Source organism: Adiantum capillus-veneris, chromosome 1 (genome assembly GCF_014529385.1).
Source record: "Adiantum capillus-veneris isolate H3 chromosome 1, ASM1452938v2, whole genome shotgun sequence".
Classification (NCBI taxonomy): domain Eukaryota; kingdom Viridiplantae; phylum Streptophyta; class Polypodiopsida; order Polypodiales; family Pteridaceae; genus Adiantum; species Adiantum capillus-veneris.
This window is the reverse complement of record NC_140931.1, coordinates 146342915-146415003: the sequence shown is the minus strand read 5'-3', so window position 1 is coordinate 146415003 and position 72089 is coordinate 146342915.

Here is a 72089-nt window from a genome sequence, read left to right as displayed (position 1 = left end):
TTTTTTGTCGGAGAGCTTGGCCCGCATCATGAAGTACTTAAGACTTTAGTGATCCGTCCACATAATGAAAGGAGTCCCCAATAAATAATGCTTCCATGTTTCTAAGGCATGTATAACTACAAGGAGTTCCTTTTCATATATGCCTAGAGCTTGCTCAACAAGGTCGAGCCTTCGACTTTCATAGGCTATGGCGTGCCCTTCTTGGAGCAAAATAGCTCCAAGGCAGTGACCATAAGCGTCACATTGGACCTCAAATGGCTTTGCGAGAACCGACAGTGTAAGCACAGGTTGAGAGATAAGCTTTTCAAAAGCATTGTTCTCTTTGGCAGACCATGTATACCTAACATTTTTCTTTGTTAGGTCATGTAATGGTCCTGCAATTTGTGAGAACTTTTCTATGAAGCATCGATAGTACGCACACATACCTATAAAGCTTCTTTATTCATGAAGATTCCTTGGTTTAGGCCAACATTTTATTACCTCTAGTTTTGATGGATCCATTTGGATGCCATCTTCAGAGATAATGTGACCTAAATACTAAATCTCTTGTAAGAAAAACTCGCTTTTCTTTCGATTAACATAAAGTTTATTCTCTCTTAAGACTTGAAATATTACCTGGAGGTGTTGCTTGTGTTCTTCCAATGAATTAGAGTAGATGATAATATCATCAAAGAACACTCCAGTAAAGGTTCGGTGAGGCCTGAATAGCTTCTCCATCAAGCGGTTGAATGTGGCTGGTGCATTGGTCAAGCCAAAAGGCATGACAATGTATTCGTAAAGACCAAATGTAGTGCGAAATGTGGCCTTTACAATGTCTTGATCAACTATCTTTATTTGATGATAGCCACTTTTTAGGTCAATCCTATTGAAGTAGGTGGACCCTTGTAGCTTATCAAAAAGGTCTTCTACCCTTGGAACGGGAAACATATTTTTGATAGTGATTCTATTTAGTGCTCTATAGTCAACACACATACGATATGTGCCATCTTTCTTTTGCACTAATAACACAGGTGAGAAAAATGGAGATGAGCTAGGCCTAACCATGCCCTTTTCAACCAACTCATGCACTTGCCGCATAATCTCCTCTTGTCGAGCTTGAGAAACTTTATAAGGAGGTTTATTAGGCAAGAAACTTCTTGGAAGAAGTTCAATAGCATGGTCATCATTGCCTCGTTTAGGGGAAGTTCACAAGGGATGTCGTCAATAAAGACATCTTGAAACCCCTTGAGAAAATTGGATAACTCTAATTCTTTGTGATTGTTTATGTTTTCTTTTGTTAAAGCATTAAGTTCATTTTTGAGAATCTTTAACAAAAATCATGTACATGGAAATAGAGCTCTTTATTGACTTATTGAAAGCTTGCGTGTGTACAATGGGTATGGTGTTACCCAACTCCTTAGAATCTATGTACATATCTTTTTCCCTAAACCTAAAATAGATTTTTCTTTCAGGGAATTTAACATTGGCAACCATGCAATCAAACCATGGTGCCCCTAGGATTACATCCTCGTGCTTGAGAGGAGAGATAAAGAAGTCCTCTTTGTCCACATAGCATTGGACATGGAGCCTCAATTTCTTGATTAAGGGAGTGACTGAAGCTTCTTGCCCCTTGAAATCACCATCTGCGGGTAGGACATGAAGGAGTACGAGCGGAAGTGCGACGCGAGAGAGAGTGCGAGAAGAAGAGCACGACGATATGGTGAACTCGCTCTACTGTAATGTGTAGAGCATAGTGAGTTCTTATTAGGTTTTTACAAAAGAATATGTGTACATACCTAGCCGCCCGCCCACTTACCTGGGCGACCACATTGGGCTTTATACCCCAACAACCTCCCACTTAAAGTCCAATGTGGTACTTTAAGTGTGAGAGAAGCTACTATACAAGCTAATATACAAGAGATGTAGAGAAGTGATGTACTACCCTACACCTAACTGCTTGCGAAAATGCGCAAAGCTCTCCGAGGGAAGTCCTTTTGTAAGTAGATCAGCAGGATTTTCTGTGGTGTGAACTTTGACAAGCTGAAGTTGCTTATCCTCGAGCATTTCCCTGTTGAAATGATACTTCACATCCACATGCTTTGTCTTTGAGTGATAAATTGGATTGCGAGCCAATTGTATAGCACTTTGACTATCACAATATAACACAGGCATCTCTTCTTTGATTCCCAAATCTATTACTAGTCGATTAAGCCAAATTGATTCTTTGCATGCCTCTAATGCTGCAACATATTCAGCCTCTGTAGTAGACTGAGTAACACAATCTTGTAATCTAGAACGCCATGATACTGCTCCACCAGCCAATGTAAAGACATACCCTGACGTAGACCTTCGGTTGTCTAAGTCACCTGCATAATCTGAGTCTGTAAAACCCTTTACACTTAGCTCATGACTCCCATAGCATATACGCATACTCTTTGTAGCTTTCAGGTATCTCAATATTCCTTTCACTGCCTCCCAATGTTTCTTGCCTGGGTTTGACATGTATCGACTTACTACTCCCACTGCAAATGCAATGTCTGGGCGAGTAGCAATCATTGCATACATCAAACTACCCACTGCATACGCATATGGAATCTTATCCATTTCAGCCTTTTCTTTCTCAGACACAGGACAATCTTGTTTGCTAAGTTTCACATATGGTGGCAATGGAACACTCAGTTCCTTTCCCTTCTCCATATTGAAACGTTGCAAAACCTTGTCAATATACTCTGTTTGAGATAACCAAATCAAATTCTTTGATCTGTCTCTCTCAATGCGCATACCAAGTATATGACTTGCCTCACCCATGTCTTTCATGTCAAACGATTTTGCCATCTTTGACTTCAAAGCTGAAATTTCTTCCAAGTGCTTGCCAGCAATCAACATGTCATCCACATACAAAATAAGGATCAGCCAACTACCATCCTTAGCCTTCTTTGTATATAGACAGTGATCGAACTCACTACGTTTGTAGACTTGAGAAAGCATAAACTTGTGGAATTTATGGTACCATGCCCTCGGTGATTGTTTTAAGCCATAAAGACTCTTTAACAACTGGCATACCCAATCTTCCTTGCCTTTCTCAACAAACCCTTCTGGATGCTGCATGTAAATTTCCACATCTAAATCACCATGCAAGAACGCTGTCTTGACATCCATTTGGTGCAACACCAAATCTAATATGGAAACCAATGCAAGAAAGCATCTCAATGTAGTCATCTTGACCACCGGAGAGAAGACTTCATCAAAGTCAATGCCTTGTTCTTGCTTAAAGCCCTTGGCAACAAGCCTTGCTTTGTACTTTGGCAGACTATCATGAGCGGTGATCTTATACCTGTAAACCCATTTACAAGGTAGAGCCTTTTTGCCCTATGGTAATTTAACTAGCTTCCATGTCTTGTTTTTATGCAGAGCTGTCATCTCTGACTGCATGGCCAATTGCCAATTCCCGGAGTCCTTCATTTGCACTGCTTCCTTGTAACATGAAGGCTCATTGCAATCAGTCAACATGACATAGTTCATAGATGGAACAAACCTATTAGGAGGTCACGTGACACGTCCAGATCTATGCACAATAGGTGGCTCAGGCTCAGCCACAACCTGTGGTTCCACTCTATCCTGTCCTTGCTCCTCTTGAGCCCTGACATTTTGTCTTGCACGTGCAGGTCCATCTTCTTGGAAGACAACTCTTCTAATCTCCTCAACCCTCTCTGGTTTAGAATGATATTTGGATTCATTAAAGTGAACATCATTGCTGCGGACAACCTTTCTGGATTTGGGATCCCAAAGTCTGTACCCCATCTCACCAGAATTACCATAGCCTAGAAAGATGCACTTTCTACTCTTTGGCTCAAGTTTGTTCCTAAATTCCTTTGGAACGTGAGTATATGCCTCACAGCCAAAGACTCTGAGATGCTTGTATGAGGGCATTTTGCCTGACCATACCATCTCTGGCACTGAATCCTTCTGCAAAACCTTGCTAGGAGATCTATTTACAAGATGAACAGCTGTTGATACAGCTTCAGCCCAAAACCCATTTGGCAGTTGTGCATTAGACAACATACTTCTGACCTTCTCTTGTATGGTCCTATTCATCCTCTCAGCAACACCATTTTGAGGAGGATTGTAAGGAGCAGTAAGTTCATGTTTTATACCTTTTGACTCACAAAAGTCCTGAAAGGCCTTTGAAACATACTCTCCACCATTGTCAGTGCGTAACCATTTAAGCTTCTTGCCACTCTGATTCTCCACAAGTGTCACAAACGTTTTGAAAACACTAAACGGTTCATCCTTGTGCTTGAGAAAGTAAACCCATACTTTCCTCGAGTAATCATCTATAAATGTCATAAAGTAAGAAGCTCCCCCTAGAGATAGGTTAGGCATAGGTCCACACAAATCACTATGAACAAGTGCCAACTGTGTATCTCTTCTACTGCTTCTATGCTTATGCGGCTGCTGTGTTTGCTTACCATACAGACAATGTTCACAGAATTCAAAATCATTAAATGAAAAGCCAGGCAAATAACCAGAACGAGACAAGATTTCCATTCCCTTCTTGGACATATGTCCTAACTGGCTATGCCACAAAGAAACGTTCGGCTACTCGGTTACATTGATTACATTTTTAGAGACATTTGATACATAAATCATGTAAAGTCCTCCAGACTTTACTCCATGTGCTACTGTCATAGAACCCTTGGATATCTTCCACATGTTCTGTCCAAAAGTGGTGATGTAGCCAGCATCATCAAGTAAACGTGTGCTGATCAAGCTCTTTGTAATTGCGGGAACATGTCTCACATTCTTCAGCGTGAAAGAAGAGCCATTCTGAAACTTCAATTGAACATCTCCAACACCTAAGATCTCACATGTCTGCCCATTGCCTAGCCGAACATGATCTTTAGTGGTCACATAAGAGGTAAACCACTCCTTGTTTGGAGACACATGAAGTGATGCCCCTGAGTCTATAATCCAGTCACTCAGTGCATTTCCATCAGATGCTGTAAGAAGAGCTGAGTCCATTGTATGCTTCAAGAAGTAGATGTCTCCTGACATCCTCTGCAACAGTGTTTGTCACATTTATTTCTTGAATCTTCACTGAGGACTTGTTTTTCTCACCATGGTCTTCAGCTTTCTCTTTGCCTTTTTCTGCTTTCCATTCTCTGCAGTCTCTTTTCATGTGACCCTTCTTGCCACAATGGTAGCATTCTATGTCACTCTTGCCTTTAGCACTGCGGGACTTGCTACGAGACTGATTCCTCTTTCCACCTTTGTACTTTTCTTTGGTCCTTCCCCTGACAACTAAGGCTGTTCCTTTGCCTTTGTCCATTGTCTTTCTATTGGTTTCTTTAGTAAGCAGACTTCCTTCTACACCTGCTATGTTCAAACCATCTGGAGGTGCAGAATTACTCAAAGCTGTGCGAAAAGTGTCCCAACTTTTCGGCAATGTGATCAACAGGAACATAGCTCTAACAGGTTCATCAAACTTGACACCTTGAACTGACAACTGACTATAGATTGTGTTGGATTCATTCAGATGATTGGACATAGGTGTCCCTTCTTTCATCTTCAAGTCAACAAGCTTCTTAAGCCAGTATACCTGTGAAGCTGCACTCTGCTTCTCATAAAGATCACTCAGCTTTAACCATGCTTGATAAGCTGACATCTCGTCTACTACATTGAAGTAAACGCTTTTTGCCAAAGTCAGCATAATGGTAGAAAGTGCCAATTCATCCATTTCGCTCCATTCATCTTCGTCCATATCTTCTGGTTTTATCCCCTTGAGCTTTATAGGTTTTATCTGCTTCTTTTGTACCAACACGTGTCAAATCTGCTTCTTCCACAATGGGAAATTGGCTCCATCCAGCTTCTTGATATTGTAAAGAGCAGTGTCCTGTGATCCAGCCATAGCTACGCTTCACAGTGGTTTACTTTCCTGGGAAAAATTCGGCAGAGTTTCCCCTATAAACTGACCTCTGAACCAATATCAACCTGTCAAATGAACCAAGAAAGCTTTAGATTTTGCATAAATTTTGGCAGAGTCTCTTTTGTAAAATGGCTCTGGTGTACTCAAAAAACATACCAAAAAATAGCTCAAAAAACACTGTCTCTCTGACACTGTAAGCTGCGGGTAAACCTGTCCTGCACCTGTACTGTCTCTCACTGTCCTGTCACTGTCCTGTAAGCATAGACTGTGACAATGCTTCAACGGCAGTAAAGCAAAGATGCAATCCCAACTGTCTAACTCACAGTCAATACATCCTAGCTACCTATCTGAGGGTGCTCGAGGGATCGCTCCAAGACCTATATCACCGAAAGGATCTCAACATTCGAGAATCCCCCAGCTCAATAAAACCTCACTCGACCCTCAACAAAGGTTGCAGTAAATCTGACAGTACATAGACTTCCCACAAAGTCATACATCCACAAATTTCCCACTATATGCTATAACCGCTGCGGCGGTTGTTTGCTGCGTGACTCACAGCCAGCAAACCCTCAACAAACATACATCATCTCTGACAATACATCCCATGTGGAAGTACCTGCAATGTCAGGATGAAATCTGGAATATCAAGTAGCAAACACAAGCTACCTGATGAACTAGTGGATGTCGCCTACAGTCTGTGTGTAGATGCGCCCGTGTCGTATGTGACACGCCTCCAAGAACTGTGAGCCGTCCTTCGATGTGTAGACAACCACAAATCAACACTCTGGGAGTGTTGATATCCTCAGCACCTGCAGTCGTAGGCTGAAAACCCCAAATTTGCAGAGTTGGATCTGCACCCACTGAGACCACGTAGTCAAAAATGGCATGCGCAGACCTTTGTCTAAGCCGAACGGTGGCCGAGATGACCTCAGAATGAAATTCTGACAACACCAAGCCCTTTGGGCTTACCCACTGTTGAGCCAGCAGAGGATCACACCCGCATTTTTGCTCACACCCATCATTTTGTAACCATTGATTGTAATAAATGTCTTTCCGACATTAATTTTGATTTGAGCCATTCACTAAGTAACGGGACTCAATTGAGTTTCCAGTCTGTAATCCCGACGTAATTTCACCTGCTGATGTACATAATTAGAGATGTTCTCACCTCCAAGGCTGAGGTATATAAGCCAAAGTTTTGTAACCTAAGAGAGATTAAATTATTAATCAAGGTGAGTTTTGAGCGCTGTGACTGTGTCTGAGAGAGAGAGAGAGAGAGAGAGAGTCTTATCTTCTTGCTACGCGAGCTACGGGGCCGCCATTGGAGAAGCGACACCACCATTGTGTTAGCAACGGTGAGAGCTACGCACAGATACCAAGAGTGTGAGCTATCGACTTCTATGTGAGGTAAGTTCCTACGAGCTTCGGTGTGAGTTTTCTTCCAACTCGTGTGTCGGAATAGAGCGTGCAGCATATCTATAGAACCACAACGAGTAGAGCTACACATTCGTACCATCGGGGTCAAGTTTCGGTCACCTGTAATTTTCGGCCTGTCTTCATACGCGTTTACCGCACGGAGTGGTTATAGGTTGATTTTGCAGTTCAAGTCTTTAGGGTGTTGTTCTTACCTAGTGTATAGACTTCCCCTTGAGTTTGAGATCGATTCGATGATTCTAGATCCTGTTTCGTATAGCATTCGTTCGTAGTACGGATTTCAGTCACTTGCGTATTTTAGAACTTAGATTTGATTTCCTTGGTAGTGATTGTCATTAGAAGGTCGAGTAGGTGATTTGACACCCACCTAGTTGTTTCCATGCGCCTGCGGGTCAAGCTTCGTCCTCGTCTGACAAATTCTGTTGTTGGTTGAGTTCTCGCTATTTAGCTTCCGCTAGCGGCGTAACCGCCTTAACATTTGGCGCCGCTGCCGGGGACGAGAGCCCTAAGTAGGTGACCTTAGACTAATCCTACGAGGTGAGTCGTATAAACTACTTTGTATACTTTAGTTAGAAAAGATCTAGGAGTGGTGGACTCCGAAGATCTCGAGAGATACTAGGAAGTGGGGTATTCCTGGGTCTTCCGTGTTGACAGTATTTTTAGTTTAGCTTAGATTAGATTGTTTTTTGATGGTGTTTAAGTGGTTGTTGACATAAAAAGCATTTGCTACTCCTTGTGTGGTAGTAAATCTCTTTATATTTTCAATTGCAAAAAATCCATTTTATGATTAGAAGTAGCTTAGGTAGGGCCTGATTTGATCCTGATCTAGAGCTATCAATTGGTGTTCTATTTGCTTGATGTGTTTGATTGCATGTTAGATCACTGAAAAAGTCGCTTTGGTAGTGAAATATGCAATAAACAAAGTTCAGAAAAATTTTCTGTGTAACTGATTGTTGCTGAGCACTTAAAAGAGCTATTGGAAGAGTTCTGTGCTGAAAAACTGGAAATCTGCAACTTTAGACATCATACGCGTATGATGTCTTAGGACCTAAACAGAGACTAAAATTGAAAATTTGACATTGCCAGAGTGTTTAGAAGGGGGGTTTTACCCTAAGATCAACTTAAAACAAGAGCATTAACACTCAAAGAAACCCAAAAAGACAAGTCGGAGTCCAAGAAACGCAAAGAATAGGAAATTTTGGATTCAGATCTTGTTTTTACATTCAAACCTGACAAAAACACCTGAAACTCAATTATAAACATTGGAGAAGGCTTAAAACCAAAAATAGTCAAAATCTGGGAAAAAAGACATCATACGCGTATAATGTCTTTTTGCACTTCCATTGCTTATTTTTGAAATCTGACCTGACAAGATTGTTACAAACACTGTAGAAAGCATAAATATCAAGTTTGGACCCAAATTGATGAAAAAGACATCATACGCGTATGATGTCTTTGACCTAATTTTGGACATATTTTGATACTTTGCCAACACAGATCCATTGTAATAGCTGTCTAGAGGTTATATTTCAAGTTTCATCCCATTTGGATCACAATTGACCCAAAAAACAAGTCAAAAGCGGAAAATTGCCAAGAAAAGCCTGAACTAGCCATAACTTGCTCAAACAGAGTTCAAACTGAATTTTGTGAGTGAACAGAGCATAAAGGGGCCATTGAGAGTGAGCATAACCAAAATAGTCAAAATCTGTGAAAAAAGACATCATACGCGTATAATGTCTTTTTCAGCATAACTGCAACAAAATTCTCACTTGATGAAACAGAAGTTGTCCAACTGACAAAATTAAACAGTTGACCAAGTATCAGTCATTTGGATCAATTCTGACCACAAAAACTTGGGAAAACAAATTGCCGAGACGGAAAAGCTACAGTCCTTTAGGGGAATTGATGAATTTGAGATCGGGCAGGAATCTACGGAATAATCAACCAAAACAAGGGGAACCAGCAAGTGTCATATCAACCGAGGGAAGCGTAAACCAAAGTTGGGTGCAACCATTAGAGCCTATCCTTGAAGGAAGTGTTTCTGATACTTCTTCGGAGAGGTCTTACGAGATTTTCACCGAACACTCGAACAGGAACAACAGAGAAAATATGGCAGCAGGATCATCAAACCCTTCCGCCACCATGAAGCTATTGTTCATAAAATACCAGTACGACAATGAGCAAGGTGCCAAGATCTACAAAGATGGAATGGACCGCTATTGTGTAAAGATAGAAGATAGACCTAGTGAGTTCAAGGACTTAGTGCCTGTGAGCTATAGCGGAGATAGATATCTAGATGACGAGGGTACCATGTACTTGGTAGTCCTAAATCCTAACATTGTGGACAAGTGGGGATTGATGGGCACCAAAGCCAAAATAGATGAAGAACTCGAGGAGAAAGCACCAATAATGAACTTCCCTAATGCGAGGTTAAGAAGAGAGAATGAAACTACAAGGATCAACACTGATAACATCTATGTGGGGCTGTACAAATATAATAATGGGGAGCAAGATCTCTATTATAGATGTGAAGAACCCTACACCGGAGAGTTGACAGACAAAAAAAGACTCTATGTCTTTACCTACACAGAGGGATCGGAAGTGAAAATTGCCGCTTACGATAAGTATGGCAGGCAATACTCAACAATGGGCAAGAAAGAATTAGAAGGATATACATACTTTGGGGGACCTCTACATCAGTATTATGTTACTTCTAGCTCACATAGACCAGCACCAACAACTGGAGTGCAAAACTCAATGACAACAGGAGGACAAAGAACTCAGGTCGCTGACTCTTTCAGTCAACCTTGGGACTCGAAGCTCGGACCAATGGGATCATTACATTCCAGAGAGTCAATGGAGACGAATCGAGGTAGTGCAGTTCCAATCCCCACCTATACCACTCCAGGTCCAAGGTTTGAAGCGGAACCATCACATTTACCTCCCAGTAGTAGATTCAGGGCAGAGGAACCGACAAGGGTAACCCATGAAGTCCATGTGCTAGAGAAAGCTTTAGCCGAGACACAGGAGCAATGAGATTGGTAGCAGATCATAGACGTATGAGACCATCTCAAGTAGCCAAGTGTGTGCAAAAGAAGTATGGTGGTTCAGGAGATCCGTATGCACATGTGTCACTCTTTAAGCAAGTCTTAAGAGCTGAGCAGATAACGATTTCCATACACAATACGAGGGATTTGGTCTTACTCTAGAAGGTACTGCATTGACATGGTTTCAACCAATGAACAGGGGGATTCCATGACATTGACCATTTGCTAAGAGAGTTTGCTGAGGAATTCTCAAAACGAGGGATTAAGCACAATACGGTCTCACAAATATATGCTTTTAAACAGAGAGATCACGAAAAAGTGAAGGAAGCTTCACTTCGCTTCAAACAATACATTGAGAGATGTCCAGTACGTGAACGACCACAAGATGACAGACTATCTGTTCTCTTTATCGAGGGACTGAGGAACGACACTCTCAAGAAAGACTTGCACTTGAAAGCTTGTACAAGTTTCGAGCAAGTAACAAGAGAGGCATTGTACTTAGTGGATAACTGTACGGTTTATGGAGAGGTGTCAGCGGATACAGATTTTGCATCCAGTAGCTCCTCCTCCGTAGCGAGCGAGACTACCACTAAAAAGAATGTTCAAACAACAACCATGCCAAATGTAGAGCAAATGATAGAAGATGCTCTAAAAAGGATGGCACCATACCAAAAACCATTGCCAAAACCACTGAAATGGTGTGCTATTGAACAAAAATGGACAAATCATCCAACAGAGGAGTGCTATTACAACAAAGGGTATGTAAGGGAGCGTCAGTATGCACCTCCTGCTCAATTAGCACCACCTCAGATACATCCAGTACCTCGATACCCAACGGGAAATGTACCAGGACCTATGGGGATAGAAAGACCGCAACCGGTATTGGGACAACAACCACCTTTACCAGGAGCAAGACCAGTGGGCATTAGATATGCACCAACTTTAGAGAATCAGGAAGAACAAGCCTTAGTGCCTGTTCAAGCCTATTACGAAGAATCGGGTGCACACATGTCTCCGACAGTGTATTACCCACCAGAAGAACCAAAACAACCAGAACCATGGGGCATGATGGGGAATGTTGGAACACCAACAGTTACAAGTGCTTCTGATGAAGAGAGATACAATTTGGACGCAAGAACCTTGATGTTCATAGCTCATGGAGGGTTAACAGGACAAAGACCATCATATCCACAAAGGACGAATCAAGGGGACCAAGACCAGCACTAGGACCCTGTTACAAGTGTGGAGGTGACCATCTGATGAATGTTTGCCCACATACGGAAATCATTAGAATTAACGCTTATTGCACTGAGTGTGGGGTTACTCACTTCATTGAGGATTGTTCAAAGAATCCAAACAAAGTGCAAAAGACGACATTGAATATGTTAGAAACTATTCCTACCAGCAGTGGGTCTGAAAATGAAACTCTGATACCAACGCAAGTTGTTACTAGAGCTCAAGCTAAGAAAACCACTAGAGAACCTGAGAATGGAAAGTTAGCGACTGAAGTGGTTAGTCAAGGACCGCGGAGTCAGAAAAACACATGGAAAGCTAGAAAAGCACGCATGAAGTTGAGAAAAGAACGTGAAGACGCTATTCTAGCTGAGGAACTAAAGCAAACTAAAGCTAGATTAGAAAAACTTGAGAGTCAAAACGGGAAACGAGAGATGAGCCCGGAAAGAACGAAACAAAAGAGTATCAAAGAAACAACGAGCTTAAGCTCAGGGGGATCAGTGCTAGTCGACAAAGTACACGAACCATTGGACGCACTGATGAGAGCTTACGAAGCTAGGTTAAAGAACAACCAAACACAAGAACAGAGGTGGATGACATACCCAAACGCGGAATTGGAAAAGCAGAGACTTGAAATGTGCCAGAGAATGATCGAGACTGCACAAGCCTTATTAGAACCACCAAAAGAAACAATGAATTGTGGGAAGGAAAACCCAATTCAGCAAGAGACTATCGTTTCACGGGTAGCTGAAAAGACTCCCAGTGCACAAAAGCCTGAAAATACACAAAGGATGACCGCATAGTATTGAACACAACCGATCAGGAGATAGAGAGTTTTCATCCAGTCATACAGAGGTCTTACGGACAAGATGAGGATTACAATGAATTTTGGAAACAAGTGAGAGAGGCAAACTTTGCAAACGAGCTAAGTTGCCAAGCTAATCAGACAAATTGGGAAAAGGACATCAGGAATCCTCCCATAGTGGAATTTGAGGCAGGATCTCAAGTGGACTTGGATCTGCAATCTTACTGGGGAGATGGGGGCTCTGTTAGAACAATGGAGAGCAAACCTCATTCACTGAAAACCTTACCTTCATACTTAGGAGAGTATGAAGCAAAATCCGAGATTAGAGCACTTCCCTCACGAAAAATCTCATCAGAAAAAGTCATGGACTCGCAAGGATTGATAGAGATTTTGTCAACACCAGTGACATGCACTATCACTCTAGCTGAGCTTTTGAGGCTAAGACCACATATGTGGACCACTGTAGGAAAATGCTTGGAGAAATTCGGGATAAAAGATCCAACATCGAGATTGCAAGAGAGCATTGAGGAGCTGAGCAAGCCACAAAAGAACGCTAAGCCTGTACCCTTAAACAAGGTCGGAGAGTATTGCGAAGGTGAAGAGGGGAATACAACCTTACCAGTTGAATTCCAAGGAGTGAACACAATGGCAATACTAGACAGCGGAGCTGGGGTAGCCATAGCTACAAAAGAAATCTGGAAAAAATGGGGGAAACCAGCAATAAGGAAGACTAGGTTGAAACTCCAATTAGCAGATGGACACATGGAGAAACCTATGGGGTTATTAGAGAAAGTTGTAGTGACTTCTTGCGGCATTGAATACGAACATACTTTCGCTATTGTCGATTTTGGCAAGGAGAATAACTATGATATCATACTGGGAAGACCATTCATGAGACAGTTGAAAATGGTCCAGGATTGGGGCTACGATCACATATACCTGAGAAATATGGAAACCACTACACGTGTGAACCTGAAAGACCATAGCTACAAAGATGTGAACCGAACACCGGTAGAGGAGTTTGATTCAGCTACTTGGGCGGGATCCGAATTTCCAGCTTGGTTAGGTAAACCCAAGGAGTTATGGATGTGTGGAGCTTCGAAATGTGGAAGTCTGAAACGAGAAGAATGTGTTTTAGAAAGGGCTATCGAAGACGAAACTTATGTAAGAGAACCCTTTCCAGAGGACACGTTTGAACCATTAGAATGGACACACATTCTAGCAACCCTAGATGTTTGTGCAATTCCGGATGGTCCCACAACGAAATTTTGCGACAAGGACGGGTACGACGTGGTTCCGTATTTCATGTTGAGAACTGTACTCAAAAAGAAACTGAAAAAAACGATACACTGGAAAAGGAAGATGAAGAAGAGGTGTTTCACGACATTCCCAATCATCCAGAGTGGGAAATGAAGCAGACAACGAGTCAACGGACAATTCAAGCGGAAACGAAGAAACTATAACGGATGTCCGATTTTATGATTTTCCGAACCAAACTAAACAACGCCAGAAACACTATAGAGCAAAGAAAAAAACAAAAGGGGTTAGAACCAATCCGATGCCTAGAATAAGAGGAAAAAATCAATTCCTAATGCTAGTAAAGGCTGGAGATTGTGTTAAGGATAAGTTTCTGGAAGAATGAGAGGCAGTGATCAAAAGAGCTTACGAAAAGACAAAAGAGGCTCAAGAAATCAAGTTCAAAATAATGGAACGAAAACTGAAACAGAAAAATCAGAAAAGAACAAGCGCAACAGAGAATACACGGAGTCCAAGTTAGAACGTAGAAACAAGTACAGAGAGCTCAAGAAAACTCTGAAGGAAGTTTGGACAACAGAAATTGAGAGTGGAGAGGACGAAAACGTCAAAATCAAGGAAAACATGGATGTTCCCTCTCACTATAGGAAATTCACAATAGAGGATAGGAAGGTGATATTAACCCCACCTATTCGAGAGAGGAAGGAGAACGAATCTTATGACGGACCGGAGGATGCAAAAAAAGTTGATTTAGCAGCTCCAGGTGAGACGCCTAGACCGGTGTACATAGCCACAGATTTGTCTCCAGGCGAGGAAGAGAGACTTTTGAGTCTTCTCAGAGAGTATAGGGATGTGTTTGCATGGTCTTATAAGGACTTAAAGGGAGTTGACCCATCGATATGCCAACACTCAATCCCACTGAAACAAGACGCAAAGCCTAGCAGACAGAGACCATACACATATAATGATACTTTTGCTAAGCGAATCAAGGAGGAGATAGATAAGCTAATGGAAGCTGAATTCATATACGAGATTGAACACACTGATTGGGTATCTCCGATTGTGGTAGTACCTAAGAAGAACGGAAAACTCCGAGTGTGTGTCAACTTAAAGAAAGTGAATGCTGCAACAATCAGGGACAATTATCCCCTGCCGATAACTGATCATGTTCTAGAGCGTGTATCAGGGAAAACAGCATACTCCTTTCTTGATGGTTTTTCAGGATATAACCAGCTAGCCATAGCACTGGAAGATCAACATAAAACAGCTTTTGCAACGGAGTGGGGAATTTATGCTTATCGGGTTATGCCTTTTGGTCTAACCAATGCTCCCGCAACCTTCCAGAGGCTGATGACGCATGCTTTCAAAGAATACTTAAGGCTGTTTCTAGAAATATACATGGATGACTTATGTGTACATTCTCTTTGAGAGATGAGCATCTAGAACACCTAAGAAAAGTATTTGAGAAATGTAGGACATATCGCATTTGTCTCAATCCTGAGAAATGTGTGTTTATGGTCCGACAGGGCAGAATTCTGGGACATATTGTCTCACAAAACGGAATATCCACGGATTTAGAGAAGATAAAAGTTATAGTGGATATGCCTAGACCAACCAATGCGAAACAAGTACAGAGCTTTATGGGACATTGTGGATATTATAGACGATTCATTTACATGTACGCTATAATAGGCCAACCACTTTACAGGCTAATAGTGAACTTTGAATGGACAGAGGAGTGTGAGGAATCGTTCAAGAAATTGAAAGAGGCACTCATTACTGCTCCAGTCTTGAAATCACCAGATTGGGAGAAGATATTCCATGTGCATATAGATGCTTCTGCATATGCAATAGGATGCATTCTGGCTCAGCCAGAAGAAGGAAACATGGATTTTCCTATCTGTTACGCCAGTCGACAGCTCAACCATGCAGAGAAGAATTACACCACAACAGAGCGAGAAGGATTAGGAATGATATATGCTGTGAAGAAATTTCGGCATTATCTTCTAGCCAACAAGTTTGTGTTTTTTACGGATCACCAAGCCTTGCTCTACCTAGTGAATAAACCATGCAATACCGGGAGAATAGTGAGATGGTTCATTATCTTACTGGAATTCGACTTCACGGTAGTAGTAAAGAAAGGAAAAACACATCTTAGAGCTGATCATCTTTCGCGATTGACGAATGGAGAAGACCCTATAGGAGTAGATGACGACATGCCAGACGCGTACTTGTTCAACATAGAAATGATACCGAGGTGGTCTCAAAATGTCGTTAACCTATTAACCTATGGAGGAGAGTTCGATAGAAGAGAATACAACCTGAAACATATTGCTATTCAGCAATCCAAGAATCTTCAATTGATTGCAGGAAGGTTGTATCAATTGGGAAATGATCATGTTTTACGACTATGCATCAATCCTGAGGAATATAGTATATATCTGCGCGAAGCACATGTTCAGGAATGTGCATTTCATTGTTCAAGAAGGAACACATATAGGAATTTGTTACAATTGGGAGTCTATTGGCCAGGAATGAAAGAAAGCGTACATGAATATGTCACTGTATGTATTGTATGTTCATCAAAACCGCCAGCCGAGTATTCGACATTATATCAGATAATGATCGCTCCAGAATGGAGTCAGTATATTGTTGAATATCTCACAAATAGAACTTTCCCAGAAGGAACGTCAAAAGCTCGTCAGAAATCTGTAGAGACAGAAGCTAGAGATTACGCTTTAATAGGAGATCAACTCTATAAGAGAGGTAAAGACAACCAGCTTAGGATTTGCGCATCAGAGTCTGAGTATGTGATAATCCTGGAGCAAGCTCATGGAGGAGTAGGTGGAGGCCATTTCTCAGGTGATAAGACAGCAAAACTTGTCTTAGCCGCAGGAATATGGTGGCCAACATTACATATGGACGCTGAGGAATACGTTAAAAGGTGTGATGACTGTCAGCGGACCAAAGTACCACTTAAAAGAGATGATATGCCGCTTAGACCAATGATGGGGGCAAGAGCTTTTGCAAAATGGGGGATTGATTATGTCGGACCCATTTCACCTCCTGCATATAAGACTCATGCACAATACATCATTGTGGCTACAGACTATCTAACAAAGTGGGTCGAAGCAAAGGCAACTCAAAAAGCAGATGCCAGGACCACGGCACAATTTCTGTATGAATACGTCTTTGTACGATATGGATTGCCAATAGAAATTGTGAGTGATCGAGGCACACATTTCATAAATGAAGTGATAGAGATCCTTCTAGATGAATTCATGGTAATCCATAGGAAATCAGCCCCGTATCATCCACAAGCAAACGGACAAGCTGAAGCAACAAACAAAACCATATGCACGGTCCTCACGAAGATTGTATCTGAGTCGAGAACTGACTGGGACCAAAAGTTGCATTCAACATTATGGGCATATAGGGTAGCATATAAAACATCCATAGGAACGACCCCATATAACATGGTTTTTGGGCTAAATGCTATCTTGCCAATAGAATTCTTGATTTCAACCTTAAGGGTGGCTAAGGATCTAGAGTGGACAGGGCACGAGCTCTCTGATAGAATAGATGACCTGGAAAAGCTAGATGAGCTTCGCCTAAAAGCAGTAGCTTCCATCTACGCTCAAAAAAGGCGACAAAAGGAATTTTTTGATAAGCATGTGCGGACTAAAGAGTTTAAGGTTGGGGACTATGTCCTAGTTTACACTCTGAAACAGCATGCTAAAAGCTTAAAAAGCGAGGGATGGGACCTCTGGTGATTAAAGATCTATCACCAAGTGGAGCCGTCAAGCTTGCTACATTAGACGGAGAAGAAATGCCCAATTGGATTAGTGGATGCAGAGTGAAAAAGTATCTTTTGCCGCTAACCCAAGACATGCTTCTCAAAATACATCAAGAAAAGCTGCGTGTCCAGAAAAAGAAAAAGATTGAGGAGGAAGCGCAAGCCGAGGCGAAGGAAAGAATGGAGAAAAGAAGACTACTGCGTCAGAAACAGCGCAATGAAGGAGCAATACGAATAAACGCAGTTAGTATAACAGAAATGGGGAATGACAAAGAAGAACCCATCATTGAATGCAAAGTAGGAACCAACCAAATCAAAGCCAGAGCACTATTGGATTCAGGAGCTCAAGCTAACCTACTTTCACTCAGTTTGTATAGACAATTGACAAATGACACTAAACTACAAACTGCCAAGCAAGAGTTAAAAGTTACTCTGAGAATTCAATCAAAACTGTCGGATGCACAGTTTTACATATACAGATTAACCAATATGTGTATCCTCATATGTTTTACGTGGTTGAAGACCAAGCTACACAACATCCATTATTGCTAGGACAACCATGGCAGAAGCAATACAATGCAATGATTGACTGGAGTTCTAAATCAGTGCTTATCAAATACGAAGGTGAAAGTCAATCAGTTAAGTTCACCAAGGGAGCAGAGCCAACTCCAAAGGAAGAATCCACGGACAAGGGCAAACAACAAACAGAGAAAAAGAAGAAGCAATGGCAACCAAAAGTTTCTATACAACCGGATTACTCTTCGACGAGGAATTCTCAACAGTGGATAAGGAAGACAAGCAATATTATAACAGCTCAACCTTGGAAAAAAACGGAGTCAAAGTTGGTATGGAGACCAAAAAAGGTGGTGCCAGAAAACACAAACAGAGTCTTCAATACCAGACAACAGAGTGATCCCCGACAATCAAGGACAGTGAAACAGATCTGGATTCCAAAGAAGTTCATGACGGCACAAAGCTATAGCAAGCAAATTTGGATCCCAAAGATTTGTAAAAAGGAACTCCCTTCAATACAATCAACGGAAACTCCTAGGTATTTCAAGGCGAGGAAATCAACACACAGAACAAAGCAGGTTTGGGTCGCAAAGAGTTTGTGGCAAGCACAAGCAAAGCGGAAGCAGATTTGGATTGTGAAAAAGACAACAAGGTAACGAAGAATCCATCTACTGATTCTACTACCGAAGTGCCAAAACCAACCCAAAACCCGACCACCAATCCTTCAATCAAACAAAGAGCAGCTTTATTGGAAAGACTGTTGTATCATCGCTCTACAATTGCATTGGGAAATATGACCAAAACAACTACAATGCTTCACCCACAGACACTTCATAGTCGTCCGGGAGGACTCAACTAGGAGGGGGGGAGGTATACAGGAGCTACAAAGCAGCTACAAGCGGAAAAAACAAAGAAAAACAAAAATTATATTACAAGGGCAGTGTCTTACATGATTTTGCAATTTTTTATGTTTGATTGCGGATATTGATAATATTTATGCCCTTATATACCTTGTTTTGCAACAAGAAGAGATCAAATGATGAATTTGGGTCTCTAGATGTGTAAATATCACTAAATAAGAGTGTTTTTGGAGCTAAAAAGTGGAAAAAAGTGGTAATCCAAGTCCAAAAATCACAAAGAAGTGTATATTCATATACACAGGGTTACCAGCTATTTATCGTGTATGTTTGGAATTTTTTGGCTTCAATTTGCTATTTTCCTTTATTTTTTATGATTTTCTTAATAAAAATAAAAGAAAAATAAAAAAGCAGGTGAAATGAGATCGGAAAAAAGAAAAGAATAGACGGTGATGATCCTAATGACAAGGGCAACCCATGGTAAAAATGGGTACAATTCTGAAAAAGTTGCGGAAAGCCCGAAATGACAGAATTTTGGCAAAGTGGACAAATTTCTCAGAAACAGGTCAAACGGAGTCCAAATTGAGAAATTTCAAATCCTAAAGTGCATTTCACGACGAGATAGGAGCACATGTCAAATTTGGTAACAAGTGATCCGGGAAGCCCGAAGTTAAGTATTTTTCACTTCACTATCAAGCTCATTTCCACTATTACCTTCTTGGAGAGAGCAAAGAGCACACAGGAGCATCCGACCTTCTACCGCCTTCTACGACTGCTACGAGAGCTCAGAGGACACCAGACATGAGAGGTAGACTCGTTGCCATAAGCTTTTGATGCTTATCGTTAACTTTTGTCGCGAAAACTCACCAAAACCAAGAAACAAGAGCAGACGGGGAATGGGGAAGAACGCTAGGTAGGGGCACAACCGCCTAACCAAACCTTGCAAGAACTTAGAGGTGGGTTACCCTAGTATAGGAGATGAGTTTCTAGCACTCAAAGCTCGAGAAAGAACGACTGGAAAAACCCTAGGTCAACAGAGCCTGCAAGAGGCAAACAGAAAAAAGTTGTCGGAACGACACAAAACTTCTCAAGAAGCTTAACAACATCGAGGGCAATGCAACCATGGAGTATCTCCAGGTTTGGACCACCAAAAGTAGGTCGGAACAACCGATTCGGCTGCGGACACACAAAGCGTCATTTTGGCATAACGGCTAAAATTGACGACCAAATGACATGAAACTTCACAAGCAGCTTCAAATATACATGGATGACTTATGTTTGCAAGCAAAACCCAAAAGAAAGCTGATTCACTTACCGATGGTGAAAAAGACGCTTTCGGGCAACCAAATGGAGAAAGATGGAGAACGGGGAGCCAAAGTCAAGTTCAACCGAATAGGTGGCTTCACAACATATCCAATGAGCTGGAAATGCAACTCTCAAGAAGAAAAGTTGAAGAAATTCAACTCCAAGGCAAAAAGACGACTTCGGAGACTGAAATGCCTATAAGGGGGCTTTTTAGCTAAACTGATGACTTTTTAAGTTGAAAACTAGTTAGCAGGGCTTAGGGCACTAGCACAAAGCATTCTTTGCACAAAAAGACCAACATTTCAAGAAAAGACATCATACGCGTATGATGTCTCACAGCATGATTTTCACATCCATTTCAACATTTGAGTGCATAGCCTCATTCCACATGTTAATCACATCCTATGAACCAAGTATCATGAGAATTGGAGTTAGAAAACCCAAGGAAAACCAAAAAGACGCAAAGTAGGCCATAAAATTGATTTTTGGTCCTAATTTTGTCAAAATAACTCCAAACTCATTGAAACTTTGTAGGATTGTTGATTAACACATCTACAAGCTATCTGGAACCAAAAAGCACCATTTTGACACAAAAGACATCATACGCGTATAATGTCTATTTGCACTTACAGAGCCAAAAATGCTCATTTGACATCATACATCCATTATATATATCTAATACATGCTACATATGAAGTTTGGAACCATTTGGTCAAGTGGATCACCCCATTAGCCCAATTAAGAGAAAATCCTTCATACAAAGCCTATTTTTGTCCCAAATCCAACATATTCAAGTCCAAACCAAGATTTGAGTATAAACAGTCCTTCACTAGCACATGGAGAATCCACAGAACCAATCCCATGCAAAATTGATGAAAAAGACATCATACTATGATGTCTTTTGAGCCATTTTTAGCCCAAATTCTATCCAAACTTGATAAATCCACTGAATAAGCCTATCTAAAGCCAAAACCAAGCTTATAGAGAAATTGGTCCAAAAATGCACTAAAAGACATCATACGCGTATGATGTCTCACTATGTGATTTTGGCATCTAAGGGCTTCAACCACCAAACAGAAGTGTTCTACATGCCATTTGAAAGTAATCTACCAAGTTTTACCCAATTTGGATCATAAAATCCATTTCCCTTTCAAAATTTTGCCAAGAGCCTGAACTGGACTAAACTGGCCAAAACTTGACCAAATGGGATCCAAACTCAAATCCAAGCATATGACACTCATGAAAACACTATCAGCTACAAGCACAACCAATATGAAGTCATTCTGACACAAAAGACATCATACGCGTATGATGTCTCAAGCATGTTTTTGAGCCCAGTTTGCATATTTTTTCACCTACATTGCATCCTTAGGCCCTGAATAGCTCATGTTTCAATTTTCAAGTCATTTGAATAGTTAAAAGCTTCATTTCGGCTTTCAGTACTACTAAAAAGACGCTAACTTCTATGATTGGAGTTACAGGATCCATGGATTCCGCTAAGTCATCGGCAAATAAGAGAAAAAGACCAACCATCAAGGATGCTCTTGCAGACGCAGAACCTTTTGATATTCCAACGGAAACCCTCAAGCCAACCAAGACTTGGATGGAGGAAGCAGTACTAGAAAAAGAGGGTATAAAGATCTACCAAGGGACTTTCAGAGATCCTCAAGGGCAATCGATCGATGTACCTATGATCCCACGAGAATTAGTGGATTATAGCAGAACAGAGAACATAAGCAAATACCTGGAAAAGGCTGACTTACACAGGTTCTTCACCTCGAGACCATCAGGTGTAGACACAAGAAGAGTGTATGAGTTGGCAACATCCATTCAGAAGGATGGGAAAGCCACGTTGACAGCCATGGATGGAGAAACAGTTGAAGTACAGATCACTCCACAGCTCATTGCAGATGCATTGAAGCTGCACAACAAAGGGAGTTCTGTCAGAGAAAGAAGGGAAGCCATAGAGGTCTATGGATCAAAGAAACAAAATACAACCTACGGAGATATGGCAGATCAACGAGCGGCAACCCTTTGCCGATTATACAACCAATTTTTCCATGTGTGTAGTAAAAGACCGCAGAAGTATACTACACCACCCCATGCCATTGCGACAACCATCACATGGGCATTGAAAAGCAACATGCCAAAAGAGGTGAATTATGCTCAATACATCCACGAGCAAGTAATCGCCATGCACAACCAGAAGCCAAAGTACATAGGAGGAGGAGAAATCCTAACAAGAATAGCTTATGAAGCTATTGGAGCTAGGGATCAAGGGCCCCAGATTCCCTCCCAGAATGAGTGGCTTAGAGAAGCCGATAAAGAGGAAGAACAACAAGAAGTATCCAAGAGGGCATCCACAAGAGCACGCCGAAAACTAGAAATAGTTTCAGAACCTGAGGAGGCCGTGGACGAGCCGCTCAAGAAGAAAGTGAAGAAGAAGGCCGATCCCAAGCAAACCAAAAGTCAAAAAGCCGCAAGAATGGAAAGGCTGGTGGAGCAGTTTAGAGCGGAAAGAGCTCTAAAGGGGGACTTTGAAGAAATGTGGGTGCCAGACCCCAGTAAAGTCGGAACCAGCTCAGCCAGGCCACATGTTGATCAATACGATCAATATATTAGAGCTTATGAGGAGTCGGAGGCCATACTGGAGCAACAACCTGTCGAGCCTTATACTGAAGAGGAAGTACAGCTTTTAAAAGCTGAGCTGCAAAAGGACGACAAGGGGAAGAAGAAAGTAGATGAGTCTACTGAACCTCAAAAGAAAGACGGGCAAGCAAACAAAGGGAAAGCCAAGATGACTGAGGACAATCAGCCCTCTTTTACTGTTGTACCCAGCCCGAAAAAATGGAAATTATTGTGGAGGAAACCCCAATAGAAATAGAAACAGAAGTTATGGAAAAGCCGGAGGCCGGGACCAAGGAAAAGGAGATAGATCCAGTTAAGCAAAAGAAAGATGATTATGAGGATCTGGTCGCTATCGGATACAGTGAAGAAGAGGCCCTGGAGGCAGTTTATGGGATATCCCTACGGAAGCAAGATGATCGGAAAGGGACGAAAGAAAAGACAAAGGGTACAATGGAGAGTGAAGAAAAAATGGACGAGCCGAAGCCATTGGAGGCGGTGGCAGAAAGAGCTGTCAAGTTGACAGATGATGATGAAAAAGACATGCACATGGTGCATGAACTGCTCAGCAAGATTAAAGAAAGATCCAGAGCAAAAGAAGTAGCACTTGAGACAGCAAAACAAAAGGAAGCAGATTTGCAGAAGCAGTTAGAGAATGCTATGACTGAATCTGAAAGTCATAAAGCATCACTCTACGACGCAGAAAATGAGAGAGACGGCTTGATACTCCAACTAGCCGAAGCTTCAAGAGAGGTAACAAGTTCACAGGAAGCAAAGGAGCGAATAGAAGATGAGCTGGAGGCAGCCAAGGATGAGCTCATTGAGCTAAGGGAAAGAGTCGAACTTCAAGAACGGACAATCATGAGACTCAGGACCACCCCTAGAGCTGGCAGAGCAGGAACAGAACAAGAGGGAGCCCTCGTACCAGCTCTGGAAGAGCAGGTCAGAAGTTTGCAAAGAGAGCTGAGGTTAGAGCAAGTACAAAGATTGCACATGGCGGAGGGATCATTGGCTGCAGAGGAGAGGCTCACATCAGAAAACCAAACACTAAGGACAGAAAATGAGGCCCTCCGCAAACAGCTCCAAGACCTCCAAGAGCAACAAAGAAGAGAAACAGAGACACCACAAGAAGAAGCAGGGAGAGCAGCCATAGAGCTACCAGAAACTGGAGAGGCAACCACAATTGAAGATCCAGCCCCAGTTCAAGAAGTGGCCTCAACTTCAGGAATCTCTGAAGAAGAAGAACAAAAGCTCCAGGACCAAATAGAAAAGTCAACAGAGGAAAGTGCCAAGGCGGAAATGGAATGGGAAAGGAGACTCCTCATCTCCATTAGACTTCAAGGTTTAGACACAAAAGTGCTCCATGAAGAGTGGATGCAACCAAGCCTGCCTTTCCCTCTGATGAAATTTGAAGTGATAAAGACGAAAAAGAGAATAGAGGAGGAGCAGTATGTCGCTCTTTACGAAGGCGACATCACAAAGGATGAACAATCAAAGAAGATTGTAGATTCTCAACCTAGATGGAGGAAAGGTTGGCTGAACAAATACCAAGCCTACCTCATCTACTTGGTAGAGGCTCCAAAGGAGATTCGGGAGGATGCAACCTTCTGCCCGGTGCCAAGAGTCAGAAGCTGGAAAGAGCATGGCAGGATTGCAGAAAAGAAGCCAAATTGGCTTAATTACCCAAGGATGCCAGGACCAAAGGAAGGAGAGAGAATAGGTAAAGCCTACATGGTGAAAACCCTAACGGGCACCATCAAACTCTTTACTGGCTCTCCTGACCTTTCGTGTCAGATGCTAAAGAAAATCTGCAAGACTCTCTTAGCATGCATTGAAGTGTTCGCGCCAGATAAAGCTACGACCTCAAGTCTACTATCGACGGCCGACACAGTGACGGATATGATGTATGATCTTTCATTGCAGCCCTCACCAAAGGTGTTACATCTCTTATACCAAAGAATTATGTTTTTGCCTAGCTTCCACATGCAAACATTCGAAGAAGCTTTCTACACCGGCTTTTTCACTCACGAAAGCAAAATATTCGGCCCAACCTTGACCATCGGCAACCTACGCTACGAATCACATTTGCAGATGCTCAAGACGACAGGACTCTATTGACCAAGCCAAAAGTCATGTCAGGGACGACATGAACGCGGAGGGGGGGAGTGTTGAGCCAGCAGAGGATCACACCCGCATTTTTGCTCACACCCATCATTTTGTAACCATTGATTGTAATAAATGTCTTTCCGACATTAATTTTGATTTGAGCCATTCACTAAGTAACGGGACTCAATTGAGTTTCCAGTCTGTAATCCCGACGTAATTTCACCTGCTGATGTACATAATTAGAGATGTTCTCACCTCCAAGGCTGAGGTATATAAGCCAAAGTTTTGTAACCTAAGAGAGATTAAATTATTAATCAAGGTGAGTTTTGAGCGCTGTGACTGTGTCTGAGAGAGAGAGAGAGAGAGAGAGAGTCTTATCTTCTTGCTACGCGAGCTACGGGGCCGCCATTGGAGAAGCGACACCACCATTGTGTTAGCAACGGTGAGAGCTACGCACAGATACCAAGAGTGTGAGCTATCGACTTCTATGTGAGGTAAGTTCCTACGAGCTTCGGTGTGAGTTTTCTTCCAACTCGTGTGTCGGAATAGAGCGTGCAGCATATCTATAGAACCACAACGAGTAGAGCTACACATTCGTACCATCGGGGTCAAGTTTCGGTCACCTGTAATTTTCGGCCTGTCTTCATACGCGTTTACCGCACGGAGTGGTTATAGGTTGATTTTGCAGTTCAAGTCTTTAGGGTGTTGTTCTTACCTAGTGTATAGACTTCCCCTTGAGTTTGAGATCGATTCGATGATTCTAGATCCTGTTTCGTATAGCATTCGTTCGTAGTACGGATTTCAGTCACTTGCGTATTTTAGAACTTAGATTTGATTTCCTTGGTAGTGATTGTCATTAGAAGGTCGAGTAGGTGATTTGACACCCACCTAGTTGTTTCCATGCGCCTGCGGGTCAAGCTTCGTCCTCGTCTGACAAATTCTGTTGTTGGTTGAGTTCTCGCTATTTAGCTTCCGCTAGCGGCGTAACCGCCTTAACACCCACAGGATTTGGGGCCGTGTCTTCGCCTGTCGAATTTCACTCCAATCTGAGCTGGTGACTCTAGCCTTCTGCAGTGCTGCCCCGAGCCTCGATCTGAGCTCTGATACCAGTTGAAGAAGTACGAGCGGAAGTGCGACGCGAGAGAGAGTGCGAGAAGAAGAGCACGACGATATGGTGAACTCACTCTACTGTAATGTGTAGAGCATAGTGAGTTCTTATTAGGTTTTTATAAAAGAATATGTGTACATACCTGGCCCGCCCACTTACCTGGGCGACCACATTGGGCTTTATACCCCAACAGGACATCTCCCATCTTGTAAGGTTGTATGCCTAGCTTGGTGACCAACTCTTTCCCCAAGCATGGCATAAAGAAGATCCTTTGTGGTGAGCTTTCTCTTCTTGGATTTGACCAAGGTAGCTCTAGGAGGCTCATGGTGGGTATTCTTTTGGGGACAAGCGCGCTTCGCATGCCCTTGCTTGCCGCACTTGAAACAATGGATTTCCTTGCGATAACACTCAAGCTCTTCAGAAGAGAGTTTGTTTTTGCCTTTATAAACTTCCTTCTCCTTAGCTTTGTGGTTAGTGGAATTGCCCTTAGGAGACTTTTGGACATTGTCCTTCCCCTTAGGCTCATTAGAACCCTTGTTTTCCGTGGGCTTAGGATTTCTCTTAGCCCGTGTTTGGAAATAGATTCATGAAGCCGCCATAGTATGGTGTATAACTACAGATATAGTGCACGGCCTTTGGGAGTTGACATACTCCACCATTTCTTCAATTAAGCCCGCACAAAATTATTGTTTTTTCTTCCAAAATCCATCTTTTTGAATACAGCAGCTTTGAGATGTAAGTCCCAAAAATTGTCTACATATTTGTATGGATTCGTAGGGAGAGAGCTTCAAGCTTCGCCATTTGGTGAGTACTTTGTCTTTGGCATCGGTGGACAAAAACTGCTTCATAATGGAATCTCTTAAAGCTTTCCATGTTCATGGAGCTTCACCATTGGCCTGTAGGCTAGACCACCATTTCCTGGCGGACTTTTGAAAGTGCATAGCTACATGGTGTAACTTAGAGGACTCCGTGAAGCCCTCATCTCCAAACGTCGCATCAAATTGTTGGATGAAAGCCAAGACTTTCTCTGTAGCACCAAAGGTGCCATCGTAGGTAAGGAAAGAGATGCTCTTTCCTCCCTCTTTGAACTTCTTGAGCTTGGAATATCTCTTCCATGCGGCATAGGATTTCCTATGGCCTCTTCTTTTTGATGGTTCAAAAGTTGCACCATCGCTTTCTTTAGAAGATGAAGAATTTGAGGAAGATGGAGAAGAGGGTGATCTCTTTTCTTCCTTTTTCTTGCCTTGGTTCTCTTTGTCCGCACCATCACTTTCTTCATAAAAGGAAGGATGAAGAAGATGAAGAAGAGGGTGACCTCTTTCTCGCCTTTTTCTTCTCTTGCTTTTTGTCATCCCTCTTTGAATTATGGTGCGGAGAAGTGTGCGATGGTCTTCTTTGTTTAGGAGGTGAAGGAGAGCGTTTTGCCTGCCCTCTTCGTGGAGCCATCTCTACCAAGGTGGCAAGAGAATCACTTCTTTCTCGTTCCTTTGGTGAGGGCTCTTGAGTTCTCCTTTGGGAAGGAGATACGTCATCAAGAAGAAAATTTTTGAGCCCTTCGTATATGGATCCTCTTCTTCTTCCCAAATCGGAGAGAGGTCTCTTTTGGAAGTTTCGCAAGGAGGCTTCCTAGGTGCTCTCTTGTCATGGTGGGGAGCTTGGAGAATCCCATGAGCATGAACCTTCCATTGCACTTCACTTTGGAGGGGCCCATGGATTGTTGAAGCCTAGAAACAAGGTAGTTAACAAGCATAGGGGCATCATTAGTAGCCTGCTCATTTAGCAAAATCAAAGTTATCAACATTAATTTCACTCTCTTTACTATTGTCAGCCATTCTAATAACTTTTAGGTGTAAACTTTATAGGTGCACTTTAACACTTCAAGCCCTAGTTGCTACTCCTCTTTACCCCTTTAGAAAAAGCGCTCAAGCTACTATCCCCGTGGCTTGAATACCATTAATGAGATGGTTCTTGAACGCCAAAACAGCACCAGCTCCTGTCAAGCTTCTAATAGCTCAATAGTGGTTAAACCGTAGGCAAGCCCCGTAGGACTCCACTATTAAGACCATAGCTCTCGACGGTGATGCCCCGTTATCTGCATGAAGGTAGGCGCACTGCAAGGCTGAAAAATCCCTATTCTACTTACTCATTTGCAATTAATAATAACAACCATTTATAGCTAGCTTGAGGACCTCCCTTCTTGAGCAAGAAAAGAGAAACCTTGTGCTCTGATACCAATGTAACATTTAATGGCCTAGTACCTTGTGTGTAGAGGAAAATAGCATAGACATAGTGAGCATTTCATTAGAATAGATTCCTAATGAGAATAGCAAGAGTGCTTGGGTGGAGAGAGCAACAAAAATCATAACACCTAGTTAGATAGGCATGAACAATACTTCAAAAGAGAGAGAATTAAGATATTGACAACAGTTGAGGACCGGATTTATATGGAGCCGATCCCCCCTCCAAAAGGATTTGTATTATAGGTTTCCCCCATCAAGGGAGACATTTTACAATACAATTGTTTGTGTTCCTTCAATAATTAGCTAGTGCACTGAAGGTGGAAGCTTCAAGCACTAGCAAACACTTTTAAACACAACATTGACTCCCTCACGGTCTCAGACCCAAGACCTCACACACCTTCAAAGATGGTGAGAGCTAGCGGGGTATGCGAGAAGATTGAGAGGAAGAAGGAGTGGTCTTACGAGAAAGATGTTCATCTCCTCACATAATCACTCGTATTAGCATAGCATAGCTTAGTAACTAGCATGGTAGAGGAGATGAGCATGCATTGAAGCTTGGCTCTTGGTTGGATTCGCATCACAAAGCCAAAAGTTCTTGGTGTAGGCCTCCCTTGTCACAAGCTTGGACTAGGAGATAAGCTTTCCATTAAAGCTTGAGAAGGAGAGAGAGAGTCTTCTTGCTCCACACATCAGATTGTGTGTGTGTGTGTGTGATAAAAGACTTGACAAATTCAGCCCCCTCTCTCTCTTGGTTGACCCCTCTTCCATTTTACTCATGCAAGCACCCCATTGGCCCATGCCAGGCTTAGCCAATGAAATTTAAGCAGCATAAGTGATAGCCTTATGACATGTGTCCCCCTTTCTGCTTTTGTAAGAGCTTTAGGTAATTAATTAATGCAACTAAACTCTCATTGGACCCCTTTGTCTCCTGGCCAATAGGGATCAGGCAAGCCATTCAGCTGGCTGAATGCTCATTGGACCCCTTGGGAGACTGTCCAATAGTCTTCTAGAGAGTTTAATTCTTATTGGTTCTTTTATTAAGTATTTTTTAATTAGTTAAACTATATTTATTCTAGTCTAATTCTCGTTGGTCCACCTCCATGGCCATCCAATAGGATTTGAGTACACCTTATGGGCATCTGGGCTAGGGAGCTGACATGTGTCCCTCTTTCCCTTTGTGTAAAGGAATCTTGTGAGTGTGTGTGTGTGTGTGTGTGTGTGTGTGTTTCTCTCTCATCCCCTACTTGCAAGGCTCGCCCCCTCCTTTGTAGTAGTTGTGAAGACTTTTTTGGTACACACACTAAGCATCCAATTTAACTAAGCTTTGACCATTGGACACAACCTTTGAATTTTGGAACCTTAGCATTTCAAAAGTCTTAATGGGTTGAACCTTAGGGTCTTTAAAGCCCATTGTTTCACATTGCTCTTTTGCAGATGCCCCCCCCCCCCCCCCCCCCCCCCCCCCCCCTTTTGGATCCCTATTTTCCCTCCTTTGGATCCCTACTGTGGTCGGTCTGCCAGCTTAACCAATATTATACCTTTTTCTCCCCTGGCACTTCCCCATATTAAATGATCAATTTAACATGAGAAAATCATTTAGGAGAATTAGATATTAGTTATTATGATAGCTTGAACAAAACTATGTATCTTGCAAAAGCTATATAGGTGTTGCATATAGTTGAATGAAACCTTGAATTCTTGGTATCGTTGCTACATACCTCATGAAAAAGATATTTAGATGTAGCTCAATCTATATAGCTTGTGCAACACATGCACATCTAGTTCTATTGTTGTTGAAATAGCTATATACGTAGACATACACCAACAATACCTAACTTAATGCAAGCATGATGAAAGTATAGCAACAATTTCAAATATCTAGTATAAGTTCTTGGCTATCCAACATAAATATTGTCAAGCAAAGTCACCAAGATAGTTAAAGTACTTTGGACACCACCTCTGCTATGTATCTTGCAAAAGCTATATAGATGTTGAATATAGTTGATTGAAACCCTACATTCCTAGTATAATTGCTATATACCTGGGGAAGAATCTATATAGATGTACCTCAAGCCATTCAGCTTGAGCAACACATGAACATCTAGTTCTATTGGTGGTGAAACAGCTATATACTTGGACATAGACCAAAAATAGCTAGCTTAATGCAAGCATGATGAAAGTATAGCAACAATGTCACACTACAAGAGGCTATTCATATTAGCGACGCTCACACAGCGACGCTAAAAAAAAAAAAATCCCGACGTCGCTATGAGCGTCGCAAATTTACAAGTAAATTTGCGACGCTCATAGCGACGTCGGCTGGGCTAAAAAAAATAACAGAGAGCACCTAAAAACTCAGATCTCAGATCTGAGTTTTTCGGCGCCCTCAAGCAAGGAGCAGGTAACGCTCTCCCTCTCTCTCTCTCTCTCTCTCTCTCTCTCTTTCTTCTCCACACACACACACACACACACACACACACACACACACACACACGAGGAGAGGAAGGAGAGCTAGGTATGCTCCTTCCCTCTCCTCACTCTCATGTTCCCTTCCCCTCTTTCTCTCTCCCTCTCTCTCTCTCTCTCACACACACACACACACATAGTGTTTTTGAGAGAGAGAGAGAGAGAGAGAGAGAGAGAGAAAGAGTACAAACATAAACAAAAACGCACACACACATACATAAACAAAGAATGCACACACACATTGAGAGAGGAAAAGAGAGAGAGAGCATGCATAAACAAAAAACGCACACATTGAGAGAGGAAAAGAGAGAGAGAACATGCATAAACAAAAAACGCACACATTGAGAGAGGAAAAGAGAGAGAAAACATGCATAAACAAAAAAACGCACACACATTGAGAGAGAAAGAGAGAGAAACTAATTTAACGTCGTAGGAAACTAATTAAAATTAAAAGACCTAAAGATCTAGCCGACGAGGAGTTGAACTCAAGACCTATTATTCAAGAGGGAAATGGCATAACCAATCTATCATACTTGGCATGGGTGATAGAAAGGTTATACCATTTATCTCTTTTTATTGGCACACACATCCACACACGCGCACACACACAAGAAGAAGAGAGTTATAACGTCGTAGGAAACTATCATAAAAGACATTAAAGATTAGGTTAGATGATTTACGTTAAATTAGATTTAGGTTTATTTTTAGTTAGATTTACGTTTATTTACGCTAGATTTAGATTTACGTTATATTAGATTAGATTTAGGTCTCCATAGACTGCGATGCCTGCATGAAGCGGGTGAAGAAAGCCCTCAATGGAATATAGGGTATTGCTGCCTTCACTCATGGTGGGCTCCGTCGATCCAAAAGTACTGGTGAAATGTCTTCAGAAGATAGGGAAGAAGGTGGATCTTCAGGGCGGCAAGAGTCACTACATCCCCGACAATGACCATCTAGACAACCTCTAGTCATTCAACAGCAACTTCAAAGTTAGTAACAAGAGCAAGAACGGTCCAAAGGGCCAATTGCTGTCGTCAGATGTGGATGGAGATGAGGCAGCGTCACCGCCCGAAGTTAACTCTCACATCTTTAGTGATGAGAATGCCAACTCTTGCCGAGTTATGTGAAAAATTATGTGTTACATCAGTTTTAAGGTTCTTATAATCCCTGCTAGTTTAGTTCTTTGTTTTTAATATAACATAATTTACGTTAGATTTAGATTTATGTTATATTAACTTAGACTTAGGTTTATTTAGGTTTACCCACACACACACACACACACACACACACACACACACACACACAAGAAGAAGAGAGTTTTAACGTTGTAGGAAACTATCCCAAAAGACGTTAAAGATTAGGTTAGATGTAGACTTACGTTAAATTAGATTTAGGTTTATTTTTAGTTAGATTTACGTTTATTTAGATTTACGCTTATTTACGTTAGATCGAGTCCACGCAAGAATTACTTACGATTTAGGGTTTAGAGTTAGACGAACAGTGAAAACATCTACTGTGAAAAGATGTTAAGATGCTGTGAAGTGCTACAGCTAGAGAAGAGGCAAAGGGGTTTTGTCCACTACATGCAGTATCATGTAGACGTGGGTCTGTAGATTTCTTGTACCCACAAATATAGGTATTGACCAATAAAGACGAGATTATAACCCGGTGGTTCTGATCTCCGTGCACCTCTAGATCGAGGTGTGCGGGGATTGGACATGACTAGAGAATGTGAGGTAGAGAGAGAGAGAGAGAGAGAGAGAGAGAGAGAGAGAGAGAGAGAGAGAGAGAGAGAGAGAGAGATAAGACGAAGAATGCCAATAGAATATTAAATTTGTTGTCCAGGTTATAAGATTTTTATCCTCATTATGAGTAGTGACGAGGATGTGGGACCGTCCAACCGAAACACCTATCTGTCAACGAGGGTCTTATGTCCTTGTAATCAATGCAAGCATGCTGTGCAACGGACAAGACGTGTTTCTTTGCAGCACGTTCGTGAATTTGGCGAGTTCGATCCATCTATTATAGATCGATTTGTTGCCAATTATAACTCGTCGGACTCTGACGCTGGCCAACAAGCAGCAATCTTGCAACCCAATAGACGTGTTCGCAGGCGCTTTGGTCAAGCAGCATATGTGAGGCCACAAGATGTAGCCTCTGACAGCTCGGGGGATGATCATGCAGAGCACATTCCCAACGAGGCAATGTTTGAGCCCGAGATTGATGAAATGATCGAGACGATCATGGATTCAGAAAGGCTTATCTATGATGATATGAAAAGTGAAGCCGATACAGCATTGTATAATGGAGCACGTATGTCTAGATTGAAAGCACTCTTGGTTCTTCTCAACAAGCAGGCAAAGTTTGGATGGAGTGACACTAGCGTCACAACGCTTTTTAGGTGATCTATTACAATTAGTTTACTTTAATAAAACTCTAAATGTATAATGATCTGATAGATTTTTACACGACTGTATCGTATTTTTATGTTGTGTAGATTGCTTAAAGAGCACATACTACCAGTTGACAATGTGATGCCAGATTCCCGAGATGAAGCAAGAAAGATTTTGTGAAACTTGGGGATGGATTACAATTCTATCCACGCTTGTCCTAATGACTGCATTCTTTTCAGAGGGGAATACATAGACATGGAGAAGTGTCCGAAATGTGATTCCGAAAGATATCGAGTAGATCTCCACGGGACAAAAATTCCACAAAAGGTTTTGCGACATTTTCCTTTGCTTCCTCGCATCGAGCATTTCTTCGAATGTAAGTCCATGGCCACCCTAACATCATGGCATGAGGAGAATAAATCTTCGGATGGTGTGCTAAGAATTCCTGCAGATTGCGCAGCCTGGAAACATATAGATGGAACATGGTTGGATTTTGCTAGGGAAGCTCGAAATTTGCGCTTAGGCCTGGCTATGGATGGTGTAAATCCATTTGGTCAAAGATCAACATCTTACAGTGTATGGCCCGTTGTCATCGTCAACTACAACATTCCCCCGTGGTTGACTACGAAGAAGGGGCACCTATGGCTAAGCTTGATTGTGCCAGGGCGATATAAAGTCAAGAATATGGATGTGTATCTTCGTCCACTATTGGAAGAGCTACAACAATTGTGGATTGGCATAGAGGTGGTGGATATGAGCCGACACACAGGACGACGGAATGCTTTGATCAGAGGCATTCTAATGTGGACCATGCATGACTATCCGGGGCTAACAGAATGCTCAGGTGATCTATTGACACTCCTCACTCAGACACTGTAAATCTTGTTTTTTCCCATAGTTGATCTATTATCATGTGTATACATGCAGGGCTTCAAGAACTCACTTACTTCGGCACGCTACAAGAGATTTTGAGGATCGATTACAGAGGATTTTTTGTCGACTTGTTCGACGTGCAATGGTTCAAGATAATCATGGAGGGTCGCAACGCTACTATGTGTAGAGGAGAGTCTAGTTTTCTTGAGGTGGATTCTACTAAGAAATGGACTGACCTAAGAGACACTTTCGTACTACCCGAGCATTGTGAACAAGTAAGTATGTAAATAGTTAACATCCCCCTTTTACAAGTTATGTGCTTGAAAGCTCTCATGTAAGTTATGTGGCTCTGGCAGGTAATATTTCATCCTACAAAGTCTACATCAAACTGGTGGTACGTCATAGAGGTAGCCCCTCGTAGTGCAAGGACGTATGAAGGCTACCATTTGCCAATCACAACGGCATCAATGGAGGAGATCAGAGAAGATGCTCAATCAGAAGCCGCTGCGGTGGTGCCAGAAGAGCATCAAGATGCTACTACTCTATATGGGGTGCATGCAGAGGGTCTACAAAATGAAACAGAGGATATGTGTTTAAACGGAGAGCTCTATATAGATATAGGAAGTTATGCTGAGTTATGCGAGGATGAGAGAGAGATCTCTTAAAGCCACAAATATTGTATTTGAACAATTTTGCTCTGTGTTGTAAAAGCTCTTGCTCTCTAAGTACCTTCCATGGTGTATAACGCTCTTTTCTACTCGCGCTCACATCTTTTGATTGAAAATTCTGAGTTTTCGACTTGCCTCTTCTATCACTCAATTCATTGCGTCATTGTATTTATATGCGTCATTAAGTCATTGTATTTAATGGTCTTTGCGTCATTGTCTACTCTATTCATTCAATATTAAGTTTAAATATTCGTGTGTTTAATGCAGGTATGGATGATGAGGAGTTTATTTCTTCTTTGTCACCGTAGCAGAGACAGTGGTACGTGGAGCGTCATCGCTCTGGCGCATCATCGCGCGTTCCTACTCCATCCGCATCTCCCTCTCTTTCGGAGCATTCGGTGCGCTCTGAAGCTTTGGTGTCGACGAGACGATCTTCACACTCGTCTAGACACCGGCGCTCTAGTGGTGGCGGTGGCGGTTGTTGTGGGGATTCCGCCGCCGATGCTCTTTACCCTCCCCTTCTTTGCCCGCCCCCACACCAGCCACAGCATCGCCATCTACGCCAGGTTTTGCGCGGCTGACTGTTCCTAGCAGCTACACACCTCTACCTACTCCGCCAGGAGCCACCCTACTCGACACTCCTCGCTTCGGGGCCCAGACGCCGGTGGAGACACCTGACGTCCGTACCCCCATCGACACGTAGCTAGAGACCCTTGCCGGGACACCCAGGTTCACGCGTCACCGGCCAGACGGCTTGCCTTACTCCATCGACTTCAGTGGCGGCATCATCATGGATGATGACGGCAAGAAGGTGATCTCGCGCATGCGTGGTCTTTGCTCTCAACTGTTTAGACACTACATACTAAACAAATGGAGTGAAGTACCAAGTGATTTAAAAGCCAGAGTCATCAGCATACTTCATGATGAGTTTCCCGTTCCAACACGGGATCAGCGCTTCAATGAAGACCTGATGAAGATTCGAATGCGCGAATACTGCAAACACAAGCGTTCCGAAGTGCAAAAAGCAATCAAGCATGGGTGGAACAAGCCAGATTGGCTGGCCAAAGAAGATTGGAAGAATGCGAAGAAAGCAGCGCGCGAGAATCCCGACAAGTGGAAGCAACAAAAAGATGCAGCCAGAGCGCGAGTAGAGGCAGGGAGCTCGCACCACTTGGGGAGCGGTGGATGGGCATCATTTGAGGCCGATTTTGTAAGTGTTTTCGCATTGCTCTTTATGTTCGATAGTTTAGGGTTTATGAGTTTTTTAATTCTAACATAATGAAATCTTTGTATGTTTTGACAGTGGTCGATGACAGGACGTGATCCCACACCGTACGAGCGCGAGTACGCAGGCAGGAAGAGCTTAAACGCACTGATGGACATTCTCAGTTCTCGCGGCGGCATGGTTAGTATTAGGGTTTACTCTTTTCTATTTTTTGTATTGTTTTATAAATGTCGTTATATGTTTATACTTACTGAAAGCTGTCTTATTGTCTTTTTTTGCAGAATCCGACAGATACGCCGCTTGGATGCGATGAGACGTCTGACTAGACGACGTCAGTTTAGTCGTAGCTAGATAGCATTAGTTTAGGGTTTCTTATAGCTTATGTATCATGAGACGGATTTTATACGTCTTTTTGAACCATGTATATTATTACATTTTTCACCGCAGTTCATTTTGCCAATCAATTCTTTATGCCTATGATGTTGTACAATTGTCATTATTACATTTGCCAATCAATTCATTTTGCCTATGATGTGTAGAATTGTCAATTTTACGCTTGTCAATTTTGCAAACAATGCGTCTTGTGGGTGACTATTTTGGGTCTATTATCTACCCTTGCACTTTTTTTTAAATGTGAATCAAGTACAATATGGTTGATGGGTGGCAGGGCATTCAATGCCCTGTCACCAAAAAAAATTTCTCTCGAGCGTCGCTATAGACTTCTGTGAGAGCGTCGCTATAACCGTCGCTATGACCGTCGCTATGAGCGTCTCTATATAGCAACGCTTATAGCGACGCATATAGCGACGGTTTTAGCGACGCCGGGGGTTATAAAAACCCAGTGTATTTCCGTCGCTAACAGCGTCACAAGAGCACACAACCTCTTGTAGTGTCAGTTATCTAATATAAGTTCTAGGCTATCCAGCATGTATCTAGATCACCTAGATAGTTAGACTAGACCCAAGATCATTGTATAGCAACATTGCTATGATAAAAAATCGGTACATAGAAACAAGGATCACTATACAACAGCATTGCTATGATCAAAAGTCAGTACATAGAAACAAACATCACTATATAATAGCATTGCTATGATCACTAGTCAGTATTAGAAATTGAGCGAGATAGTTAGACTTCAATCCCAAGATTAATATATAGCGGGCTTTCAATGACCAAACAAGCTTTCAACTAAATATTACTTGCCAATGAAAATTCACCACTGGCACATACCTTCACCCTTGTGACATCCTCAGCAAGCTTGTTGAGGTCCTTAGCAACATCTTGTTGCTGCAGCTCTTGGAGCAAACCTAACATGCGTTGGGCCAACATTATGTGGAAAAATAGGCTAGTATCAACAAAAAATATGAAAACGATATCACCCACTTCAACGGTCCTTGAGGTCATCTTTTCATTAAATGTGCGTGTCTTTTTCATGAGGTCAGAACTGCTCATTAAACATGGCTTTCATCATTAAGGAAATGAAAAAAATCACAAAGTTGTTAACTAGTGTAAGAATTTTGAAGATTTTGACACTGCCAATGCGTCTGAAATTCCCAAAAACATAAAAGTTGAATGTCTACTTGTCGTGTTCTAACATCCGGAGAGGGTGGAAATGCCAAAAAACCTCTACAAAGGGGTTTTTGCCCAACAATGTGCAAAGGCCATTGCACAAAACAATGGATTGCACCTCGTGTGTTGTTCGGCAAAAACCCCTTTTTAGGAAATTTTTGGCATTTTCTCTCCCTTTGGGTGTCAAAATAAAAAACGTAGACATTCGATTTTTAGGTTTTCAAGCAATCCAGATGCATTGGTGGTGTCAAAATCTTCAAATTTTGACACTAATTAATAGTTTTGTATTTTTCTTCATTTTAGTGATGACAAAGCCATATTGAATGAGCGGCGCCGATCTCATGAAAAAGACACTTGCAGTTAATGAAAAGGTGACCATTTTCAAGGAACACCGCAAAGTTAGGTGCACTTTTCACAGTATCAAGTTGTCTTTTAGATGTACTCAATAAGTGCAAAGGCATTTTAAGAAAGTTTTATAGAGAGACAAATAAAATTTCTTAGAAGGCCCTCCAAATGACCTCCAAAATCTTTTTATGATTGCAATTGACGGCCCGCTAGGAGAAGTATACTCAGTGCACAAGCATGCCCTCCATTGCAAACAACAAGCAAAGACAAAGCTTATATAGCACTTGCAAGTGGTGAAGATGCTAGTAGATGCACGCACAATGCCATGCACATGCCAGCCTTACTATGTTTAGTGTGCCACCATTTAGCCATCGCTGCAAATGGCTAGGGGAGGGGAGTCACTTTTCGATAAAAGCGATAGGAGAACGTTGAAGAAGCGTTATGGTACGATCCAAAAAAATGGTGGACACATGAGAATCTCCACAGACTGGGGTGTTACAGCTGGTGTATGTGTGCACCCTGAGAGAGAGAAAGGGCAAGAGAGAGAGAGAGGGAGAGAGAGAGAGAGACTTGCATATTCTCAAAGACACCCAAAATGATATTGTCTCCCACAACTTTGATGTCGTCATTGGCATGCATGTGCGCGCGCGCGAGAGAGAGAGAGAGAGAGAGAGAGAGAGAGAGAGAGAGAGAGAGAGAGAGAGAGAGAGCATCATGGTGGGGACGAATGGGACTCAGGAGCCAGTATGTGGCTCTACATCACTTCTACTTCACCAATCAATTACCATTCGACTTTCCCTTCTCTTTCATGTTCGGGGCGACTTTGGATGGATTTTGCATTTAAAAAGAATCGGGGTCGTACTATTTGTGAGGGTACTATTGATGAGAAACATTTTTTATCAAGTATGTGCCTATCAAATAGAATTGCATCGTTGAAACTTTGAACCAGCTATCTAAGGGATGGTGCACACTTGACACCTCTTGTTCTATGCTTTTTTGCTTGATAATTTGGCACCCACCTTAGCATCACCTAAAACCCTTCACATAGTCCACATGATCCCTTGAGTAGCTCGGTCAAGCAGGAATCAAAAAAGGGTTGTTTGGGCATGACTTAGCATGCTATGCATACATAGGATATCATAGAGCATGTTGCAGTGTGAACTACAAACCCTCAGGCATCCCATTTTTTTGGTCCATGTAAGCGAAACATGGGTTGTATGAACCCAACCTAAAACTAATTCAAGGGTGCCCTAGTGATTTTTTAAAGAATGAGGAATCTATGGAGATTGACTCTCTCTCTCTCTCTCTCTCTCTCTCTCTCTCTCTCTAGGCTAGTAAATGGTGTCAAAATTCTAGATCATCATTGCCAATTATTGCTTGGCAGCTTAGTAGCAGGAATGAGTAACACCATAATCATTTCTTTCCCATTCAACCACTACAGGGCACATCAGTGCATGGAATTACTTCCTCATTCAACCAATGCAAGGCAGGTCAGCACATGGAATTGCCAGGTCACCCTTGCCTACTCTTCTATTTTTGCCTTGTGAGAAGACACTACCTACAACGTCTATATTGCTTGGCCCCCTTCCAACGACCTTGATGGTCAGGAATAGTCATTTACTAACCATTCCCTTAATATTGACTCCCACCTTGACTCCCAGCCTCCGCTGGCCACCATGGGGTCGTCAATATTATGGAGAATGGTCAGTAAATGACCATCCCCTACCCCATCATTGTTCCACCTCTCTCTTTTGTCGTGACTGCTTTAGCTCTCCTGCTCATACATGAGGCCCTATTCCTTGGCTCAAGATAAATATCAAGCTAGTGCCTTGTCCTTTTGTTCACGTGGCACATTAGAGAGAGAAAAGGATGAGAGTGAGAATTACAAACAAAAAAAGAGACAAAATTCCATCATGACAGAAGTGCAATGAATAGCAAGTGCATTGCGCTGGGGGGGGGGGGGGGGGGGTTTTGGTAATATGCCATGTGGAGAAGAGGACAAGATCGAGCGTTGTTGCTGTTTATGTCAACCTCCATCTCTGTGCTACTTTTGGGTCAATGATGAGCTCTAATAAGGCCCTAGGCCTCCACTCTCTCCTATGTTGTGCACACTCCATCTCCATACACGCTACCAAAACCTTAGAAATCTTTGAGAGATAATTTTTCACATTCGTAAAACTCATATGAAGTTACACACCCTTTGAGAAAAGGGCTCTCCTTATCTCTCTTGTTCCCTCGAGACTAAGTAACAAAAAGTATTATATGAGGGGTTGTGAGGCCCGAAAGTCCATGATAGCATCTCAAGGCGAACTAAACTCGGGTAGCACAAAAATCAAGGCAAACTAAACCCCAGTAGCACAAAAATCAAGGTTGTACAAAGATTTTGCCAACCCTTCATGACCCAATTTTGAAACCCACAACCTCATGCCCTAAGTTTTGCATCACATAGGCTAACCACCTCACCCGTACGCACATCATGTACCCTTCCCCATTTTTATGATACTATATTGTGAGCCAACATGCGTTGCTCGGGTTTTTAAAGTTTAATTCACATCTAGGTTTAGTTTTAATTTGACACCTACGACTACAAATTTTCCCTGGTTTTTGTGCATGGACATCTGCATCATGGATCCTGTCACCAGCCCTCATTCAATGCTTTGTGTTATTTAGTTCTTAGGCCTCTCGTTCATGAGTCTCAATAACAAGATAATATTCGAGTACTTAGATTTTGATCATATAGGAGCCATGTCCCATAAGCTCTTCCTACACACATGCCTATCCCTATCCCAACCTTGATGTAGACGCTCAGTTTTACACAAGTCTTGAGCATTGAGAGGTAGTGTGAAGAAAGGTGTGCCTCAGCTTAGCCTTGAGAGGATTGAAAATTAAGATTTGTTGGAATTAGGGTTGTAGGAAAACACACACAGGTTGGAGAAGACAAAGGAATCTTAAAGCACACAACAAAGACTCGGGGGATTCACCATGGAAAACTTACCGCACCACGTAAGTGCAGGGTAGGGGGTTTTTTTACAAGTTACATAAGCGTATAAGTTAGGGGCAGGCCCCCAATAATTTATCTCCCAAGCTTAAAAATAAGGAAGGGGGGTATCAAATTTTTTTTCCCGAGCGGGGAAGGGGGGGGGGGGAGTGAGAAAAGGGGGAAATGAGAGGAAGTTTTTGTGTTTCAATATCATGGCTTCCCAAAAGAGTCTACCCTCGAATGTGTGAGTCAATAGCTACAAAGATACATGCAAGAACTAATAAATTGCTTTGGATCAATTGTTTGTTTTGTGATTATAGCTCATTTGTTGAGGGATGAAAGCTATAAAGAGTTTGTATAGATGCAAATTTACACGGAGAACCTAACACAACTTTATAACCATGTTTTATGAGTACTTTAGATGGGTCAAAATTGGAGAGTAGCTAGAGTGCAGATTGATGAGCACATAATTTGAAAGTCAAACTAAGACATATTGAGGGTACATCTAGTTATAAACATAAGTGGTTCCATAGTATATTGCCAGTCACTATGCTACACGCTCTTTGACTAGTTTTACTTAGTTAGATCATGTGAGACCTAGATTTTATATGTAAGATAGGGGAATGATAGTTTTATGCATTTATTATCGTATAAGCGTAGAAAGGGGGGTCATATTCCCTAATACAAGTCGTATATAGGGGTTTTATCAAAGTTTTTCGCTCGCAGATGGCATTCCGTTTTGTATATAGAGTGAATCCTCCGGGCACCCTGCAGGGCTGCATTCAATCCGTGCCAAGAAGGGGGCTGCAAGATCAATCTACATCAGATACATATTCGGATTCAGCACAACAAAGGTCTTACTCTATCTTGGGTTGCAAGGCTCAGCTACACTCTCACAATTTACGACAGCCATGAGGGCTATTATAGCTCTCCTAAGGACTCAACACATATCAATCGTGAGGGCTCTTTTAGGTGCCTTCGAGGAGGGATTTTGGAACGCGCCTTCTCACCTCTTCATTGCGTTGAGATTATTGCCTGCAGTGGGCTGTGGCGGGGTCTTTTGAGCTGTTTGTGGAGGCTACGAGCTCGAGGGATGTCATGCTCAGTCTTCTCATTAATCCTGATCTAGTGACCTCATGCCTTATGCAAATGACGAGGAGGTAGCTCACCAAGAGGCTTGGGAGCGAGTAGCTTGTGTGTACAGGGCATTGCACTTGGCAATAGAGCATGGGCATACTGATGCCCTGATGCGGTGCGGGTGGTCATGTCGGATTTGTTGAAGCAAGCAGCCTGGGCTGAGGACAAGATCTTGGATCCTACTAATCATGCTGCAAAAGAAGGCATTTATAGGGAGAAGTGGGCCGAGGACAAGTTGCTATTGGATTTTGATGCTCCTAAAAAGGAACGCATTTAGAGGGAGAAGTGGTATTTCCATGGAATTAGAGCCACAGATTCACCCCTTCACCTGGCTGTGAGAGATGGCCACTTGGTCGTGGTGGAAGAGATTGTGTGGGCTTGGTAGAATGGGCAAAGCGGTGAGGTTGTGACATGGTAAAGTAGTCTGAAGCCAATGCTATTCAGATGCCTACTTTGCATTTGACGGCCCATCTGGCATCCTGGGGGATTCACTCTATATATAAAACGGGACGCCACCTGGAGCGGACAAGTTTAATAAAACCCCTATATACGACTTGCATTAGGAAATATGACCCCCCTTTCTACGCTTATACGACAATTAATGAAGAAAACTATCATACCCCTATCTTACATATAAAATTTATCGTTCCTCATACACCACAACAAAATGGCCTTACTGAGAGAAAATGTGGTATTCTAATCCTTGCGGTTGTCATCAAGGGGAATATGCAAAAGCCAGAACCTTCAGGTTCAAGCTGCAACATAGTGCACAGAGAAGAGGCCTCGGCAACGTGTATTTGTGCACTGGGATACAGTTGGATTGTCTCTTATGTGGGTTTCATTGCATTGCACCCTACCGGGAACAAAGAGTGCATTATTCAGTGTGATGGAAAGATAAGATATCCCTAGAGTGATGGGTGTATATACAATGCATATGGGAAAAAACCTCCTAAAGAGGGAAAAAATGTCCCAGAGTTCCTAAGTGTGTTCACACATATCACTACCACATGTATATGGTAACAAATCCCTCCTGGACTGATGCTGTGAACGAGAGCTAGTACCTAGAGTATAGGTAAGTGCCATGTCCTAAGGACATGATCAATCCACAAAGGGGAGTAAGCCCAAAGCTTTGCAGAAAGCTTCAAACTTCTCACGAGACAATGCCTTTGTGAAAAGATTTGCAAGGTTGTCTTGTGTTGGTACATAATCCAAGATGATCTCTCTTGTTGAGAGCCTCTCCTTGACATAGTGGTAATGCACCTCCATGTGCTTTGTGCGATCATGAAAAAAAATGGGTTCCTTGCAACTGCCAATGTGCTCTGACTGTTAGTGTAGATAGTGTTGGCAATGTCCTGTCCAACACCCAAATCAGCCATAAGGCGTTTGAGCCATCCATACACAATCAACCATAGTTGTGAATATTGTCTTGTACTCAACCTCACAATTGGAAGTGGAGACAGTAGGTTTCTTCTTGCTCTACCATGATATGCATGAATTGTCGAGCATGAAACAAAAACCACCCGTGGACACTCGCATGTCAAAACAACTAGCCCAATCTAAGTGTGACAAAGCATGTAAATCTGGCGGCAATGATCCCCCTTTGGGATAAAACAAGCCAAGATATAAAGTGCTACTCAAGTAGTGATAAATTCTCTTAACAGCTTGCTAATGCTTAGACTCAAGGCTATGCATGAATCTGCTGATCTGTGAGTCTGCAAATTGAATATCCGGCCTGATGTTGCATACATAAATAAGATAGCCAACAGTAGTTTGGTAAAGAGTGACATCGGCAGGATCACCAACATCATGAAGACTCAATTTCAAACCTATTTCCATGGGAGTGGCAATATGTTTGCAATCCTCAAGTCCAAACTTTCGTAGAAATGTCTCTATGTAACTTGTATGACACAAGGCAATACCACCATCACACTGCTTAAACTATATACCCAAGTAATGATGCAACAGCCCTAGATCTTTCATCTTGAAAGTAGCATTCAAATCAATCTTAAATTTATCTATATATCTCTCATTTGGTCTAGTGACCAACAAATCATCCACATATAGAACAACAATGAGAAGTACATCACCCTCATGTTTTACATACAATGTGCTTTCTTTTGGACTGTTTCAAACACCCCATTTGACCAAATGAGTGTCAGCCTTCTCATACCAAGCACGAGGAGATTGCTTCAACCCATACAAAGCTTTCTTATATTTGCACACTTTATCCTCTTGTCCTTTCTTGACAAAACCGCGAGGCTATGTTACATAAACTTCCTCAAATATGTCACCATTCAAGAAAGCAATAACAATGTCTGACTGATGTACATCTCAACCAAAATGAGCTGCCAATGCACATAGAAAATGTGCAGTAGTCATATGACAAGTGGGAGAAAAAGTCTCTTCATAATCTATGTCTTTTTGCTATGCATAACCCTTTGCAACAAGTCAAGCCTTATAGCAATCATTCTCACCATCCGGCTTGCGTTTCAACTTGTAAACCCACTTCATACCAATGGCCTTTTGGCTAGGAAGAAAATCACATAAAGTCCATGTGTCATTTTCTATAAGTGCATCATATTCTGGTTTCATGGCAGCCATCCAATTGTTTGAATTATGGGCTTCATCAAAAGACAGAGGTTCCTCAACATCACATAAATTAGACACAGCCAAAGAATAACATTTTGATGCATAAGATGCATGGTGAGAACTTGAATGAGTATGACTAGACAAAGGTGCATCCAATTTACTATCACGCAAAGTATGCACCAGTCATTTATGCATACCTCTATCCTGCTCATTCTCAGCCCTTTCATCATCAAGTACATCATGTATATCTGCATCCGTAATAGGCTGATTTGTAACATTTTTAGAAACCCCCATAGGCTGTACATTTGCCTCATTGGAATTTACATTTAAACTTTCACCATTGAAAAGAGGCAACAAATTGTTATAAATGTCCAATGAGCTTACATTACTGTCTCTAGTACATGACAGCAAGGGATGAACAAAATCTTCCACAAACACAACATCCCGTGAAACCAAGATACGCTTTGTTTGCGGATGATACAACCTGTAAACTTTTCTTTTAGCACTATAACCAACAAAAATACATTTGACAGCCTTATCATCCAATTTTTTGTGTTGTGTTTGTGGCAGCAAAGTAAATGCCAAACCACCAAAAATACACATGTGCTCAATAGAAGGCTTTCTATCATGCCATGCTTCATATGGAGTCATAGACTGCAAAGCTTTCGTAGGACACATGCTAAGTACATAAGTGGCACACATAATGTGGTAAAGATTGACTTTTGACCATACATCTTGCCATTTTTTTAAGAGACTTGTTTTTCCTCTCAGCAACAACATTTTGCTGAGGTGTATACATTCACATCCAAGGGAATAGAAATTGGCTTACAATCAGCCATACCATACTTTGACAACATGTCCAAATCGTATTGTCTCTGTGACAGCCATACACCCTCTGGAGTCCTGATCACCTCAATGCCAAGAAAGTAGAACAACTCGCCCAAATCTTTCATTTCAAACTCCTGTTTGAGAAGACCCTTCACATGGTCAATCTCCATAGCATTGTCACCCACAATAATAAGGTCATCTACATATATGGTAATGACCACAATCCCCACATCACTCTCACGTACATAGAATGAATGATCAGCATGAGCTCTCCTAAAACCAATATTGACAAGATACGTGGAAATCCTGTCATACCATGCTCTAGAGCCCTGCTTCAAACCATACAAAGCTTTGAGAAGCATGCATACATAGTCTGGGTAACGTGGATCGACATAACCAGGTGGCTGATCTATATACACTTCCTCTTGCAACTCAACATTCAAGAAGGAATTCTTTACATCCATTTGATGCATAATCCATCCTCTAGATGCAGCCACTGCTATGACAGCTCTCACAGTTGTCATCTTTGCCATTGGAGCAAAGGTCTCCTCATAGTCTATGCCATACGTCTGTGCATATCCCTTTGCGACCAGCCTTGCCTTGTGACGCTCAATGTTACCATCAACCTTATGCTTGGTTTTATATACCCATTTACAGCCAATAGCTTTCTTGCCACTTGGCAATGGCACCAACTCCCATGTGTTGTTTTCTTCCAATGCAGCCATCTCTTCATTCATTGCATCATCCCAATGCACATTTCCAATTGCATCCTCAAAACATGTGGGCTCCACATCTTGTATCACCTTAGCCATGTAGGCTTGGTGATGCGCTAGATACCCATCATAAGTCAATTTCTGAACTGGATTTCTGACTCTGTTAGATCTGTGCGGTCCTGGATCACTCCTTTGCCCTCTAGCATCTTCTTGTACTTTCCTTACACCAGGTGTCCTGACAGTCGGAATTCCAAATTCTTCATCAAGACTTTGTTCAGAACCATCTGAATCCATGTCTACATGTGAAAAACCTGATGATGCATCAGCCATAAAGGGAGGTTCATCAACCTTTTCCTTTCCTTTTCGTGATACATTCCCTGTACCTGCTAGTGGAGTAACCTGCGTACGTAGTCTACCATTCCATGGCTTCTCAAGAGAGCCACGAGAAGAGGAATCTTGTGGTCCACTCAAAACCTGTGACTGTGGCCTCACATTTTGTACAACCACATCATCTTTTACATCAGCCCCAATAGTGCCATGTGCATTACTATATCAGCTGTTCATCTCATCAAAGACTACATCTCTGCTCACTCGTAATTCTCGTGTAGTAGGATTGTAGCACCTGTACCCCTTTTGTTCAAGGGAATATCCCACAAGAATACATTTCTCTGCTTTAGGATCCAATTTCCTACGCAACTCATTTGGTACATGCACATAAGCTATGTAGACAAACACTTTCAAGTGTGCCAAATCAAACTTTGTACCTGTAAACTTTTCCTCAGGCGTTACATCATGCACTGCAGCTGTAGGTGTCCTGTTCATAATGTACACAACGTTATTTACAGCTTCAGCCCAGAAATGATGAGGCATGTTCTTCTCATTCATCAATGCACGTGCAACCTCTGCAATGTGCCTATTTTTCCTTTCTGCGATCCCATTCTGTTGTGGAGTATATCTGCATGTAAACTGCCTGCGTATACCATGCATTTACAGAAAATCTGAAAAATCATTGGAGAAGTACTCTCCCCCTGCATCTGACCTCAATGTATTGATTTGCATATCTATCTCCTTCTCAATCATGACTTTGAAGTCCTGAAAGTGACCAAACACTTCACTTTTGTTACGCATGAAGTAGACCTATACTTTCCTTGTATGGTCATCAATGAAAGAGACATAATACCTGCAACCATGTATACTTGCAGTATTGGTTGGACCCCAAACATCTGTGTGCACCACCTCAAGTGGAATTTTACATACATTGCGCTCATGTGGAAATGAGCCCTTTGACTGTTTACCAAACTAGTAGATGCTTGCTTGATCCTGCATCACGACCTCTTTGACTCCCCCTGCCTTAAGACTGGTTTCCCCTGCCACCTGTATTGTTTTGATTTGATTGACCTTCTCGAAATTTCCCCCTGCAACCACTTGGGCCTCGACCACAACCTCTACCTCTGTTGGAGTTAGAATAGAAGGCCTGTTCAGACCTATTTCTTCCACGAGAAGAAGATGTGTCAAGACCAAGGTTCTTCTCCTCAAGAATAAGCATAGAAATCAAATCTTGGAACAAAGGGATGTCGTCTCTTGTATTCATGGAAGACCTGAAATGTACATACTCATCTCCTAAACCATCCAAGCATGCACGGACAATGTCATCGTCTTCCACTGAGACTTTAATAGATCCAAGAGCCTCAATGATACTCTTGATCTTCAAGGCATAATCATTGATGGAGAGGTTGTTTGTCTTAACCTGATTTAGCTCCGACTTTAGTTGAAGCTTCCTGGCCTTGGTGTTCACCTCGAACACTCTACCTAAGTTTTTCCATGCAATGGTGGGGGTTTCAGCATCCTGTAGATAGCCCATCATGCCATATGTGTAGCTTATAGAAAGCCAATACATCACTTTGCTCTAGCCTTGTTGCCAATCCCTCAAAGATTTTCTTTGTTCTGGTGTAGCATTTGCCTCGGGAATCTCTGGTTCCTTTTCATTGTTTCCTTCTACATAGTCCCAATAACCTTTTCCTTTTAGGAAATTTGTTATTCTAAACTTCCATGTAGGGTAGTTATTTTTCTCAAGCTTCTCAGTGACAATCTGACTGAAACCGTCAGACATCTTGAAGCACTAAGACAAAATAGCTGCAATCTGCACAAACCTGCAAATCTGTTGAACCTGCTATCATGGTACCTATAACGCTTTCTACACTCAACGAGTGTCCACAATCAAGCATACATACAACCACTGTACTTGTACAGTAAATCTCTGTGTACTGCACTTTGGAGACCTGTTCAGAAACTTGTACGAAAAACCCAAAAACTTGTACGAAGAACTTGTACTTGTTCAGAAACTTGTACGAAAAACTTGTACTACATCTGGTATGTGGATTGCGAACGGAGAGATTTTGATGCTCTTGCTGTCTTAGCCTCTCTTGCCTTCACTAGGCTTTGATACCATGAAAAGAATGAGGATGCAAAAGAGCTACACAAGACAAGCACAAAGCACACAGAGATGGAAAGCTTCTTCTTCTTCTACACTTAGAAAAGAGAGTACAAAATGACTAAGTGCTAAAGATGGAAAGTAGCACATATGTACATGCGGTCACTAAACTAACGCGCCAGTAAGTAAATGCCGTAAGCGGCCAAGACCTGTAGTGGATGCCAGCTCAAGATGTAGAGCTCGACATCTCAACACGACTATCCAAAAATGCATTAAATTCATGAGACATATACTCCCCCCCTCGATCGGAACGGAGCGTGCCCATAGTACATTTCGAGACATTAAATCAGCAATAGCCAGCAATTGCTTGAAGCACATAAATACTTCGGCCTTCTCTTTAAGTGGATACACCCATGCATGCCTAGAGTAATCATCAATGAAAGGGGCTTTGCATTTGGCATCCCTTGTACTCTTTAAATAAGTGGGTAGGCCACTCACAACTTAGAGACTCTGGACGCAGAGTCTGAGTGTGAGCGCCTGCCCGCACTCTTGTGCTTTGAACTCAGATAAATACAAAAAGAAATACCAAAAGGGGTGTGAGTCTTTGGGGCCAATATCTCTAGGCAGAGAACTCCGCTGGGCCAGTGTCCAATAATTTGTGAACTGTGAACTATTTTGAAGTGGTTATTTGGGTGCTGTCGTGGTAGATTCTTGACTTGGAGTGTCCAAGTCTGTAACAATGGTATGAGAGCACGATCAATTTCTCTTTTACGGGAAATCCGATCCCTAATTGTTTTTTCCGCAGCACCTATGGCTTCAGGCAAAGATCAGTCGACTCCCTCGACATCCGGAGATGCGAGAAGGGATCACAACGAACATTCCGGCAAGGAATATGTCTCGCCTCGGCCTACTCAGGTGGAGCATCGAGAGATGGAGCGTCAAAGATTGATCGGCGACGCAACAAAGATGATGCTTAATTTTGCCAAGGACCCAAAAATGACAAAATATATGAGCAAGACCCCTTTGGAGGAAGTGCATGCGTAGCGGTAGAAAACCACGACACCACCCCCAAAACCCGCTCTCAAGAAACCTGTTGCTCCCAAGAAGTATAGAGAGAAGGAATTAGAAGAGGTGGTTGATGCACGAATTGATTAGCTTTTTGACGCGCAAAACAAAGCTGAAAAGCACGACAAAAAGCAGAAGAAAGGCACTGACTTCCCGGGTTATCTGGGTCATCAGTCGACATTTGAAAAGGCAAAGAAACAGAAGAAGCGTGTTCGATTTGAAGGAGTGCCCAATTCTTCTTCTTCTTCTTCTGACAATTCTTCTAGCTCATTTGACTCGAGCAAAGAAGATCGAAAAGGCAAAAAGCGAAGCAAAATGCAACACTTCGGAAAGGGCAAGAAAAAGGCAAACAAGTCTAAATCTCGCCCCGTGAGTAATAGTTCTACAGAGGACTCGTCTATAGACAATTCAGACTCTAACGATAGCAACTTTTATGCAAAGAAGAAGAATTTTTATAAAGCCAACCATTATGGCTTTCATGAAGATAGAAGCAAGAAAAGAGTTTAAGGAAGGTGGACAGTCTATTAAATTTGACACTTTTTCTGGTTATAGAGATGCTTCGAAGGCTTTGTCTTTTGTACAACAGTTTAACATTGCTTTCGCCAGAGGCCGTTACTCAGAGCACTCTAAGATATAGAGAGTTGCCTCTTACTTTAAGGGGAATGATCGAACTTGGTGGTCCACGCTTCTATTAAGCAAGACTGCGCCAGTTAAATGGCTGAAATTCAAGAGGCTTTTTATTTCTTCTTAGCTAACTCGAGAGTATGAACGTGATATACGAATTGCTTCGAACCATCTTCGGATGACCAAGAAGGATACAGTGGACGCTTATTGCGAGAGATTCTAGAGCTCTTCTCTACCCACCTCTTCATTTAAGAAGATCTCGTTCAAGGAACAGATTGAGCGGTTTACCTTGGGTCTACCTACAGAGATCCGAGATCACTGCTTGGAACAGAAGTCAGCTTCCATTCAGGAGTTGATGAGTCATGCGAAACGGGGTTTTACCATTCACTCTGGCAGTCTGACCTACCCCACCGATGAGATCATGACACAAAGATCCAAACAAACTTCGACGAATGAAAGTAGAAAGAGAAAGAGCAATCCAAAAAAGAAATATGCACAACCCAAGCTTACTCCTCAAGAGAGAGCTCGCTTCATCAGGGAAGGGAATTGCTTTGGATGCGGGGAAACTGGACATATCTCCGCGAAGTGCCCTAAAAAGGCACAAAAAGAACAAAACAACAAGCACGACGACAGGCCTGAGAGTTCAAGAGCAGCTGAGGAACGTGGAAGACGAATTACTGCCAGAAGAATCATTAGGAACAGGTGATTTACCACTCGCAGAAGAACCATGAGAAGTGGCTACATTGCTGTTACCACCTTTCCTTTGAGCAGCAAATAAAGGCATGTTCAATTGCACGCTGTCTAGTCCTTTTTTTTTTGTTGAAAAGTGACTCTTGCAACAACAATGTGCATAATACATCAAACTTGTCAACTTATGGATTTCCTTGGGTCATAAGTCTGCAAGTACTAGCAAAGTCTGGTAAGAATCTGGCAAAGCATCAAGAAAATTTTGCAAAAGGGAACTATCATAAATGACTTCATTAGTAGAAATAAGTTGCTCATAGATATCCTTGACACCATCAAGGAAAGTGTTCATATCATCTTCTACATGCATAATCTTTGACTCCAGCTCTTTACGTAGCAATGCAATTTTTGCCTCATTGCGACTTGCGTAAAGACCACCCAGAGTATCCAAAGCCTGTTTTGCAAATTTTGTTGAGCGAATGTGAGTAATAGTGCGCTTCACATACAATGCAATCAATGCATGAGCCTACACATCTTTTACATCCCAAAGAGCTTGCTCAGTCGTAGGCAAAATAGCTATGGCACAATCAATCCTGCCACCAAAATCTCCAACATCCTCAACGTCGTCTACATCCTCAGAACTAGGATGTACATCAATGCCCTGCACAATATTCCAAGCACAATATTCCAAAAACCCTTTGAGACAAGGACATGTTGCATCATATAAGCCCACATAGGGTAATTGTCAATTTGTCCTCAACAGCAAACATCTTGAACACATCTGTGTTGTTGTCAGCCATGCCAAATGTTGCACTTGATATGGTAACTACCCAAAAAGAGGAGAAACAAAGTGGGAACAACATTCATTGTATGGCACAAACCATGGAAAACTGTAAGAGACATGTTATGCAAACAATGGCAAAAAACAATTTCTACACAAAATGACAAAATAGCCTACACAATACTGCTTGTAGTAGTAACTAAGGCCGAAATGAGCCCGAATCAAAAATATAAGCAGACTAAGCTGTACGAGATTACCTGAAGTATTTGTCAACCTGCAAACGCTCGCCAAAGCTCACAGAAATCGAAGAAAGTGAGTAGGCGTGTGCTGGAGCTACTTGCGACTAAGCCCGTGAGGATGCAACCAACTCTAATACCAATTGTTGGAATTACGGTTGCTGGAAAACACAGACAACTTCGAGAAGACAAAGGAAGCTCAAGGCACACAACAGAGAGCGTATTACTTGATGTGCATTGGAAATATAAGATAGCCCTAGAGTGATGGGCATATATACAATGCACGTGGAAAAAACCTCCTAAAGAGGAAAAAAATACCTCGACGGTCCTAAGTGTGTTCACACACATCACTACCACATGTATATAATAACAAGATTAGCCGGTTGCAAATGATGGTGAAGTTGAAGAAAGCCGATAGTATATACTAGAAAATAGTTGAAAAATCCTATGATTTGGAGTTTTCTACTTGTTTTTCCGGTTTGAATATGTGCACAATACAAGGAGGAAACCCGAATTATAATGGAAAAAGGACTTTCCCGAACATTGTGAGAGGTAACTTCTCCTCGGGACTATTTGACACCCCCCTTGTCACGTGGGATCAACGATCCACGATCCTTGGATGATCTGGACCGTCCGTTTATTCTTAAGAATAAAAAGATTCCGTGAGGTTGAGCCCCCACCACTTGAACCCACCACCTACCACATCAAAGACCAAGGCTCTTCCATTAAGCTATCGCGTGCTACTTCAAATGGAGGTGAGAACGTTTGGTCATATAACAAAAATGACGGGGTGACGATTACATGGTTTTCACTCTACTATCACTTTGAGATGCTCGAGGTCACACCATGATCACTTTGAAATAACTGGGTTCACATGGTGACCACATCCTAATTGGGATTCACACATGGATCGCTTGCAGTCACTGATGTTCACATCAAGTTTACGTGGAGTTCACTTTAATTGTGATCATAGATCACATAGTGATCACTTAAAGATTAATCCGCCAACGGACGGTGTAAATCTATCCCGCCGTGCCCAATCAATAGGGATCATAGATCCCACCCGACAGAGGGAGTGTCAATTAATCACAAGGGTAACTTGTCCCAAAGGTTTGACTTTTGTTGAAACACTCAAATGATACGTTTTTGTTGGGTTGGGGTGGATTCGCATAGGCGGAGTTCTACCCCAGTCAATCGAGAGCAAAATTGGACTACGTATTTAATTGTCAACAAAGTAGCTGCAAGTGAAAAGGTTGCATGTTCTCAGCGGGCGGGGGTAGAAGAAGCAATTTTCTAACTCTATCGAAATCGATAGAGTTGAGGATTGAGAGTTGTGTTCGCTGACATCCTCAGGCTGGGTTCAACCCCCTAATGATTATTTAACACCATCCTTGTCAGGTGGGATCAATGGTCCCTATAAATTGGGGGCGGCGGGATTGGTTTTGCACCGTCCGATGACGGTTTAATCCCCAAGTGATCACCATGTGATCACAATTAGAGTGAACCTCAAGTAAATTTGATGTGAACATCAAATGACCGCCAAGTGATCCCCGTGTGAATCCCAATCAACATGTGATCACCTTGTGAACCCACCCATTACAAATTGATTACTCTGTGACCCCGACCATCCCAAAGTGGTCTCTTAGTGAACACCTTGTGATCCCCACCCAGTCATTTTTGCTATATGATTATGTGTTCACACCTCTATTTCAAGTGGCGTGTGATAGCTTAATGGGAGAGTCATGGCCTCCAGTGGTGTAGGTAATGGGTTCAAGTTGCGGGGGATCAACTGTTTGGAATATTTACTTGGTGAGCCAAAGGTCCTCTTGCAGCACTTTGAGCCCACAAATGGCCGTGTGGCATCAATAAGTTTTTTGAAAGAAAACAAGGAGCAGTGCAATAATGAAAAGCAGCCTATTAACATTCTGCAACTGTGGCTTTATTACGCGGCACGCGCACAGAGAGAGAGAGAGAGAGAGAGAGAGAGAGAGAGAGAGAGAGAGAGAGAGAGAGAGGGAGAGAGAGAGAGAGAGAGAGAGAGAGAGAGAGAGAGAGAGAGAGAGAGAGAGAGATGGGAGGAGATAGAGAAGCTGCAGAAGGCATGGAGAAGATGTTGCTTTCCTTTTTATCACCAATCGCCGTTGCGTAAGAAGGGTCAATGAGCCTCGGCATCTACAAAGACAAGCACCAACGGGGGCGAGCAATTGGAGGAGAGAGAGCACGTTAAGAAAAGATTCAGACGACGGCACTTGGTTTGCAACAACGATGAGCAAGATCCATTGAGTAGCACACAAGAGAGAGCTGAATTGGACATGGGAAAGCGGCATCAACTAGAGGGATTTTGGTGAGTCTTCAACTATATAGAGGGATTTTGACCAGGCTGGTAGGGAGGCCATGAGTAGAGCACTGTGGGCAAAAGGTGACACTACATAGAGGAGCCAAGTAGAGGGCCACTGCGAGCTCTATAGGAGCAGCTTGGTGAGAGAGAAGGACAGCGCTAGCAAGCAAATAAATAAGGTAATAGCATCATATACAAGGGAATATCACAGAGGATTGACGGGCAACTAGAGGAGGAGAGAGGTGACAAGAAGCATCCGGACCCGGGGGATTACCATGGAAAAGTTACTGCACCACGTAAGTGCAAGGGAGGGGGTTTTTTTAAAAGTTACATAAGCGTATAAGTTAGGGGTAGGCCCCCAATAATTTATCTCCCAAACTTAAAAATAAGGGAGGGGGGTATCATATTTTGGGGGGGGCGGGGGGGGGGGGGGGGCACACATACTATTCCCTATAATTTTCTTTGTTTTATCATGTTCTAGATGCTTGAAGATCTAGCCTATATCTTTTATACTATCTTGAAGCGAAACTGAAGGCCACATGTCAGTGCTCGAAACAAACCTCGGTTTAGTGTATTCCCACCTACAAATTTTGAAATTTGCCTCTTGAAATTAATTATGTGGGTTTTGGCAACTTTTATAAAAAAAACCTATTAGGTTTTTTAAGTGTATGCAAAGGAAGAGGAGGTAAACTACGTTTTGAATATACAAGGATAAGATAAATGTAAGGGAAAATAAAAAAAAAGTTATATAGTTTTTTTAGAATTTTAAAGTGCATTATGTTCTTAAAGTGAGGAATAGGACTAAGGATAGTGGAAATGGGGAATCAGGATGCCTCAATCATGTTACTGTAAAGTTTAAAGACTTTGTTGTTGCTATTAGGCTTAGCTCATGTTCAAATCTAAATAAACATTATTTTTGGTTGGCAAGGCTCCCGCCCCTTTGTGTCATTCCGCCTCTTTACAATTTTCCTTGTGAGCTTGTGACTTGTGAGTGTTGTCTATGAGTCCCCTCTCACTCTCTCTTCCTCTCTCTCAACATTTGTGGCACATGTGACACAAGCTCTGTCAGATCTTCTCATCCCGCATCTTTAAAGATTTTCTTTGTGAGTCTGTGAGTGATGAGCAGTGAGAACCCTAAAGCATGTCACATTGTCTCTCTTGGCTGACTCTAACCAAGAATTAAAAGAAACACAACAAGAGGTAGCTTTGAGCTCAAGTGGTAGTGCTCACTACCACTACCGTTGCATATTGGGAGTCTGATCCTTGAAGAATTCTCAGAACGTTGAGAGGAGCTCGTCATTTGAGTGCTCCAAAATCTAGATAAGGACATCTAATGTCTCTCTCTCTCTCTCTCTATATATATATATATATATATATATGTATATATATATATATATATATGTGTGTGTGTGTGTGTGTGTGTGTCTATCTATGTCGCTATTCTAGAATCCAAAGATGAAGTTTGAACAAAGGCATCCTTAGGCTTGACCTTAGGCGTTTTGTTTTAATTAACAAAGGTAGCATAATGAATTTCAATTTTTAGGCAGTAAGCCTCTGAAGTTTGAAGTTTGAACTACGAGCAGGGTTGCAGGCATGCGTGCGCACGCACGCACACACACACACATAGAGGATGCATTCCCCTCCCTAGAAATTGAGCGTGCTCTATAGCACTGAAAGGAAAAGGAAAAATCGACATGCCTATTCTCAACCCAACCACTCCCTTTTATAGACTCCATAAGCGATCTTTAGGAAACCTCTATTCTTAGTGTGCCTAGATAACCGTGCCCCCCCCTTGGTCCTACCCTTGTTGTCACATTGCCCTTGACACGAAATGATACCTCTCAACCAAAACTTTGCTCAAGATTGGAAGGGACATTTAAGTGTCCAATTGCTAGGGAGAGGGGAAAAATGGTGGGATGAGGGTTAGTGTCACATAATCTACCCTTTCCAAGGCAATTGCTTTACCATTTGGCATTGGTGTGCTCTTATGATTGGTAAAGGAAAGTTACACCATAAATTGGATGTTCTGCATGAACACTCAATTCATCCATGAAACACTTTCATAACGTTTGTTGAGTTCACCTTCACTTGACATGCAACTCACAATAGCCGCAACAATAGCCACGATAGTTCGCACACCCAATTTGACCACAGAGAATTACCTTATTGCACCTTGTAAAGTGGACCATTGATCCCTTATGGGTGGGATCGTATGGAACCCTTCCCATTGTCCAAATGTGCACACGTGCCATGTGTGAGTGCCGAGGTTAGCCATTGCCGCCAATGTAGCCCACTCTTAAACTCTCGCCTTTCTTTCAAAAGGTATCCATTCCTTGCTTTCTAATCTCTATGGGTTGCCCCTCTTGTGAGCTTCAGTATCCAACTTCTCTGTACACACCCATTCTGTGTCTTTTCCTTGACGGAGATAAACTCGCTCTCTCCCTCATAAAGGATTGATGCACTTGCATCCTTAGGGTTTCCCAAAAGCTTCACCCCAAGATGCATTCCCCCCCATCTCCACATACCTACAAAGATAACCTCTACATTTGGATAACTTTTACCTTTGGATTTTCACAGATTGTCTACGCTCTCGTTTATGAAGGAGTTGATGCACACATCACAAGAACTTTACGACACATTCCCAAATGGGAAAAGGGTCTTTTTTTTCATATAATTTACCACATTCAAGGGGGGGAAAAACCTCCAAATTTTATTTTCCATTTAGGAAAGCTACTAGTAAAATACACCCATGTTGGAAAATGTGATGGATTTTTTTCCCATGTAATTAAGTTATGAAAACATTTTTCTTTATGAAAAAACAATGGTTTTTTACTTGGAAATTATGTTGCCATGTGGTGAAATATTTTCTCAAACTAGAAAACTAGTTTTCCTAACTTGGATTTCTTACAGGGATGGGTTCTCTTTTTGGCTGGCTAAAAATAAGATAAATTGTTTTTGGGATTTTTGGCCTGCCCAAAGGGCTAAGGCCACAGTGATGAGTTTCTTTTTTGCTAATGAAAAAAGATAAGATATTTTTTTTAAATGCGATATTTTTTAATTGTTGGGGCAGATAGAACACTCATTAGACAAACAAAATTGAATCATGACAAGTAAACTTTTCATTGGTTGAATGAGGTAATAATCCCTAGATAGAAACATGTAAAGACAATGATAAAGATGTGATCGTGAATATGATGAAGATATTAAAATTTTTTGAGATTGAGGAGAACTATTTTGATCGACTTTCAGTACATGGAATCTAATGAGATGCCGAATTTTCACTCAATTTACTCATCTCTACCACCTCCCCCTTTTTCCGTGTGTCGGCAGTGCATCCTCCCCTTTTGGTCTGTGCTATGTACATCCTCCGCTAGAGAGAGAGAGAGAGAGAGAGAGAGAGAGAGCGAAAAAAGGAAGTCTGGGTTGCAGAGTCGAGGAGAATGAGCTGCCAAGGGCTTGCATAGAAGCACAGGGCACTACCAAGGAGAACCGGTAGAGAACGACTGAGAGAGCCTTTGGTTGAACCAAGCCGAGGTCAAAGGGTGAGTTGCTTGGTGGTGAAAACTTGGGGATCGCCATGGGGTTGGGAGCCAAACTGCCTCATTACAGGAGGTTGAGAGCTGCATGAAGATTGGGGTGGCCAGGGCTAGTAGCTGGCTGGTGACGAGTTGAAAGGAACTAGAAGGGAAGGAGACTCCTACAAGAAGGCGGAGGGATGATGCAGAGAGCATAAAGGAGAGAGTGGGATGGAGGAGGCTAGCTTCAAAAGGGAAGAGCACAATAGAGAGGGTTGATGATGGCATGCTGTACAGCTCGAGGATGGCGCAACAATTTTCTAGAGAGTTTTCTGGGCAGGCAAGAAATCACCATCAAGATCAGTCACTCTCCACAAGAGAGTCCTCAGAATGAAGTCCATGCTCGACAATATCCCACCCCTTGGGCCACCTGTTCCACGATTGCTGGCTTTGATGGACTACCTCTTTTGTAGCACCCCACTTGCTGCCTTGCCAACCTTGTCTCAGTTTGCAAACTGATATTGCTTGCTCTTTTTGCCAACCCTGCCTCAGTTTGCAAACTTGTATTGCTTGCTCTTCTTGCCATCCTTTGCATTCCCTATCATCTAGTTCTCACGGTCTCTCGCCTCATTCTCTCATGTAAGGCCCCTTCAACCCCTAGCGGCGCTTAGCTGTCTTGAAAGCGTCCTCCTCATTTTTGGCCTTCTCACCAAAGTTGCTTTGTGTAGTTTGCCCTCAGTTACTCAGTAGTGCCCTCTCTCAATGGCCTACCGCTCGAAGTATCATATGCCAACAGCTCGCAGAAGCTAGCACAGCAGCCCTCAGCGATTGGGTAGTCCCACGCTCGGAAGGGCACCAGGGTCAACAAGGCCCCACTCTCTATCTCTGTCTTGTTTTAATTATGTACATCTTCTAATGGTCATTTTGCAAGCCTCGTGATTTCATCACTTTTTTCTCCTTTTTTTTTTGGCCTGCCCAAAGGCAAAGGCTATAGAGATGGGTTTCCTTTTCGCTGTTAAAAATAACAAAAAAAAGTGGATTTCCGTTTTGTCACCATTATGTTACACAACAATAGGATTTGTTGGATTTGTAAATGCACAATTTTTTGATAAATGAATAAGATAGTGGGCACTCATTACTAAGTATATGGGATAGGATATTGTGCACGAATACAACTATCTTATAAATGCTTGCAGTCAATAAATCTAGAGAGAGAATCAGTGTTCTGGAAAAGTGTGTCGCAAGCCTTGAGCCGGTTGCACAATCAAAGTAGCTAGTTGATTTTATTGTTTCCAATTCTAGGTGGTAGTGGGCACCAGTGCTCAAAAAGTGATAAAATCACAAGGCTTGCCAAATTAAGGAAACTAATAAAGAACATGAATGTGAAACAAAAAACTACTAGGATGGTAATCATATTGATCCATAGAGAAGGTGATTTACAAATAACATCATAAATGTTGACTGCGATGAAGGATTGAAGAGTATCAAAGTGGTGTTTTGATAGGATAAACACAAACATAATGTATGGAATCATGCCAGGCCTGATAAAATTTTCTTTTTGAGATGCAAATTTTCAAGTACCTTTTCATATGCTTTGTGTAATGCAATCAATTTATATAATTTTCCATATATATTGTTAACTTAAAGATATAAACACAAAAAATGATAGGAAATTTTGATATTCTAGCATGTCAAATGACATGAGTTTTTTTTAAAAGACATGTTTTGATAGGCAAAATAGCCCTTGACAAAAAAAAGCGTCAATTTTAGGCCTTGATCTAAGGATAGATCCCACTTTAAAATCTCTACGACTCTAAGCTTTAAAAAAAAACATAAGCATAGTGAATTGAATTAAAACAGCACCCTTAAGCTCTATACCCTAAGCTTTAGATCCCTATGCTCTACACCCCACTTTAAAAATTCTACATTTTTAAGCTTTAGAGCGCCTTTTACAAATTAAAACTGTAGATCCCTAAGTTGTAAATCCCACTTTAAAAGCTTTAAAGTTCTAAGTTAGTAAGCCCTAAAACTCTAACGTCTCGGGGTGACCCTCCCCCTACCTATGGATCCATGTAATATTTTCACTTTCTTTAATTCAAATTTTTACATTCTAATTTAAAAAAAATTCTAGTTCCTCATTGGATTAGCTTTAAAATCTCAAAAAAAAAATCTTTAAAGATTAAAGCTCTAAAGGATAAATTCCTTCCATAAAGTTTTAACCAACAAAAATGACAACTTTAGTTATTACCTAATCCTTAAAAAAAAACGTTAATTTTAGGCCTTGACTTGAAGCTAGATCCCACTTTAAAATCTCTACATCTCTAAGCTTTAAAAAAAAAACATAAGCATACTGAATTGAATTAAAAAAGCACCCTTAAGCTCTACACCCTAAGTTTTAGATCCCTATTCTCTACACCCCACTTTAAAAATTCTACATTTTTAAGCTCTAGAGCGCTTTTTACAAATTAAAACTATAGATCCCTAAGTTATAAATCCCACTTTAAAAGCTTTAAAGTTCTAAGTTAGTAAGCCCTAAAACTCTAACGTCTCGGGATGACCCTCTCCCTACCTATGGATCCATGTAACATTTTCACTTTCTTTAATTCAAATTTTTACCTTCCAATAAAAAAAAACTCTAGTTCCTCATTGGATTAGCTTTAAAATCTCAAAAATAAAATCTTTAAAGATTAAATCTCTAAAGGATAAATTCCTTTCATAAAGTTTTAACCAACAAAAATGACAACTTTAGTTATTACCTAACCCTCAACAAAAAAAAGTGTCAATTTTAGGCCTTGATATGAGGCTAGATCCCACTTTAAAATCTCTACATCTCTAAGCTTTTAAAAAAAACATAAGCATAGTGAATTGAATTAAAAAAGCACCCTTAAGCTCTACACCCTAAACTTTAGATCCCTATGCTCTACACCCCACTTTAAAAATTCTACATTTTTAAAGCTCCAGAGCGTCTTTTACAAATTAAAACTGTAGATCGCTAAGTTGTAAATCCCACTTTAAAAGCTTTAAAGTTATAAGTTAGTAAGTCCTAAAACTCTAACGTTTCGGGGTGATCCTCCCCCTACCTGTGGATCCATGTAATATTTTCACTTTTTTTAATTCAAATTTTTACCTTCTAATAAAAAAAAAATTAGTTACTCATTGGATTAGGTTTAAAATCTCAAAAAAAAATCTTTAAAGATTAAGGCTCTAAAGTATAAATTCCTTCCATAAAGTTTTAAGCAACAAAAATGACAACTTTAGTTATTACCTCAAGTTTCAACCGTGAATGAAATTCTCAAAATGAAAAGATGGATAAAAGAACTTCTCAAATTTCAAAATGAAAAAGTAACTCTTGGGATTTGTGGAGCCTCTAAGCTTTATCATTTAACATATAAGGCTGTCAACGTTTCATGCTTTCTAAGGCATTGGGCAACACAAAATCTTTTCTTTGATATAGGCCTATGAGAGTTCATTTCATTTTTCAAAACTCAAGACATGTCTATCATCAGATTTACACACTCTTAGTTTCAATGAGTGCCCACTATCTTATTTCAACCAATCAACATTTTAAGTCTATCAAAAAATAATTCAAAATACAACTCAATTTTATTACTATTTTAGTCAGCATAAAGAGAAGTGATCTCTATAGCCTTTGCCCTTTGGGCAGGCCAAAAAGGGATGTAGTTTTAAAAAATGGACAATTTTTGGGTTGAGGTCTTACTCAATTTTATTTGATTTATGATAAAGAAAAGATTTAGTGGTGGCCCGGTCATCGGTGGGTGATACTTTCTAGGATGTCAAATGAAAAGTAGCTGGAGTGGAGGGTGATGAATCATGATGGTAGTCTTAATTTTGTGGTGGGAATTTGGAGCCTCCACGCAAGAGCCATGTCAGTGCATGCTGATTGCTCTGCACATTCATGCTCGTCGTCCTTCATGCTCGTCATCCTGCACCTCCTCGTCTCCCTTCTGACCCCAATTGTGCCCCACCCTCGTCTTCCCCTTCCTTCAGCCTGTGTGTGCAAGGTGGCCAACTAGCCTCACGAATTATTCATTCATGGGCACTGCCCTATGAGAAAACCATCCATAGACGCATATGAAGCTGACCGAGCTGCTTGCAAGGATGTGAGGGAGAGAGATCCGTTCCCTGGCCGCCATTACACACAGACACACAGGGCCAATTCTCGATCCAGCTTTGAGGTGGGGAGTACTTGCTGCATGGAGCAGCTCGGCCTTATCATGGGGGACTCTGCAGTGCTCGACTGAGAGTGTCAGGTCGCAAGTCGCATGAACCTGAGTACTCCTTGTTGCACAGCAGGATCACTACTATTGCTAAACTGCCCAGCGTGACAGAGAGTAGCTGCATGAGCCATGGAGGATCACACCTCAAGAGTCAGTATCATGTTGTACAGTCTTCAACCTTACTTACTACAGTAAAATCTTCTTCATCGAAGCTGGCATTGCGCTTCTGCAGGCCACACTGCTCTAGTTCTCTGCAACATTGCAACGACCAGGTGATAATTAATCATCATTTTTTGTAGCTGCACCTGCAAGTCCAGTTAAGCACATTAATTACCCTGGTATCTGACTAATCAACTCATTTAAAGACTGCATGCAGGTTTCCTCAGTACTGACTGCACTTCTGACACAGAACAATACACCGATCACTATGGAATCCACTAGATACCTGACACCAATCTTATCAATGAGGCCAGTAAGATCGAGCTGAGCAATCTGGCGCATCGTGTGCTGAAAACGATGCGTTTGTTCGATGAGGACGACGGTGGCAGTGGGTCGAGTAGCGCCATGAAGAAGTACTGCTATCGCTTGGGCACAGGCAATGTGCACGCAAGGACTTTCTTTCTGGTGAGAGTGGGGATGTGGGCGGGGATTGCGCCACCCCACATGCCCAAAGGCGTCGATAATCTGTTTCAATTCAAGCTCATAGTGGATGCGGACAAGTGGCACGCATTGATGTCTACTTGGCCCGCACCACCCCACATGCCCAAAGGCCCTGATAACCTGTTTCAGTTCAAGCTCATAGTGGATGCGGACAAGTGGCGTGCATTGACGTTTGCTTGGCCCGCAGCAGCTCTGATGGCGACGCGCCCTTCATCTATTTGCTGGAGCTTTGACCCCTACCCCCCTCTCTCGCCTCTATCTCCCTCATCAATGCCACCAATTGCTTTCTCATCCTTCATCGCCCCCACGCCTATGTCCCTGTGAAAGGACCTTTTTAGCCATTTTAGCCCTGTGCTTCCTGCCTCGACACCTTAAGCTACAGCTCCACCAGTGCTGCCTAGTCCACCACCCCGTCTGTCACTGCTCCACTGTCCAAACTTGCCTTTATAGCCAGCTTGCGGGAGGCTAGTTTTCAAAAAATCAAAGAAAAATCAAAGCATCTAGCTCTTTCGGATATGTTTGCTGGCAAGTATCTACATTTGTTTGCACCTTGACTTGGCTGAGAACGATTTTGAGCAGCTAGTGGTTTCTCTCTCAAGGAAGTTCTTTCTGTCACTTACACTCAAAAAATCCCTTTGTTATTATTGATTTAGTTGTCCTGATGAATGTCAAAATTTCATGTCTGCCCATTGCAGGCTTTTTGCACGCAAAACTGAGGTCAAATAAACCCCAATTTTCTCTGGAATCCTTGCATGCAGGCTTGAATATGGTTGTAATTGACATTGTAGATTTGTGCTCTAGGGGCAGAGGATACTGCATATCTTCCCGACAATGTTTTAACCATATAGATCTTGATATTGCAGGCATGCAAGGAGTCCATAACAAAATATTCAATCAAGTACCTCTGAAATGATGTAAAGCTCCTAAATTCAAGTCCGTCGAGGTTTTCTTATCTGTTTATCTTGCTCCTTGTCTGTTTTTGTTCTGCGCCACAGCTCCCATGGATGCTTGCATCAAAACTAGGCAAAACCTAACCATGAAACTCTAGTTTTCCATAGCTTTTGTTTCTCAAAATTGTACTCCCTACTGACCACACCCTTGTTACTATTAGAGGTTATTTTGCAGGCCTTGTGATTTTATCACTTGTTTTATAGGTGAGTGTTGCAATGAGTGCTCAAAAGAAAGTTATGACTAAGGGTAGTGTGTTTAATGATGTTGCCAGTATGGAGGCCGGAGGGAACCTGTGTTGGTGGGTGAAAACTTAAATGGCTCTCAAGGAGCAATTACAGTTACCAAAATGGCATCATTGTGGAGGTTCATTTTTTGAGGCTCTCACTTCCTCGTTAGATGAGGGTAGTGACTAGGCTAGTCCCCTAAAACCATAGGTCCCTTCCCTCACGTTCGATCTTTTTCTCACTCTCTTTCTTGCCCTACGCTTTTATGAACAATCATATACATATATATCGGGTTTTCAAGCCCTCGACCGCTCCACCTAGTGCTTGCACGAGGCTCTTTGCAGGTTGTGGCTCAGTTGTGCTCGGCTTCTTGGAGAGGAGCATCTCAAGCCGTTTTTCAATGCTTCCCCTCTCCTTTCTCCTCATGCGCTAAGAACCCCATGCTGGAAGCTCTCGTCCCTTCACACTGATCGTGCACGCTCTTTCTTTTCTTGTGGAGCTCTTTTCGACCCCTCGGAAGGCAATAATTTTGTCGCTTCGTCATATTTTCACTAGCGTGACTTTCACGTGTTGGATCTGTTATGTGGGCCTTGTTTGAAGGGCTTTGGTGTTTGTGTAGTATATTGTGTTTGAGGAGCTTTGGGGTTAGTGGAGCATCGACTTTGCAAGATGTGGAAAAATTAGCAATTGGCGGTGAAGTGATGGAAGTGATGAGCTTGAGGTTGCACAGGTTGTCACCCTTGATGGGCTTGAAACCCCGACTTCACGTTTCGGGAATGAATTCACCCAAGATCTCTAGTGGCACTAATGTCCTCCCATTGCATCTGCGAGCAGTGCATATTGAGAAATGTGTTGGTTGTATTTAAAAACATAACATTTTTAGAAATCCACAACCTGCACTTGTCAGCTCATTGTATTAAGTGTTTGTTTTCTTAACTTGGACTACTTGTTAAACTAAACAGGTTTGTATTAGCCCCCCTCACACAATGGCGTGCCTTGAATCATGCGACGCAAAGGTCGAAAGGAAATTGAAAGGTGCTTTGCTAATCATAGAGTTGGTGGGTGATTCTGTTGGATTTTACGTGCACATCTTTTTAAGTTTTTGATACTAAGTTGGAATTGCAAAGCGGGTTGCTACCCGTGCCTGAAAAAGAAACCTAACTTTTCTAAAATTTCCCCTAAGCCAATTCAAGGAAAAAAAAATTGTATGTTTGGAGAGATGATTTATTATGAACAATGCTCCTATGTGGGGTCTTCAATAAGGTTTTACTGAAGCTTCAAGTGCGGGTGTTAGAACCTTGTGTACATTTGATGCCTTTTTCGCTTTGCTATTATGGGAGCGCCTTCGATCAACTTTTGTGATGTATCAATTGGTCTTGGGTGTATTGCGTTATTGATTGAGAGGGTTTTAATCAGTGTAGTAAGTGTCAATAAGCACACAAGTTATTGTTGGTCTCTTATATTTAGTGCTCTCTATTTCTCTCTAGCTCATCCGTCATTCTACCTCGGGATCTCTCTTTGGGGCATCTCTCTCTCTCTCTCTCTCTCTCTCTCTCTCTCTCTCTCTCTCTCTCTCTCTCCATCCATGTGTGTGAGGCTGTCGTAGCCTTGCCAAAGCATAGAGAAGGCGTAGAGCTTCTTGCAATAGTCTCCTCCAATCAAGGTCCTTTGAGAGTCGACATTGCAAATAGAAAGCTCATGAATGACTTCTTATGCTTTTGTAAGGGCACCACATTTGTCTTACATATCAACCAAAGCATTTCCAAGCAGTGTTAAAAAAAACAGGGGTATCGTGTATTCTAATCGGCTAAAATCATAAAATCTTGGTTAGATTTTATATAATTTTCATGTAATAGCATGGTAGATTTTCTTTTCTACATGGTAAAATAGCTCTTTTCTATATGGTAAAGTAGTAGTTTGTACGTCTTTATTTCTCCAAGTACCATTGTTAGAAGTGGAGATACTTTTGGATCTACAATATTATGGCTATACTTTAATTAACATGATAGGCCTCGGGTCTAGCAAGCAATTGGGAGATCTTTAACGTGCGGGGCTCGCCTCTGAGCTAAGATTATTAAACAGCAAGACGACAATAAATTCTAATGCATAGAATTGGAGGAATTTAAATTGTGATGGATCTCATCATTTGGATCATAATTTTTGGATGGAGTTGGGGGAAGTGTGTACAGAAGTTGTTAAGTGACTTTTATAAGGGTTGATTGTTCAATGAGTTTCAAGTGAGTAAATTTTCACAACCTACTTTAGGCAAAGAATATATACATGGGAACCGAGCCATGACAGTACAAGATTGCTAGCTATGGTGTCTGTCAAAGCCCCCAAAGCTAAGAAGTCCTGTTTATTTCTCAGCGGATGCACAATTATTACATAGTGTTTGTATGTTATTTTTCTAAAAGTTTTATGTCAAATGTTTGTATGTTGCTTTTTGGAAGATAATGGTGGAATTCTTAGTCAAGCCTGTCAAGATTCAACATTTGCTTAGTACACTTTAGGTGTAATCATTTTCATTTTGTGTGATATGCGTATGATTCCTTGTAAGCAAAAGTCTTGGATTGTAAAGAAGAGGTTGTTTAGCTGGTATAGCAGGCTCTAAGACAATTGATCTGTAAACTCATGACATTGGCCATGGGTAAGTCTAAAGGAGGCCATTGCGAGTAGGATATGTGGACACTTGATTGTATCTATGAACCTTTATCATACGTGATGATGTAGAGAACATCTTGTATGTCCTCATGAGCTATCGTGTTAAATGCGTTCGGATAGAAATTAGCAACAAAAATTGTTCTTTTACACTTGGCCAATTTCTTATTTGTGGAAGCCTAGCAAGAAGCTGCATTATGTGCAACACTTTGAACCCAAGCCAATACACGGACACTTGGACAAGAACGAGACTTATCATGTTTATAGAAGAAAGACAAACTCTTGAAAGGTGTAGTACAAAGTCTTAATAAAATTTAAGAGCCATAGCCATGTGGAAAACTCCAAAAGAGGGAGGGGGTGGGTCTACATCAATTATCGATGCCCATCCCTTTCCCTACACGCTCTCTCTCTCTCTCTCTCTCTCTCTCTCTCTCTCTCTCTCTCTCTCTCTCTCTCTCTTTTGTATCCTTGCCTTTCTTTATCTCTTGTTAAATAATAACTGCTAGCAGTAAGAAGCATGAGCGCTTTAGTACTTGTAATTTTCAAGGCACACCAAAAGATTAAAATAAGGAAGAGAGTTGAGTCTCGGGGTGGGTTTAGACGAGCTCATTGGTGAAAGAGGTACAAAAACTTTTCTCCCACCTTATTGTTCATATAAGGCGATTACAACACATGTATGCAAACCTTACAAACAAGCTTTCAACTAATCAATGATAATGCAATGGTGAAGTGGATGGCATGATCAGGGCCTCTTACACCCAAGTTGCATGATGTTTCCATGCATGATGGCTTGCCACAATGTTAGATTACGTCAGCATAATGCCTTTGCTCTTGACCTGCCATTATTTGCTATATAGAGAACAATCCATTTTATGTGTTCTTTATATCCCATGTGGGAAGCCTACCGAGTAGGTAGCTAGCATCATTTGTTTTGAGATTAAGATCTGTATCAGTTTACAAAGGAAATGTTGCTCGTTTTTTGACAAATTACATTGAATCAATTGGTTTATTTTAATATAGTATTCATTTTATTTCTTACTTTTCATGGTGATTTGTTTTCTCAAATGAAAGCACACTACAATTTACACTTCTAATCAGTTACAATTCAACATGTATTTTCACAAAGCATGTGTCATGTTACTAGTATACATAAAATAGTGGGACATTACATTGTGTACAAAATCCTATGGAGAAATGGCTCATTACGAGAACATCCATATCTTGTCTCTATGTAGGGGAGTATGTTAGAATTTTAGATACTGTACATAAGGGGGCTTCTCTAATTTGGATGCACACATGTGACATCCTCTTATTACTAATAGTGAATCCCTCCAGGTTACTATACTATACACTCTTTAACTAGTTTTACTCAGTTAGATCATGCGAGGCATAAATTTTATATGTAAGAAAGGGGTATGATAGTTTTCTTCATTGATTGTTGTATAATCGTAAAAAGGGGGGTCATATTTCCTAGTATGAGTCGTATATAGGGGTTTTATCAAAGTTGTCTGCTCGCAGGTGGCATCCCGTTTTGTATATAGAGTGAATCCCCCAGGCATCCGGAGGTCACTAGCAGAAGAAGAGGGACGTTGATGAGAGCAGCTTCTGCAGAAGAAAACCAACAAATAGAAGTGGACGTACTGGCATGTTGAGAGCACAGAGACATATGCTATACAAAATCTAGCAGAAGGAGAACAAGCGGCCTTGGAAGGGAATTGACAAACAACATCAACTCAGAGCGACGACAACAACAAGTATAGTGGATGATAGAGCCCAATGCAATATGGTGCAAGGCAGTGGAGAGACAATTTGACAAAGTGTACACGTGCATGAACACAACTGATCAATTTGAAAAGTGAGCACATGAAATCTGATGACCTGACACAGTCCTAATAAAGCTACAAGGGACATAGAAAAATGTGCAGATCAAGATGGGGCAAGGAGCCAGTGAGCATAGCTCCCACCATCATCAACGCAGCCGTTCCCAAAGATTAACAATCAACAAAACATGGGACTCGAGAGTTTCTTTGCATCAATAACGTGGACTCTTTGTAATCACTAGGAGATGTGACCAGGGATTTTAATTACGCGATGACGCATTTTGTTAAATGTTAATTATTGTTGTTATTATCACTATTTCTTTCATGTTAATAACATATCTAATGTCATGACCTACAAAAACCGGTAGAAAACTTAGAACCGGCGGGAAAACCAACAATCCCGGAAGACCCGGCGGGTTTAACATGAAACCTGGCGGGCCCGGCGGGACAAACAAGAATCCCGTCGGGCCCGTCATGTACCCCCTCCATATTTGACGTCTCTATATAACCCTGTAGTAGACATCACATCACATCACCTCTTCCTCTAAATTTGGTCATCCTTTAAAATTTAGAAGAAAAACTAAAGGTCAAAAAATGAATAGTCTTTAAAAAAAATTAAAACTTAATGTAACTCTGATCATGGATCATTAGTTCTTTTTTGGACTGAACTGATTCTGGAAAGGAGGTAGAAAGGTGAATCTTTAGGTCGGTATCTCTACATTTGGGATGGACTGATCTCATGTTTGGTTCACCGTTATATTTGCTAAATTGATTGCTATATTGATTAGAACTTCTATCATGGGTCATTAGTTCTTTTTTGGACTGAACTGATTCTTGAAAAGAGATAGAAAGGTGAATCTTTGGGTCGATATCTCTACTTTTGGGATGGACTGATCACATGTTTGATTCATCGTTGTATTTGCTTGCTATTCCGATTAGAGCTCCAATCATGGGTCATTAGTTCTTTTTTGGACTGGACTGATTCATGAAAGGAGGTAGAAAGGTGAATCTTTGGGTCGATATCTCTACTTTTGGGATGGACTAATCACATGTTTGATTCACCGTTGTATTTGCTTGCTATTCCGATTAGAGCTCCAATCATGGGTCATTAGTTCTTTTTTGGACTGGACTGATTCATGAAAGGAGGTAGGAAGGTGAATCTTTGGGTCGATATCTCTACTTTTGGGATGGACTGATCACATGTTTGATTCACCGCTGTATTTTCTTGCTATTTCGATTAAAGCTCCAATCATGGGTCATTAGTTCTTTTTTGGATTGGACTGATTCATGAAAGGGGTAGGAAGGTGAATCTTTGGGTCGATATCTCTACTTTTGGGATGGACTGATCACATATTTGATTCACCGTTGTATTGCTTGCTCATGTTTGAGTAGATTGAGGTTTATTCCCTTCAGGCTTCACTACTACGCTTGTGTGTGATATTGATTATAACACTAATGTTTGGTTTGAATAATACTTGAAAGAAGAGATAGCATACTAAGCTATGTTTATTGGTATTGCAGGCATCCAATAAGTATATCTTCCACCGGGAATGTGAGCGGTGATGTTGGTGTCTCAAGCCTGGCTTCCTTGAGGAGACCTCCTACCTCGATGCCAGGTCCTGCTTCGCAGGGCACCACTTCGTAGGGCAAGTGAAAGGAAGGTGGAAAAAGTCCAGGACCCGAGTGGAATTTTGCCACAAATTTAAACAAGTATCAAGATTGGAAATGTAACTTTTGTGGCGAAGAGAAATCTGGAGGAGCACCAAGAATAAGGGATCATTTGCTAGGTGGCAATACCAGAATCTAAGGAGGAAAGTGCAAGGGCTTAGGTGCAGAAGAAGCAGCTATGCGCTTAAAAGCTTTAATTGGTAAGATAATTTCCACGAGCAAAAGATCAAACTCTCTACTTTCGACCATCACACCCCGGTATCGATAAGATTAAACCAGTACGAGGGATCATTCGGCGTAACGCCCACCAATGGAAGCACTCAAAGCAGGGGACCAACTTCTCATATCGATGGAACTACACCTCCAAACCATGGATCTCCTGACTTTCAAGTAGGATCGTCAAAAAGTAGACAGGTTAGCTTACAGACGAGCTTCAAAACGCTTGCCTTAGAAGAAGCACAACTTGCACTAGCTAAAGCCGTCTATTTCACTGGGGGATCATTGGCCATTGTCACCTGTGATGCATGGAAGTCAGCTTGGAAACTCATTGGGGAGTATGGTGCTGGATTTACCCCTCCAACATATCACCATATGAGAAACCAACTGTTGGATAAATGTTACACAAGCACACAACAGGATATTCAAAGGGTAATATTAAATGCAACAGAACAATCTGGATACACCATAGTTAGTGATGGTTGGTCCAATGTTCAAAGGCAGCCATTGATCAACATCATGCTTGTATGTCCTCGTGGTGAATGTTTTATCAAAGCTGTGGATAGCTCTGGTCAAATAAAGTCTGGCAGTTTTATAGCTGACATCATTGGCGACGCAGTTGAGGGACTTGGAAAAGAAAATGTTGTCCAAGTAATCATGGACAATGCCAAAAATTGCAGGGCTACAACAGCAGGTAGGATACTTGAAAGTCGCTTCTCTCACCTATATAGTGCTGGTTGCAGTACACACAGCTTGAACTTGGTATTGCAAGATTGGTACAAGAGGGAGGACACAGAGTGGTTCAAATGGATAGTAGACAATGCTTGCTTAATAGTCAAGTTTGTTTTGAAGCATCAGAGGGTTCTTGACATGTACCGTCACAGGATGTCTACTATGTTAAAACTGTCGTGCGAAACTAGATTTTGCACCAACTACTATACGGTAGAATCACTAATAGAAAATAAGAATGCTGTGATGGAGACATTTGTTTGTGCCACTTTTTCAGAATGGGATGCCAGTCAAAGGGAGAAGATAAAAGGCAAAATAGGGGTGATTAGAGATCTACTAGCTGATCGCCACTTCTGGGATGATGTGGTGGATGTGCACAATGTCATGATGCCAATTATGCTCGCATTACGCCAACTGGATTCTGCCTTGCCTAACATAGGTAAGGTGTGGATGGCTTAGTGGACTATTCAAGAAAGCCTTGCAAATCCAGAGGAGCCTCAGGAGCCAATTGTGAAGCCTTGGAAGACACCATTCACTCAAAAGAGGAGAGAAATTTTGAGAAAGTATGTGCATGGTCGATGGGTTGGAGCACATAGTCCACTACACAGCGTAGCTTTCTTATTGGATCCAGAGTAATGGGCAATGGAAATAGACAAACTGGATGAGGAGGTGCTGGAAGACTTTTATGATGTGATAGGCAGGTTTTATGATGATCCTGATGAGCATGCATCAGTTGTTACTGATCTTACAAAGTTTAAACTCAAAGAGGGTAAGTTTGGTACAGAATTTGTGCAGAAACTTGCCACGGAGCAACAAGCGTGGAAGTGGTGGATGATGAATGGTGGTAGTGCACCCACCCTTCAATGCCTAGTTGTTAGAATCGTAGCCGAATGTGCATCCAATTCAAGTTCTGAGAGAAACTAGAGTACATTTAAATATGTACATTCCACCATCAGAAACCGCCTTCTAAATTCAAGAGCTGAAAAATTGGTGTATATGTACTGTAACCATCGGCTATTGGCAAGAGTGCAAGCTGAGAACTACAAAGAGGAGATGCCGCACTGGACTTATGATGTAACCAATGATGAGGTGGACGAAGACAGTGAGGTGCAAGGGGAATCTCATGAAGTAGAAACTACATGTACTTTAGAAGAGATTGAAGAGAATTTGGAAATTGAACCAACTTTGACCCGTCGCAGCAAGCGATGGTGGTTTAATTAATAGATTATCGAATCCA